The sequence below is a fragment of the Anolis carolinensis genome, chromosome 4 (genome assembly GCF_035594765.1).
Source record: "Anolis carolinensis isolate JA03-04 chromosome 4, rAnoCar3.1.pri, whole genome shotgun sequence".
Lineage (NCBI taxonomy): Eukaryota > Metazoa > Chordata > Lepidosauria > Squamata > Dactyloidae > Anolis > Anolis carolinensis.
Genome location: NC_085844.1, coordinates 157421291 through 157493379, shown reverse-complemented (window position 1 = coordinate 157493379; position 72089 = coordinate 157421291). Strand labels below are relative to the sequence as shown.

Here is a 72089-nt window from a genome sequence, read left to right as displayed (position 1 = left end):
AAATAGCCTTTTTAAAAATACCACAGGGAGCAATGCTGTATTAGCAAAGAAATGCACTAAATGACCTGTAAGGAATTTTCCATCTCTAACTTCTGTTGCTATAGCTGCCTCTTTTGAAAAAAAGTCATTTTCAAGTACAATCTGGTCCCTATAGAAAAATAATTAATGAAAGCAAGTGAGAGCGCTGGAAGAATATGTTATTGTTAACATTAATCTCCAACCAAAAGCAACATTCTTTTAGCTTTGTTAAGAGAAAAACCTTTTTGCAAAAATCCTTTTATTCCCCTAAAACTGAATTTTTAAGGTAACTCCTGCTATGAAGCTCACATAAAATGTGCCTGGAAAACGTCCCTTCTGACTGAAGATTATCACCTGGATCCAGACTTAGTCGTACAAAACAGCAGCCACATTGAAATCAATGGCTCCTGAATTGGTTACAATTAGCTTATGTCTCATTGATTTTAATGAGTCTATAAAAGTATGACTAAGTCTGGATCCAATCAATGCTAATACCTAGTTGGAAGTAAATGGAGAAACAGAAACTATGAATGAAATAGACAGTGGCTCTAATTCTAACTTGATTGGCTAGCTCCAATCTTTCAATGAAACATAGGACAATAATAAGAACCATAAAAAACTCTTCACTAAGTATATACACAATGAGATTCAAATGTATTTCAGAGTACAACAACATTTCATTATTTATTGAAGTGTTCATGGGTGCAGAATTAAAGATATTCCACACTATTCAGACACTTAAGAGTCAGAAATCACATGCTCTCATAAGAGGGAATGTTTGCTTTGTGCAGCTGTCTACAAACAACAGTGACAAAGAAGTGACCAGCAATAATGCAATAAATTTATGAGGACAACCCATCAATTCTTGCTCTGCTTAACAGACAAAGAGGGGAGAAGCAAGATGGGCAAATTTGCTAAAGTTCAGGGACATGTTTGTTTATAACTCTTCAGGTCACAATGTGGTAAAATCTTGTAAGTTTATTTCCGTAACAAAATTAAAATGCCTGGATGAGGTTAAGCATCATAGTTTTAGTTTACCCCCTTTTCCCCATCAGAAATGTTGGGATTCCAAGGCTTAAAAGAGTAAAGGTAAAAGAGTGCAAAGCTTCTACAGAACTGCTACTACTCCACAAGGGAGTATGTATAAGCATACATACATCCAAAGATGGGTTTTGCTATTATTTATTTTAAATATGCCAGCCTCTTTTTCAACTAAAGGGGCTAACAATTCATCATATTCAACATTAAGGTAACATACAGTTTAAAAACCAAGAACAACATGTCACCTCACTTTGTAGGCTGGCTCCTATTCACTCCAAACTGATTTTATTGTCATATTGTATTTAGTATTTTGGGAAGGATGGGAAGTGGCTGCAGGTGAAATACGAGGTATTTAGGTGGCAACATTACGTCCACCAAAACACTACAGAAAAATATTGCTTTCAAGTAGTTTGGTGGTGGAAAAAGTGTTAACCAATTGACCAAAAAGGTGCATTGAAAAACTGCAAAGACATTGTCGAGTTTCTTTGTAAACTAATAAGAAGCTCTTTGTTCACTCAAGGACACAAAGAGTCCAGTATGATATCCCTCTTCTGGAATATATGTGGATATGTTTCTTATTCTACCTTTAATATGTCCTATCAATTTATCAGCACAGACGGTGAGGATGAGGATGAAGATAAGGATGTGCTCACCCTTTTCCCCAAATTGGGATTCAAATGAGGAAAAGACTGCAATACATACATGTATACTGTGATAGAGCAGTTGGATCACTGCAGGCATTGTTCTAAAGTGTAGCTGAATATATTTTGTGCACTAGAAAATTGAAATGTGAATTGGAAGTGTGCATGTTTATGTGTATGTGTATTTGGTTGGTAATACAAGGTTTAATTTTGAACAAGGATATTTCTTAAAATAAAAAGATAAAAGAATAGAACATTTTTGTCTCTACTTTTTTACCTTTCCTGCTTGTCTGGCTCCTGTACCCCAGTGTGACAGATTTTTATGCACACACCATCAGCATCCTGCTGTCTGAATTGAAAACTGAAAATATGTCTAGCTGTTTTTGATCCAATAGTGTTGCAAAAGGTTTTGTCAACTGCATTCTGCACACTTTTTGCCCTCTCCTCTGCAGGGTTCACCTGGCATCGAGAAAGTACTGCTTTAGCACCACGTTTTGTAATGACTAGTGTACTCCATGGTGCCAGCACACTTCAGGAACAGTGCCAACATGCTTGTCAATATTTTGGTGAGACCATCATTTTATTAGCTGTAATATATCACACAGAACTGACAAGTATAAACAAGACAATGGTTTCTCCAGCAACTAATTTGGAAGGTATAGGGCAAGGCTCTATCTTCAACTATCCTTTAAAAAAGGCAATCAATTTATTTTTATCTTTCCTCCTGCCTACCTTTTAATTTCTCTTAATTTCTGTTAATTTTCCTTCTCTTCTCATTTTTTGCAATAAGAAATATAATAGCAAGTGGTCATAGGATTAGGAATATTTTGGTAGCATAGGGGAATGATAAGAGGATTCCCCACACAACTCCATCCAGCATCATAGAATATATTATGTGATCGCACACATCACAGGCATGCTGTATTCTCACACCTTGGAAATAGGAGAAATCAGGGCATTCTAGGCTCTGGTAGATGTAAGTTCGGCCATTGGAATAACCCTTCTTCACACAGTATTGACAGTAGTGTTTCCAGTTAACCCATTACACATGCTACAGATGGAAAAGTCACAATTTTCATTGCTTCTTGCCTGACCATATACAATAAAACTTTAAAGATCAGAGAAAATATCCTATCCCTTCTGGCCTCTTGTGCAATCTTAAAACAAAATGTAGATTTCTGAGTCAGCATGAGGTTGCCATAAGCAGCAGGTAACTTGAAGGCTTGCACATACATATACAAAAATAAAAATCTTACATCTTAAGTGACCAGTATGGTATAATAGTTTAAGTGTTAGTCTAGGACTCAAGGGTTTTAATTCCTTCACAGCCATAGAAACCCGCTGGGAGATCTTGGGGAAGCCACTCATCCTCAGGGAAGACAATGGCAGCTCCACTCTGAACAAATTTTGCCAAATTTTGCCATCTCTCCATGATAGTGTTGCCATGAGTAGTAAACAATGATGTTGATGATGATGATGATGATGGTTATTATTATTATTATTATTATTATTATTATTGTTATTATGTTTATTTATATCCTGCTTTTTCTCTCCACAAGGAGACTCAAAGTGGCTTAAAGGCATACAACAACAACAACAACAACAACAACAACAACAAGCCAATTGAGAGAGGTAGCAGTTCTCTCGCTCACACACACACACAGGAAGAAATACAAGCCTGCTGGGAAGGGCTGTCACCTGCTAATTCACAGCATATTGATGCTCTAGAGAGAAAGCATGAATAATCGAATCTTAGTGTTGGAATAGAGTACAATGACCATCTACTCCAAACTCTGTTTGGACACAACTAAAACAAAAATGAACTTGTGTTTGAAGACTTCCAAAGAAGAAGAGTCCATGATTCTTCAAGGCAGTCCACTGTAAAACTGATCTTACAGTTAAAAATTTCTTTCTAATGTGTAGGTGGTGTTTCTTGTTCTTGTTCTTTGAAACCATTGGTTCCCATTGTACTTTCTAAAGCAGTAAGAAACAAGTATGTTCCATCTCCTACAGGACATCCCTTCAGCAATTGAAAGATGGCTATCATGTCATTTTTCAGTCTTCTCTTCTCCAAGCATAACATACCCAGCTTTCTAGATCATTCCTTAGAAGGGTTGGTTTCCAGACCTTGGATCATCTTGGCTAATGGCTACACTTCCCTGGACAGCTTGTCCATATTTTCCTTAAACTGTGGTGTCCCGAAATGGCCACTGTACTGAAAGAGATCTGGTCAACGCAGAACAAAATTGTGACCCTACAAATCCTGTGAAAGGCTCTACATTCTTTCCCTTGCTCTTCTTTACCCATCCCCTTTCCTTTTGTGCCACAGTTTTCTTAGATTGGAAACCTGCAGGCAGGTACTCTCTTTTTTATCGATTGTATATAGCCTTTTTATCTAACAAGAAAAATGTTTAGAAAGGCAATAAAGAGACAAATGAATAAAGAAAGAAAGAAATACTATACCATTTTGTTTCTGAAAATCAAAGGCTACAACCTTCCATGATTTCTCATCCACCCACACTGCACAGGCCATATGATCAATTATTTGCACATGTTAGCCGGCTGCAGTAATGCCAACAGAATTGCAAAGACAGATGCTGCCTCCCAGCAGCCATCCATGTGAATGAGCCCATTGGTAGCACTTATTTTAAATATTCCCTATGCAATGCCACAAATGAAGCCAAGCCCTTGCCTTGGACATTCTGGCCTTCCAATTGTTAGCAACTTCAGGTTTGTTTCTTTCAAACACTTCTCTCCCTGGAAGACATTTATACGCAGAAGTGTGTTTCTGATCCAAAACATCAAGGGAAGGAATACAAGAAGGGGTGGGGGAGTATCAATAATTTAAGGCAGCCGGCTCATTTGATAACCCTTCATTTTCTAGTCTCTGAAAGTCCAGAGCCAAAGATGTTGAAAAAGGCTTGGGAACAAAAGCAGAAATTAGACATCTGCAGAAGGAGAATGGTAAGGTGGTTGGGGTGAGAGAAATCCACAAAGCAGAAGAAAGAGCATTGGGAGGGGGCAATAATTTTCATTTAAATTGGTCACCCTCCTGTTCTGAAATGTAGCATTTGAAAAGATGCTACTAAGCTATAAAATACATCTTTCTGCTCTCAAGGAACATTGAAATACACACACACACACACACACACATTCACTTGATATCAGGTAGAAATTTGTTTGTATTATTTCATATTGTTCCATTTCAATTCCATTTCAAATATGATTTGAGGGTGATAAAGGGAAGCTACAGAGGCTTCCATAACCAGTTTAAGGCAAAGGTTTTGAAGGGATCCATTATTTAATATGATAATAATAACTTCCACACTGCCTTTTCTTAAAAATATGCACACATGACACATCTGCATTTGTCCTTTATTCCAGCACCACCACCCTTCTTTTCTGGGACCATACAACTCCACACCACCATCTGTCTTCTTCCAGGCCATACTTATATCATTACTTTTGTTCTTCCTTTCTTCCCTGGGCAAGATACCTTAGCTAATATCCGAACAAATGCCTCCCACCCCCCACCCCTGGCAGCCACCTTTTTCTGATCTATAGCAATCATAATTGGTACTAAAATGGCCTCGAGTGAATGATAACTAATGATTATCCTTGGAAATTGGCCATGAGCTGCCACTTATTAACCAATTAGGGATGGACAAGAATTTTGTTCAGTTCAGGTTTTTTTAACAAGAACTTTGAAAAATGTGCAAATTACTTCATCAGTGCAGTAGAAAGAACTTGAGTCTTAAACTATTCAAATGTGGGTGAAAGCAAAACTGTCAGATTTGCCCATCCAGGCAGAAAGCTATGAGTGCCTAGCTCTTAAAGGTCTTGATTTGAATTCAGATGTCACATTTATGGAGCTGAATAAAGTGTACAATATCATTTTTCTGATAACTACCTCACCTTTAATAGCTGTGTGGGAGGCTGGTACTACATAGTTTTTAGCATGCCCAGAAGAGCTCTATTTACTGAATCTGACCAATGCAGATGGTTGAGAACTGCATTTGTTATAAATATTCAGCAATCTTTTCATAACTAGGATGGAAAAATCCTACAGATTTTTAACAGAGAAAGAGGGATGTTTGACCAAACCTAAATACTTCAAAATCTATTTTTATTATAGGTTTTTCAAACCATTTGACTCCCAAGGCAACGAAACCAGGTACACACTAGACCAGTAGTTCTCAACCTGTGGGTCCCCAGGTGTTTTGGCCTACAACACCCAGAAATCCAAGCTAGTTTACCAGCTGTTAGGATTTCTGGGAGTTGAAGGCCAAAGCATCTGGGGACACACAGGTTGAGAACCACTGCACTAAACTGATAAGATCCTGGAAGCCAATGTGGTGTAATGGTTGAATGTTTGGCAAAGACTCCATGAGACTGAGTTAAACCCCCACTCACCCATGGGAACCCACTGGGTAACTCAGGGCAAACAATGTTGTCTCATCCTGGCAATGGCAAACTCAATTTGAACAAATCTCGGCAGCAAAATTCCCAATAAGATTGACACAATCAGAAATGTCTTGAAGGCACACAACAGTCACAGCAAGGGTTAAATCCAATATTGGACCTACTATGAGAAAGCCTGTTAAAATTAATATGACTTGCTGACTACAGCTAAAGTTCCATTTATTTTAATGGGGATATTCTAAGGAGAACTGCCATTCAATCCAGGCAACAAACAGGAAGTTTTGCCATTATAGATTTAATACAATTTAAAACGGTGTTCATATTAAACTGAAGTTCACTATTTATGCAAGAATCTGTTTTATTTTATTCATATAACTTGGGGTAATAACTGAATAGTACTCAAACATTACAGATCTATGTTTATAGTGAAGACATGCAAATAGTAGGCATATAAAGACAGCTCTCCACCCTACAGCAAAGCTGTTTTACATATGAAAAAAATAAATACAACAAGAATGAGTTCAGACATGTCTGTTTCTGTTTCATAAGGTCTGTCCTGGAGCTAAATGACAATAATAAAAAATGTTATTACAGAAAGGGGCCACCAAAGAGGGGTAGCCCTTACAACCTTCAAGGTCTAGCAGCAAGCTCTGCCTTGAGATTGCATTTTAATAAAAAGCAAGCATGAGTTGTATTACACACTCTCAGCATCCCAATATTCTGCTCACTCCACATGTATCTTTTTAACATGTGGTTTCCTGAATTAAATCTTCCCTGAAGCACAGAAACTGGGATGGGGAAAGGGGGAACAGCCTTGTATGGTGGAATAACTGTTTTGAATGAGTTGCAGATACCAAGAATGAATGACACGTTTTGAAGAATTTTTTGATGAGGTGAGGGGGGGGGGGAGGGGGGAAGAGTAAAGTTTAATGTGCATTACTGCACTCTCTTTCCAAAGCAGGGGTAGTGTTTACTCTGGCAGATGTAGATTAATAGCCATGCAACTACCTAAAAACCTAGTTTGGTAGTTGGGTAAGTTCCATAGTGGAAAGAAGCCCTATTTGAGTTTTAATTTTTATAACTGTGTAGACATTGTTTGAAGTGCATATTTCAACTTTATCTTCTCCATTTCCAACTCCCGTATTGACAGGAAAGGTCTGAAAAGAAGCTATAACTGTTCAAGTGAACATGTGGTGCATCTATATTGTAGAATTAATTCAGTTTGACACCACTTTAACTGCCATGGCTCAGTGCCATGGAATCATAGGAATTGTAGTTTGGAAAGACAACAGCACCTGTTGGCATAGAATGCTAAATATCACATAAAACTAGAAACCTTATGATTCCATAACATTCAGTATTGGCAGTTAAAGTTATTCAAACTGCATTAATTTAACAGTGTAGATGCATCACGGCTACATAACTCAATGTGACAGGAAGTTCAACCATGTTATGATTCCCATTAATGTGGAAGTCTAATTATATTCAGTTATTAAGTCTCCATCTTGGAAAATATAGTATGTGATGTGTGTGTGTGTGTGTGTGTAGATATGCCTAAGTCGCCTGTTGACTTTTGGCAACCACAAGAACTCTATAGGATTTTCTTAGGCAATGGGCTGTGGCGGAGCTGGCTAGTAACCAGCTGCAATAAATCACTACTGGCCGAGAGGTCATGAGTTCGAAGCCCAGGTCGGGTTAAGCCCCCGACCATTAAATAGCCCGGCTTGCTGTTGACCTATGCAGCCCCAAAAGACAGTTGCATCTGTCAAGTAGGGAAATTTAGGTACGCTTTATGTGGGAGGCTAATTTAACTAATTGACAACTTCATAAAACTGCCAGCAAAACACGAGGAAAGGAATGAGGAAGTACAGCCATTAGTGGACAGTGAAGCAACAGCTCCCCCTGTGGCCGGAATCGTGAAGCTGGAAAAAAATGTTAAATGCCTGTGTCTGTCTATATATGTTGTTTGTCTGTTGGCATTGAATGTTTGCCATATATGTGTTCATTATATTCCTCCCTGAGTCCCCTTCGGGGTGAGAAGGGCAGAATATAAATACTGTAAATAAATAAATAATAAACGAGTATAACAAAATAGTTTTGTCAGAAATATATCCTACAAAATTCAGTATTTCTTAACAATCTCTCATCCGACTACTAAGCAGGGCTGAATCCTGCTCAGCTTCCAAGATAAGTCGTGACCAAATTACCGGGCGGGGATGTTGCAGCGGCAGGCATCCTCCTGCCCACCACTGCATCTGGGGGGGCTCCTTCTTCCCAGGAGCTCCCTGTGCCGGGTATGCTTCCCCTGGCATGGCTGGCCGGCCAATCACCAGCAGGTCCTGCCCTGCCCCCTGACTGGCTGTGCCAGGCCACTCCTCAGCCAGTGCATCTTTCGGCTATCCCAACCCACCCACCCTGCATATTTGTTATGTTATTTGGTGGTTTTGTTGGAGATTTGTCCCTTCATCACAACTTGCCAGAGCCCCAGTGACACAATGGGTTAAACCCTTCTGTCAGCTCCAGCTCCCCACCCGGGGACATAAGAGAAGCCTCCAACAGGATGGTAAAACATCAAAGATCTGGACGTCCCCTGAGCAACGACCTTGAAGACAGCCAATTTTCTCATACCAGAAGTGATTTGCAGTTTCTCAAGTCGCTCCTGACGCGAAAAAAATCACAACTTGCAGGCGTTTGGCATAAGCCCTGGATCACCCCCTGGCATTGTTAAGTAGTATCGGTCAGTAGTGAACTGTGTGATTCTTAATCCAGGGCCCATGCATGATGGCCAACCCTGTTTGTCATTTGTAATCAATAAAGAAGTTGTAGCCTTTGGTATTCCCAACACTGAGTATTTGTCATTCTTGGGTTCTGTGACAGAAAGTAGGTAATCACCCATTTCCATGCAAAAAAATGGGATCTTGTTCCTTTTGAGTATTAAAGGTTCTATGTGATACATTCTTGCCAAGAATAAAAAGATGAAGCTATAAGAAGCATGCATTGTGCTAGGTGGAACTTGGGGAGAGATTTTTGAGCAAATGTATATATTATTTTAAACATTTAAATATATTTATTTTCCCTCTCGTGCTTAATTTATTCAAATACTTTCTCCATTCAGAGGATTAAAATTTTCCCCCAAAAAAGGGGGTATTGTCATATTTGTGATCTATGATTCTTTCTTTCCATGTATTTATTTATTTGACTCTGCCGTCTGTGTTTTAACATTCAGCACTGTGTTTGCATTCCTGGCTAATAATCCTAGCTTGTATCATGAAGTGTAAAATGAGACATCCTTTTTCTTCCTAAAGCCAAACAAATTTGCAAATGACCAAATAACACTTCCCAACTTTATGTTTTCTCTCATTGTCAAAGTATAGCAAATCACTGTGTGAAATAAGAATGATTAAACCTTTCTAATTATTGCCGAGTTTATCATATCTTGCCCATCTAAGCATGCTTTAATTGAAGGACAAAAGCGATCTCTAGCTGATAATATATAGTTTTCAATCGGCAATAATTATCATACTAGGTTCTGGGGAGAGTGCTTTCTAAATCTCAGCATATGTCTTTATGTTAAACAATTAAACTGCATCTGGATATGGAAAGCAGATCAGAACATCCCTTGGTGAGCTGTGCAAGGGAAAAAATTCATCAGTCTGAAAACTCAAAGACAGCAGGGCAAGGGAGAGAGAGAAAGCTATAACCTTGGATGGAAGTGAATTCTGAGATTACAAAATGAGCAGGTGCTTGGAAGCAAATCCCCACAATGAAATATATAGTTTTAAACTGGCAAGGGCATTTAAGCAATAATGAGGAGGTTTCATGCATTTTATGCAAAAGCACCAGAGGGAAAGATTTTGCTACAAGAAATTATATTCGTATTGAGATTTTCCCAAACTTAAGTGCATAGCCTGAGGGTCCCAACATTGACTATGGTTTCCCTTGGAATGAGGATAGCAATAAGAGATGGAGTAAATATGTGGCAATTTTGTACAGAGTAGATTCATATTTGAGAAACAAACCAGCATGCATCCATAGCTCTTTGGTTACATCCTTGATTTCTTTTATTTTAAGCAAAAAGTGGGTAACTACCAGGGTCAGCTCCAGCAATTCTGCTGCTGGAGATACCAATAGGATGTCCTCACTCAACCAGGTCAAAATCCATAGCAGAGAAAGCAAATCAGGTTGTTTTGGCTCATGAAACAGCATCTGTGTACACCTGGCAATAGAAATCTAATAACTACAATATCTATATATGCCTGGCAAAAAATATAACTACCAACAAAATCTGAGGCATCAAACTCTCCCTAATGTTAGAGAGTGTCATGCTATTGCTGCAGCTGAAATCATAGCAATTGTTTGTAAGTAATTGCAAAAGAAATTGACATGCTAAAATAGCTGTAAAGAAAAATGCAATACATTTAAAAGTAAACGTGCTCTCTTTGAAGTGAGTAGTTACAACAAAGTTTGTGGCTATAAACTATCTCATGTCTTCAGTGCTAGGAAGGATGGAACATGCTTTCTACTATATTAATTCCATATGTACCAGAGATACATACTTACTGCGACAATGCAAACATGAGCACACCAAAATGCACATATATAAACAAAATGTCAATTGCATTAAAAACCACCTTTGGGGCAGTTAAATCCTGAAGAAAATTGGTTCTACTTGCCAAGAAGTTTAACAATGAGGCAAGAGGTTTACCTCTTCCCAGAAGGGAGTTCAATGTTTTCATTGTCACTATGAGAAAATTTCTGTTCCAAGTCACTGTCTCCTGTAGAACAAAACAAGTAAGTGTTTTGAAGCAGATCTCAAAAATCTTTCTGAGATTATAACAAGGACCTGCTATCTAAGATAAAGGTCCTTTGGGTTTCCTAAATGCAGACCCTTGAAAATGGCGTGGGACCTTCATGATCCTCAGTTACAATCCATACACTAAGGTCCACATTGTACATATGAGATCCCCATTGCCAAAAATAAATGTTTGGCCTCTCCCAAAAAGGAGGGCCACATCCCATAATAATAATAATAATAATAATAATAATAATAATAATAATAATAATAATAATAAAAAAACTTGATTTATACCCCGCCACCATCTCCCCAATGGGGACTCGGGGCGGCTTACATGGGGCCATGCCCAAGACAATACAATATAACCATAACATAATACAATTAAATAATACATTACATAAAATAAACAGTACAACATAAGATCGAAACAGCAATATAACAAGAGCAGGCCGCATGAACACTACATTTAAAAACTAGATTAAAAATTAAAACTCTGGGTGAGAAAGGGATCAGAATAAAAACCTTGAGGGACGGGACATCAGATAGTGAACCAGTCTAGAGGATAAATATTGGGGGGGGAGTAGCATAGAACATTTACTCTCCGAAAGCACACCGGAAGAGCCATGTTTTTAAATCTTTCCTGAAGGCTAAAAGGGTGGGGGCTTGCCTGATTTCAATGGGCAGTGAGTTCCACAAGCGAGGGGCCACCGCAGAAAAGGCCCTCTCCCTTGTTCCTACAAGGCGGGCCTGAGATATAGGTAGTGGCGACAGGAGGGCCTCCCCTGATGATCGGAGAGGTCGGGCAGGTTTATGGTAGGAGATACGGTCACGATGGTAGGCGGGTCCCAAACCGTTTAGGGCTTTATAAATGATGGTCTGCACCTTGAATTGGGACCGGAAGATGAACGGCAGCCAGTGGAGCTCCTTAAACAGGGGAGTAGATCTCTCCCTGTAACTCGCCCCCATTATTAGTCTGGCGGCCGAACGTTGGACCAACTGTAACTTCCGGGCCGTCTTCAAGGGAAGCCCCACGTAGAGCGCATTACAGTAGTCCAGTCTAGAGGTAACTAAGGCATAAGTCTCCAAACAGTGAGATTCTCCATTTGAAGAGTATTTGAAGGATCCGCTTTTTGTTTTTTGCCTCTCAAACAACTGTTGATATATTTTCAGAATTCAAAATGCACTCCTAGTCAATCTGTTTTGAAAAATGCCATAGGATTCTGAAGAAAAAGGAATGGTGGTTACATCCCCCTGATTTTAAGCGGCTACCCACCCCTTCTTTGGGGTTTTAAAAGTAATGGCTTGCCCTTTAATTTTGGATCTGGAAATAAAATGGGAGCCAATGTAATTCCTCCCCAATTGACATGATACACTTCAGTAAACAACCTACCACCAACCCCTTTTGATGCCAGCTGCAACATATGACAATTGTCTGAAAGGTATTTCAAACAGAAGGAACAATCTTGTTAATAACATACATAAGTTGTACTACATGAGTGGGACAAATTAGTTGACATTTTGCAATGGTTGTTGACCCCTAAACATGGCAGAAGATTGAGTTGTGCATGTGGCACCATAGTGTAACATAGTGCAACATAGTGCAAGTGGATGCATAAAGAGTGTATTGTGCAATGGAAGTGCACAATGAAGTTCATTCTTGAAAAAGTGTTGTCCAATTGTGAAGGTAGTTAGACCATTGTGTATTACAATGACCAAATCTGATTATGACTAAATCATACATACTTTTTATTCAGTCCTTTTTATCTAGGCAAGTGGACTCACTAATCAATATCCAAAAGCACTCCAGAAATGTGCACCAAAGACTTTAGGATAATTCAAACCCGACCAAATTAGTTTTGAGCTATTCTGGTGCCACAAAAACATTCACATCCACCAGTGTTTCCATATTATCCAGATTAAATTGCATATGTTTGTTCTTTTCAACTCCATCCGAGCTACCAAATACCCATTCAAAAAGTGATTATCCACATTGAAAGACACAGAAAATAGACGAAACTGCATTTCATGCCTGTAATGATGTAATGGCAGCCCAAAACATCATCTAAATGTTGAATCATTTGTAAGAGAAGTGTAGCATTATCTGTTGTGGAGATGGAGGAAGAGTGGGTGTTATTTTGAATAATTAATGTAGTTTTTTACTCTGCCCTACAGCCAAAATGTCTCCCAGGTGGGGTTCTGTATATTTAATAGAACAAGAGAATTTTTGCCTACAATTTTATACTCACTACAGATCGATTCCAAACTCCAACACGATGAGGTGCTTTGGGAGAAGTTTTGCTTTTTGTTGTTTCTGATTGAGAAATTGCCAGTGTTGATGATGCCAGGTGCAATGTGCCATGATACCAATGATTTTGGGATGAAGCTAAGTGGTTATTAGCTCTGTATACATTTCTTCACTTCCTTTTGGACAACACAATGCAGGTAGTGGGGATGAAGGCGAGGGCTCTAAAGCCCTATTTAGGACCTGAGATTTTGGGATTGACTGGGGGTTTGCCCTTATTTGGGTCTGCCTTCCCGTAGATGGCCAGATGGAGACCAGTACAGCTATTGGGTTGCAGTTGGGTCACCCAGGGGAAAGCTGAGGAGGATGTCAAGGGGTGACACTTGGCCTCAGATGATCCCACACTGGGGACCATTCTTGCACCTTTTCAAATTTAACTTGGTGTTAGGTTAAACAAATTCACCTTTCTAAAACCCAATTTTTGCTATTCCATGGTTGGCCAGAAAAACACATGACATGAATAGAAAATAAATAGTAAAATAAGAGAAAAAACGCAAATCTCAGTAAGCCCTTTCCCACAAAATAAACAATAGTAAATATGTTGTTGAAGACTTTCCTGGCCAGAATCACTGGGGGATTGTGTGATTTCCTGTTTGTGTGGCCGTGTTCTAGTAGCATTTTTTCCTGATGTTTTTCCTACATCTGTGGCTGGATCCTCTGAAGATGTCAGCCACAGATGCAGGTGAAAGATTAGGAAAAAATGCTACTAGAACACAGCCATACAACCCGGAAACCACACAAGACCCCAAACAGTAGTAAACAGTAGAGTCTCACTTATCCAACACTCGCTTATCCAACGTTCTGGATTATCCAACGCATTTTTGTAGTCAATGTTTTCAATATATCGTGATATTTTGGTGCTAAATTCATAAATACAGTAATTACTACATAGCATTACTGTGTATTGAACTACCTTTTCTGCCAAATTTGTTGTCTAACATGATGTTTTGGTGCTTCATTTGTAAAATCATAACCTAATTTGATGTTTAATAGGCTTTTCCTTAATGTCTCCTTATTATCCAACATATTCGCTTATCCAACATTCTGCCAGCCCGTTTATGTTGGATAAGTGAGACTTTACTGTATTAAACTATTTGAGGAGGAGCTGTGGAACAAGCTTGCTTTTTATCTCCCTCTCCTTCACTTGAAATAATCGCTGGTCTCAGGTGACAATTAAGAGAAGAACCCAAGATATCTGAAAAATGCCAAGACAGGGTGTTCATAATGCTTCCTTTACCAATGAACGCTAGCCTCCAGGACCGGCCCAAGGGAATCTTCAGGGGTATGCAAAAAAAATTTTGCACCCCCCCCACCGTGCCACGGGAGGCGTGGTCAGATCTGGCCCCGCCTCCCACACCACGCGCGGGTGCCCTGACCCCACCCCCATGGCATGGGGCAGCGCGGGAGGCATGGCCAGACCTGGCCCCGCCTCCTACGCTGCGTGCGGGCGCCCTGACCCCACCCCCCACAGCGTGGGCAGCTTGGCCAAGGCGCGCGCGGCAGAAGGCAAGGCCAGAGCTAGCCACACCCTGTCCCAGGCAGGCTGCAGCGGGAATCCGGTCCTTCCAGCGCATGCCCGCTGCAGCTTGGCTGTGACAGTGTGCCCGCCTAGGGAAGTGGGGCTGGCCACGCCTCCCGCGGCGGGCACCCTGTCCCAGCCAAGCTGCAGCGGGCGTGCGCTGCGGGAGGCGTGGCCGGCCCCGCCTCCCGCGGCAGCCACCCTGTCCCTACGGCAGGCGCCGCAGGAGGCGGGGCCAGACTTGACCACGCCTCCCGCGTCGCGTGGCCATGCCTCCCACAGCGCGGGAGGCAGGGCCAGGGCGCCGGAGGCTGGGCCAAGTGTGGCCACGCCTCCCAGGGGCTCGATAGCGCCCCTGGGAACATGGCGCCCAACGCGGGGGCGTGGCTAGCGTCCCGTGTTGGGCCGGGCCTGCAAGCATCCTAAATTAATCTTTGAGCTGATTCATATATTCATGTTCATCATCGTCATGAGATTACAACGAGTACAACATCAAGTAGGGCTTGCCCATGTGTGAATGGACCACTGCAGAGCAAATGACATGAAGAGAAATTTCATATTATCTCATGTCACCACTCAGACATGTTGCCTTTTGATTTGGCAAGGGACAGAAAAATAGTACAGGTCAATAACTGGCTCAGAAAATGGTGTCAGGAGGAATGCTTTGACTTCCTTGACCATGGCCTGCTTTTCAAGGAGGAAGGCCTACTGGCAAGGGATGGGGTGCATCTCACACAAGTAGGAAAACACCTTTTTGCTCACAGATTAGCAAACTTAATCAGGCGCACTTTAAACTAGGTCAGCCGGGGGAGGGGGACAATAGCCTTGCGAGCAGCATTTTACCCATGACCACAGGGAATCGCCATAAGGCTAAATGGAGGGTTGCACAAACACCAATTACCAAGAACACAGTAATCCCAGAGGTACAGGGGAAGGTCCCAGGGGCTTACATGTTTTTACACTAATGCACAGAGCATGGGGAATAAACAAGATGAACTCCAACTTTTAGCACAACACCACACTTACGATGCCATAGGCATCACTGGAACGTGGTGGGATGACTCCCATCACTGGAATGTAGCCATTGAATGCTATAATCTCTTTCACAGAAACAGAACAAAGGGGAGAGGAGGGGGAGTAGCCCTATATGTCAAAAACATTTACATTGCAGAAGAGATGCAAGATGGCAATCCAGCGGAAAACCAGCTTGAAAGCATCTGGATAAGAATCAAGGGAACCGGGACTCAAAAAGATCTCGTTGCGGGTGTCTACTACAGACTTCCGAACCAGGATGAAGAACTTGATGAAGCCTTCTGTCAGCAGCTGACCAAACACGCACAAAGAAGAAATATAGTAGTCATGGGCGATTTCAACTATCCTGATATCTGCTGGAAAACAAATTCGGCCAAGAGTACAAAGTGAAACAAATTCCTCGCCTGCCTTGCAGACAATTTTCTGGTCCAGAAGGTAGAAGAGGCAACAAGGGGATTGGCTACTCTTGACCTCATCCTAACAAATGCAGAGGACCAGATCAATGCAGTTGAAGTGGTTGGATCCTTAGGGGTAAGCGACCATGTGCTCCTGCAGTTTGTGATACAAAGGAAGGCCGAAATGGAAAAAAAAAAGTCAAACCCGCATTCTGGACTTTAGGAGAGCTGACTTCCAAAAAAAAAGAAAAGAAAAGAAAAGAAATACTGAGCGGCAAGACAAGGGAGTCAAGGATGGATGGGAGTTTTTCAAAAGTGAAATACTCAAGGCGCAAATGCCAACAAAGAATAAAAACAAGACAAGTGCAAAGAAACCAGAATGGATGTCCAAAGAACTTCTAACTGGTCTAAGACTAAAAAAAGACATGCACAAGAAATGGAAAAAGGGAGAAATCACCCACAAAGAATTCAAACGAATAGCCAACTCCTGTAGGGAAAAGGTTCGCAAGGCCAAAGCGCAAAACGAGCTCAGGCTTGCCAGAGACATTACAAACAATAAAAAGGGCTTCTTTGCTTACGTTGGTAGGAAAAGGAAGAACAAGGAGGCGATAGGGCCTCTGCAAGGAGAAGATCGGGAAATTCTGACAGGGGATAGGGAAAAGGCAGAACTATTGAATGCCTTCTTTGCCTCAGTCTTCTCACAAAAAGAAAGCCAGACTCGACCTCAGTAACATGGAGTGGATGAAGGATTGGGGGAAATCCAACCCCAAATAGGGAAAGAAGTCATCCAGAATACCTGGCTGCTCTAAATGAATTTAAGTCTCCAGGGCCGGATCAACTACACCCAAGAGTATTGAAGGAACTAGCGGAAGTTATTTCAGAACCACTAGCAATCATTTTTTTAGAATTCTTGGAGAACGGGAGAAGTCCCAGCAGATTGGAGGAGGGCGAATGTGGTCCTTATCTTCAAGAAGGTCCTTATCCAAACAATTACTGTCTGGTTAGTCTCACGTTGATACCAGGCAAGATTCTGGAAAAGATCATTAAGGAAGTGGTCTGCAAACAGAAACAAATGCAGTCATTGCTAATAGTCAACATGGATTTACCAAAAACAAATCATGCCAGACTAATCTGATCTCTTTTTTTTGATAGAGTTACAAGCTGGGTAGATGGGGGAAATGCCGTGGATGTAGCCTATCTGGATTTCAGTAAGGCCTTCAACAAGGTCCCCCATGACTTTCAGGCAAACAAGCTAATCAAATGTGGGCTAGGCAAAACTACGGTTAGGTGGATCTGCAATTGGTTAAGCGAACGAACCCTAAGGGTGCTCACCAATGCATCTTCTTCATCTTGGAAAGAAGTCACAAGTGGAGTGCTGCAGGGTTCCGTCCTGGGTCCGGTTCTGTTTAACATCTTTATTAACAACTTAGACGAAGGATTAGAAGGCACGATCATCAAGTTTGCAGACAACACCAAACTGGGAGGGATAGCTAACACTCCAGAAGACAGGAGCAGAATTCAAAATGATCTTGACAGATTAGAGAGATGGGCCGAAACTAACAAAATGTAGTTCAACAGGGACAAATGCAAGATACTGCACTTAGGCAGAAAAAATGAAATGGAAAGATACAGAATGGGGGATGATGCCTAGCTCGACAGCAGTATGTGTGAAAAAGACCTTGGAGTCCTCATAGACAACAAGTTAAACATGAGCCTACAATGTGATTTTGGCTTACATAAAGAGGGGTATAGCATCTAGATTAGGGAAGTCATGCTACCCCTCTATTCTGCCTTGGTCAGGCCACACCTGGAATACTGTGTCCAATTCTGGGCACCACAGTTGAAGGGAGATATTGACAAGCTGGAATGTGTCCAGAGGAGGGCAACTGAAATGATCAAGGGTCTGGAGAACAAGCCCTACGAGGAGTGGCTTAAAGAACTGGGTATGTTTAGCCTATAGAAGAGAAGGCTGAGAGGAGACATGATAGCCATGTACAAATATGTGAGGGGAAGTCATAGGGAGGAGGGAACATGCTTGTTTGCTGCTGCCCTGCAGACAGGATACGGAACAATGGCTTCAAACTACAGGAAAGGAGATTCCACCTGAACAGGAAGAACTTCCTCACAGTGAGGGCTGTTCGGCAGTGGAACTCTCTGCCCCGGACTGTGGTGGAGGCTCCTTCTTTGGAGGCTTTTAAGCAGAGACTGGATGGCCACCTGTTGGGGATGCTTTGAATGCGATAGGAAAGCAGGCTATGTGCATTCATTTGGGAATGTGTCCTCTCTAAACATTATTTGTATGTGTGTATACCCCCATTTTCAACTCTGTAGAAATATTGCAAGAATAGAAAAAGGCACTCCACCTGAACAGAATTTTTATAAAGAATTTAGGATCTATGAAATTAAGTACATCAGAAATAATACAAGAAAAAGAACCATCAGACAGACTATAAAGTATCAAGGACAGGACTATATAAAACAAAAATATTTTTGAGCAGGTTTTTATTCACACATTTGGGAGAAATGAATACTGTCTCTTTTTTAAAAAAACAGAATAGTAGTACCAGTAAATGATGGGAGATCCTGGGGACAGAAAAAAGGAGTTATACCATTATAGATTTTTTTAAAAAAAATGTTCTAAATGCATTGCTAGTGGCAAAGCTGGGTGATGCTTTATACTAGTTAATCTAATATGATAGAAAGTATATTTAATGGTCACCTTACCATTTCTCTTAACCACCATGAACAATGGTTTACATTCTTTATACAAGCCAATTTATTTCTGTTGGTGTCATAACATTTTAAATTCTGTATTATAATGTGTGTGTTTTCCATAAAGAACTATTTAATTCAATGTGGTGAAAAACAAATGGTTAAGATGAGTTCCATAAAACCAAGCAGACGTACAAAAAAGAATTCAGAATTGCTGTTAGGAAAAATATACAGAGAGCAAAAAGAGAGAGAATAATGGTCTCCAAGTCTTGAGGAAGAGGGTTTTTCAAAGAGAGAGAAGTACAACTAAAGGCAAATTGTACCAACATTTAAAAGTACACAAGAGAGAAAAAGACTACAGAAGAGAGTGTGTTGTTTTTCTGGTGAAAAATGAGATTCACAACACTCAGCAAATCAAGGTTAAACATCAAGATCTAATTTAAGAAAAACACATGAATATTTGCATCCATTTTAACATATTTTGCATAAAATATCAATTTTTGTATGTATTTTATTCTAAACTAGTTGTGCCCGGCCACGTGTTGCTGTGGCTTAGTCTGGTGGTGTTGGTCAGTCTACATTAGGTTGTATTTATGCTGTGACCTCCACACTTCTTTATACTCACATTAGTAGTAGTATTTGAAGTCTGTTACCTTCTTCAATTTTTGTGTTGATTGATAATTGCTTGAGATCCCTGTTGTCTTTGGTTTGTGGTTAATCGTGATGTCTGATTCTGCTGAGTGTGGTTGATATTTTTATTGTGGTACAATAGTCTTTTTTTTTTTGCCTGTGTAGGTGTTTATTATTGTTGTTGTTGTAGTGGTCATGAAGGTTGGATAAGGTAGATGCTACTGTATTGTTTTTTTGGAGGCCCAGTGTAGCACTGACTAGCCTCTCAGCCTCAGTGCCTGGCTGCTTCTTGCCTGTGATGGTGTTGATTCTTATTGTTGTTGTTGTCATTGATATTATTGTAATTGGGTTTTTTGGAGGCCAAGTGTGAATGTAGGGATTGGTGAGGTGGATGAGCACTGAATGGCCTTGTAGCTTCAATGCATGGCTGATTCTTGCCTGTGTGGGTGTTTATTCTTAGTGGGTGAGTGGATGGATAGATGAGTGGATGGATAGATATAATGGGTGCTCTCCTTGTTTCCTTTATTCCTATGCTGTTCCCTTTCTCTGCTCCGATCCTGAGCTCGCTGATAAGAACATACTGGTCAGAAAGGAGGGTAAATATAACTGGATCAATGGTCTTTCTCTCCCTTTTGCTCTTGGCCTTCCGGGCAGTGAGGGAGGGCTCTTGTCCTTGTCGTTTCTTCACTTCCCTTCCCTCCCTCCTTCCTTCGTTCTATCCGTCCCAGTCTTTCCTGCCTGCGGAGCCATGGAACTGGGTCAGTGGGTTGGATGATGGGGAAAGGGAGAAGGAAGAGGCCTCTAATTGAAATGCATGGACTCCATGCCATGGGATGCTGGGATATGTAGTTTGCATCCAGTCCAACCCCTTTCTTTCTTTTTGTCATGGAGGAAGACCCCACCCAAACCCCTCAGACAAATGGCCATCTGGTTTAGTTGTGTTGTATAGTCACAATGCGTTGTTGTGAGTTTTGTGGGTCCGGATTGTGGTTTTGTGGTGTGGTTGTGTTGTTACAACTGGGAGGCAAGGCTTTTGTGTTGTGTTGTCAAGTTTTGTATTTCTGGGGCGTTTAGTTGTGTGCCAAGTTTTGTATTTCTGGGTCATTTAGTTGCGTTGTTATAGTCACGATGCATTGTTGTGAGTTTTGCGGGTCCGGATTGTGGTTTTGTTGTGTGGTTTTGTTGTTACAACTGGGAAGAAAGGCTTTTGCATTGTGTTGCCAAGTTTCGTTTTTCTGGGGCGTTTAGTTGTGTTGTTATAGTCACAATGCGTTGTTGTGAGTTTTGTGGGTCCGGATTGTGGTTTTGTGGTGTGGTTGTGTTGTTACAACCGGGAGGCAAGGCTTTTGCATTGTGTTGCCAAGTTTTGTATTTCTGGGACATTTAGTTTTGTTGTTATAGTTACTGTGCAAACAACTTTATTCTTTTATATATATATAGATGGTGTATTGTGAATTCTTCTTCCTATCCTAAAATTGTTAGCATTTCCAATCTTTGCAAGTTTATACTCACAAATTGCTAGTGTGAATGTCATGTTTAAAAAGTATTATTTATTTATTTATTCCCACTTTTCTCCCATGGGTGGGATTCAAAGCAGTAAACAGCAAAAATACACATAACATAAAGAATTCACCAAAACAAAAACAAAACATCATAAACAAAATGAACAGGTAACACACAATACATACTATGCTTAAACAAATTAATAAGTTAAAAAGTTGGTCATTAAAATTCCCTAAATCTCAGGCTACTGAGGTTTTTCCATATTGAGCTCCTAGAAAACCATTTTTTCTTAGGCCATATAAAACATTGCCAAGTCTAAAATAGTGTATTGAATGTGGAATTACCAGAGCTGTCTGGCCACTGTCTATTTGGGGTTGTCAGGGAAGCCATTGGCCCACAAAAAGATTTTAATCTGTGAGTGAAAGGCCATTAAGAAGGAGGCCAATCTCATCTCTCTAGGAAGGGAGTTCCAAAGCCGCAGGGCCACCACTGAGAAGGGACCGAGAGAAGAGCCTCTCCTAATGATCTCAGGGCTAGTGTGGGTTTGTAGGAGAAGAGGCAGTCCTTCAAAGCATTTAAAGCTTTATAGGCTAAAGTCAGCACGTTGAATTGCAACCGGAAACAGTGTGAAAGACAGTGTAGCTGCTTCAGGAGCAGGGTAGTTCTTTCCCTATATCCTGCCCCTGTGAGCAGTCTACACACTGATCTTTGGACTAGTTGAAGTTTCTGATCATTCTTCTAGGGCAGCCCCATGTAAAGTGTGTTACAATAATCTAATTTAGATGTGACTAAGGCATGTACTACCATGGCTGGATCTGACTTCTCAAGGAATGGACACAGTTGGCACACGAGCTTTAACTGTGAGAAGGCCCTCCCGGCCACCACTGACACCTGGGCCTCCAGGGTCAGAGCTGAGTCCAGGAGGATCCCCAGATTGCAAACCTGCGCCTTCAGTGGGAGTATGACCCTATCTAGCACAGGTTGCAGCCCAAGACCCCCATCAGCCCTATAACTCACCAGTTGTACCTTTGTCTTGTCTGAATTCAATTTCAATTTGTTCATCCACATCCAGTCCCTCAACGCTGACAGACACCAGTTCAGGGGCAGGATGGCATCAGATGGAAACAAGTAATAGAGTTAGGTGTCATCTGCATACACATGGCACCGAACTCCAAAACCCTGGATGATCTCTCCCAGCAGTTTCATGTTGATGTTAAACAACATGGAAGACAGAATTGAACCCGACAGGACAACAGCCATGGGGCTGAGCAGGAGTCCCTCACTGAAACCACTGTAGTACAATGCCTCCAAATCCCATTCTCATGAGTACTTTCATTTCATTTATTTTACCATATTCTCTCTCTTCATGCATCACTTTAACCAGAAGCCATTTTTTTCTTTCTTCTCTATCCCATTATACCATGTTTTTGATTATGGGCATGCATTTATAAGTAAACCTATTTTATATACTTTACAAAGAAAACTAAGCTTGTTTCTTTCTTGGCTAGACTCTGTGTATAAAGAGTGGGTATGGAAATAATTATTGTTCTGCTTTATGAATTTGAGAGATCTTGCATTGCCTCTCACATTTATTACTTATTTTAACTAAAAAATACCAATGTTATATGTATTTAGGTGAGGTATTTTGAGATGACATCTTACCTTAACATCCAAATAGTATAAAAACTGAATGGTTATTTTCCAGTTTCTATATTCATTCAAGAATCATGCATTAGGTCCATCCCCTTAATGATAAAGACAAAGTGCTATTCTTGAGCATTCCTAGAATTAGGTTTAATTCTTGCCCTTTCCTTGCTACATATGCCCCACAATTTGTATTTAATATGACTCAGAATCAGACCCAACAGCTCCTAGAACAAATCATTAATTGTTGTATAGCAATGTTGTATATTAATGTTGTATATCCTGGCAAGCAAATTTTCAGATCAATAATGTAATAAACCATAATGCCTCATTCAGCATTAAGCCATTATTATCGATTATGCAACTCTGTAAGCTATGACTCTAATCAAGTAACTGTAGCCATTATGTCTACAGTGTCGGTGAATGGTGAGAAAATGTTGAATACAATATGATCCTCTTAACCACGGTTCCGATATCAACACTTGCACTTACCTGCTCCAAAAAATATTCCCTCTGGAACTGTCGCTAAGGCCCAAACCACACAGCTGAATAAAATCCCACATTATCTGTTTTGAACTGGGATATATGGCAGTGTGCACTCAGATTTTCCAGTTCAAAGCAGATATTGTGGGTTATTCTGCCTTGATATTCTGAGTTGTATGGCTGTGTGGAAGGGCACCAGGTCCACTAGTGGAATGTAACCCCTGTGGATATGAAAGGCCCATACTTTTCTATAAAAAAGAACCCAATAGAACATATTCCATGTTTGAAGTCTGCAGTAAATATGCTGAAAGGAATCAAAGCCGTAACTGATTTGATTTCAGGAAAATACAGCCTAACAACCCTGCCCACAATTATATATTTTAAAAGTAAAATCCAGCTTTTCAATAAGCTTTTATTAAATCATTACAATAATTCCAGCTAGTCTACCAATTTCTTTAGCTATGCTGAACTTCATTATCCATCAATAAAGGTTAAACATTTGCAAAAATTGTGGCAGTAATTAAAACCTGCCGAGACTCACACACCATAAAAATCCAACAGAAAAAAATGCACTTTGAACTTACCCAAAGAAATTGCAAATGTTCTTAATGGGTTATTTTCAAGCTTTGACTATGAAATCAGCTTTTCAGTATAAAACATAGTTTGCCAAGTTTGAGCTCAGGGTGATGTTTTACAAGAAAGTTATAAAACTCTTAACTATGCCAGCAGGAATTATAATAGAAAAGCCCACAGATATTTGGGTGATGCATTTATTATATCTTCACTTGTAATTTATATGCCAAAAAACCATAGCAAAGCTTGTTTTCTAATTCTGTAAGCATAAAGTTCAAGCTGTTGAGACTTTTGACTAAACCAAAATTGCACCTGATAGAAATTTGGAGTGGGTTTTTTTTTTTCATTTTACAACCTTTGGATTTTCTTGAAACCCCAAAAAGTTTTGATGATATTACTTAACATTTGGAGGCAGTGACTTTATGTATTTCTGTTTTTATTGCATTTTTCCTAAACAAATGTTCAGGTCCTCTTTAGGTGAAACATGAGGAATTTCAAAGAGTTTCGGTAAAGATGGCAACAATTTACACCGACTTCTTTTCAACTTGTAGAAGGGATATAATTTCATCCCATTTAAGCATTTTAACATTTTCAGTGTTACATTAATAGTAATAGTAATATAGCAATAATAATATACCCAATTTGGAAAAGCACATTAAGATGCAGGTCTTTACATTCTAGAAATTAAATCCAGTTCAATAGGATTTATTTCTGAATAGACGATGTAGGACTGTGCTCTTGATAATTGCTTTTGATTAATTATTGATTAATTATTTGATTGAAACTTAATGGACCTCATCATATTGATGCCCCCTTCCTCTGTTTTGTTCTATTTCACCAGCAATCACCAGTGAAACAGAAGGTGCATGTGGTGACTGGTGGCAGCCCGCGTGCCCTCCCTCCTTCCCCCATTGCATTGGGGTATCGGGGCAAGGTGCATTGGGACCCTGACTGGCTCCCAATGGCTGCATTGCCATTTCCCCCATCAGATGGGAGGAAAGACCCAAAACCCAATTTACCTACCACGGTTGGCGAGAAAGCGTCAGCCATCAATGGGACAGGGCCCTATGTGATGAAGTTGAAGGTATTCTCACACAACACAAGTATAACATATGATTCCACTCTAAATGTCACAGTTAAATCCCATTCAATTGTAGTTTGGTGAGGCACTAGAGATCTCTCAGTGATAATTCAAAATATCTTATCAAACTTACAAATTCAAGAATGGAGTCAAAGTGGTCAAACTGAAACCATATTGCTATCATTATGTAATGTGAACGGGTTTTAATTGGTGAAAGTATATTTACAAGGTCAACAGGAAAGGAGAGTATCACTATAAGGATTTGAAGAATAATGGGTTTGAATAATAGATGGAAGTACTTTTATATTTTATACTAGGTTTGCCTAGCCACATGTTGCTGTGGCTTATGGGAATCATTTGTTGGCCAGGTGGAATATTAGTGAATAGCCTTGCAGCCTCAAAGCCTGGTCATTTTCTGGAGTAGCTGGAGTAGCACCCTCAATCAAAGAGCCGCTTTGAAGCTGGGCTATTTCCTTTGTAGGGGAATAATTGTTTGGCCAGCTTGAATTGCACTGAATAGTCTTGCAGCTTAAAAGCCTGGCTGCTTTCTACATAGGGCATCCTTGCTAGGCCAGGTTGAATGGGATGGAGTAGCCTTGTGGCTTCAAAGCCTGGGGGTTTTTCACGTAGGGGAAATCTTGGTTGGCCAGGTTGAAAAGAACTGAATAGCCTTGCTGCTTGCAAGCCTGGCCACTTTCTACCTTGCGGAATCCTTGGTTGGCCAGTTTAAATAGCAATGAATAGTCTCGGTGTGGCAGGTATGAATGCTGCAATTAGGCACCTTGATTAGCATTAAATGGCTTTGCAGCTTCAAAGCCTGGCTGCTTCCTGCCTGGGAGAATCCTTTCTTGGGAAGTGTTAGCTGGCCCTGATTGTTTCCTTTCTGGAATGCCCAATTTCCCTGCTTTCAGATTATTGTTCTTTATTTACTGTCCTGGTTTTAGAAATTATATTGTTCTGTATTATTATACCACAGTAATTATTTCATATTATATTTATAATCTTATATTATCTGCTTAGAAGTGGATTATATGAGGCCCCTTCTACACAGCTGTATAAAATCCACACTGAAGTGGATTATATGGCAGTGTGGACTCAAGATAATCCAGTTCAAAGCAGATAATATAAGATTATAAATGGGTACTATAGTTGTGTGGAAGGACCTTGAATCTACACTGCCATATAATCCAGTTCAAATCAGATAATCTGTATTTTATAGGCAGTGTGGATCAGTCCTAAGTGAACTCTGCCTGTGTCCTGGGTGCCATTTTGGCTGAGGGAGTTTCTAGGATACGAAGGGGGCGGGGCCTAAAGGCAGCCGGGGGAGGGGGGCTAAAGGCAGCAAAGCCTACTTTTCTAATTACATCCTCTGTAATTTGGACTATTTTTCTAGGGTTTTCTGACTGAAAAACATATTTTGTATGACTATGTCTTTTGTGGCCAAATTTGGTGTGATTTGGTTCAGTGGTTTTGTTGTTTACTCCATAGTAAAACAAACATTACATTTATATATATATAGATTTAGAGGAAGTAGAATAAATGAAAATGATAGCCATTTGTCTCCCCCTTTTTGTTGTTTGTGTTTTTTCATTGCAGTATTTTAGTGTAGTTTTGTTACTTGTAGATATAATTTAGTGATTTTATATCATGTTGGGTTTTTTTGGTAATGTTCTTCTTAAATGTTGTTTTATATTATACATTTTAAAAAGGAAGTATGTTTACACAGACAGTAGCTGATCTATAGAGTAAGAATTATATAAAGAGCAAGGATATGATTTCACAGACATTCCAGGTGTATCTGAAATCAGAAGTTAAGGAAGAGAATATATATATATATATATATATATATATATATATATATATATACTTATCCTGGTGATTTTCAAGAAAATAATATCACTCCAAAAACACTTGCAAAGAAGAAAAATAATACATCTAAGAATATGTATAAATATAAGTAGCTCTAAACCAAATGAATGTGCTTGTATATGTTTGTATCATATTATATTGGCCAAGTGTCATCGATTTACAATTGTGCCAGGTAGTGAATGAAGTACTGTATCATCAGTAAACTACTTGATGCTATTTCATGTATTTTAGTGACAGTTAACTCTTTAAGCAGTAGTAACTGTCATTGTCAATGGTAATAGCTATTTTCCAAATCACCAGGAAATTAAATTTCTTTTTCCTTATAATAAAACAAGTTTTTTTTTATCTCATATTCCTCTATATTGTAAATTAAATGTGTTGACTGAATAAAGGTTTTCAGTTAAATGAAGTACAAAACCGATAGGAATATTAGCTGGAAATCTGTTGGGTAGTCACAAATATAAAACCTATAGTTACACTTTTGTGAGTCTTGTGTGTGATTCCATCTATGCCCCTAATGTAGGGGGTACATTTGGGAGCTGTACTAGTTTAGAAGCTATGTGGTGACTATGAAAGTCCCTTAAACTCCATTTCTTGGTGATCAGCTTTTCTCTGTCAATCCATAAGTGCCTATCCTAAGCCACAAAGTACTCTGAAGTTTCCAGGAAACTCCAAACTGTTGCCAGACTTTGCCCAAAGTGGGACAAAACCAAATGAAAGCTAAACATGCCCATATGAAGTAGTTGTGATAACATAAAAATTGTGAAAATTGTAACTTTTATTTTTTGCACTTCTCATTATTTCCCATTATCTTTCTGTTAAATTTTGAAACACAGTAAAGAGAACTGGACTTCTACATATAGGGGATGTTGTAAAGTATGTTTTCATCACCAGAGAACTCTGTCTATCCAACTTCAGTCCTATCCATCTTTGGCTCTTATACCATACACAGCTGGAATGTAGATCAAATAGATTTTAGCAGAGATAATCCTAAAAGGAGGTGCCCCATTTTATATGATTAAAGTCCTATTTTTTTCTGAAGTACTATACTTCTGGTTGCAATGTAATAACATAATAGTGTCATCTTGGCCAGCTTATAAAATCCTTATTTTAGTTAATTCCACTGGATGAAACAAACAAATCCTCTCTTCTGCTCCATAAGATGTTCATAAAATTATGCCAGGTTCCTGTAGGGAATGTAAGAGATAGCATTTAAAAACACATTTGCCCTCCTCAGTGTAGTGCAAAGATTTCATGCAGTTTTCATAAGACAATCCCCCAAGAGTTTTCTGAAAAACAGAGGTACTTAATAACCATCCGGTTCATGCATACAAACTTCCAAATTTATATGCACATGCGACTCATGGCTGAATGATGTACCATGTGTGCAAACATAATAATGCACACATGTGTGCTCTATGACTTCATGTGCAGTATATACTCTGTTCAGGAGGGAGTGAAGAACTTAAGCAACGCCTTGAGTTTATTTCTGAAGAAAAGCTTATGGGTGCAATGTGGGAGCATGCAGAGCATCTTCTTTTGGGATCAGCATTTTTCTCCAGTTGCCAAGGACTGGTACAACATTTGTGCCATGGATTACAGTTGTTTCTTTCTTTCCTGGAAATTTAGCAAATGATGGCTTGACCAAGGAACCACCATTTTGAGTAGCATTGGTGTAGTAGCATAGGGTTGAGCTGGAACTAAAGATTTCTACATTCAAGTCTCCATCCAATTATGAAGCTCACCTTAATTCAAATTTTCTCCCTGCAAGAGGGAGTGTGTGGAGGGTCCCACCAAAGAGTTGAAAGGAATAGTTTCCTTCAAAACAAAAGAAGGAAGCAAAGACGGGGACGCAAAGCTTGTGCCTAAACAGCTGAGGGCTAATTGGAAGGGGAAAGGGTGGAGCAGAGGATGGGAGATAAGAGGGAGAAATGCGGAGGAAGAACAGATTACTTTAGATTTGTCTTTTCTGCGTGTCTCATTAAAGAAGCTGTCATGAGTGATTTGAGCAGCCTGTCTGTACATTTGAGTCTTCTTTTCTGAAGCTTGTACGAAACAACAGGCAGCTAGCCATCACTTAAGGAATGGATGGCCAGGCTTATGCTGTCCTGTTACCTATGGATGAACAAAAACATGCTCACACTGCCTCATCCTGACTACTTTGTTAGGATTTTGTGCGGGGAAAGTGAGGGGAGTGGAGCCACATACAGTGTCTTGAGCTTATGGGAAGAAAGGGAGGCTGCACATGCAACAAATAAACAATTAGTGCTCATTTAGCTGTCAGATTTCTTCTGGTAGGTCTTTCTACAGTCCTGGGGTAGCTGATAAAAAGTTTCTCTGAGTGACAGTTGGTAGCCGAGTTCTAGCTACTTGAAGTAGTCCCCCAGAAGACCTAACTGTATGGGGCAGATCATACACAAGAAGGCAATCCTGCAAGTGACCTGGACCCAAATGCAGGGCTTTAAAGGTCATAACCAAAACTTTGTACTTTTTCTGGAAATGTAGTGACAGCCAGTGGAGTGATTTTAGTATAGGTACAGTATGCTCACTCCTGGGTGTTTCTATGACCAATCTGGTTTCCATATTTTGAACTATCGGGAGTTAATTCAAATATTATATGGTACATTGTATAAAGTGTAAATATACAATGTCCTCAAATGAGCAACTTGCCTTATCTCTTAGGATGAAAGATGAAACATAAATGTAACTAATAAATGAGGATAATATTGTTTGGTGTTTATATTTATGACTGTGTTGTTATTGCCACAATCACAAATAAAACCTCACTGCACCTACCTTAAGAGCCAGAGGCTCCACTGAGTGACAGAGTTCTGTTTTGTTGGCAATCAAGGTGCAACAGGATAATGTTTCCAGCCCACTTCCATCTGTTAACAATCTGAAGCAGGTCCCCTGTTGCAATTCCACTGATAGGAGGGGGCTAGAAAAGCCATTCTCATGTACCTGAACCCCTGCTAAAACAGAACTGTCACTTAGTGTGGCTGCTGGCTGTTAAGGTATGAAATGATCCATACTGCATGTATTCATGTATAAGTCCAGAAATGTTAATAAAAAATTCAACCCCAAAAAAAAAACCTGGATCAAGTTATCTGTGGGTACTTTAACTTAACTTGTATATAAAAAAAGGAATTGTCCCCTTCTCTGAATAGAGTGGCAAAAAGCAGAGCTTAGTCTGCCTGGGTGAGCCTGAAAGAAATACTGATCTCTTCTACTCTTCCTACTGTGTTGCTGTTTCATGTCATGGAATTTGCTGGTCATGAAGTGATTTATTGTTTCCAAGTCATAACATTTCTGATCCACTGCAAGCTGGATAGAAAGTGTCCCAAAAACAAGCAAAAATACAGCAGAGTCCTTTCACAGCAAAAACATGCTTCTCCCTGTCTATCAGCAGAGTCCAACTGCCAGGATCTGACCTTATCTACACACACAGTTTAATAAACTCACTGATTCAGGTTTTCATCCAAAATATCTGAAGGCTTTAATCTTTAATGTTGCAATATATACAAATACACAAATAGGATATGCATATCCACTTTCCTTGTACTTGCAATCAATCAAAATCATCAGATAGTCACATACAACACATAGGCAAATGCTATTGAGTTACAAAGCAAAACAAAGATGGATTATTTCATCCTCCTTATATAGCCACCTACTGATAGGTCATCAATAAGGGATACTGGCTGATGCAACCCCTTTGCAATAATCTTCACATGGTTATGACTCAGCCATGACCACACTCCTTAGGTATTGCATCGTAACATTTACAGTCACTATCCAGTTGCTATTAACCAACCACATGGTCATCAAGCGGTATTTTCTCTATGATTAGAAATGCTGTGACATTTCTATCTAACATTTCACACATTTTTAATGTTTGGGTAGAAAAATGGCAGTGGACAAGTATCCTTAAATACATCTGTGATATAGCCATCATATTTAACCCAAAAGGCTTTGCATTACTATATAGTTAATAAGTTCCTGAAGAAAAAGCCATATAGCTTAATGGGGGGGGGGGGGGGGGAATACTCTCTCCCTGCCTACTCTAATACTTAAGATAAACTTGTAAAATACGAATAATATCATAGTGTAACATGCATCTAATTAGTTTATTTAACAGGAAATATAGAGGTATAGCTAGAAACACAATGTGATTGTAGATGAACAATGCCATTTTTGGAAGCAACATGCTACAAATTATTGTAATCACAGCTCTGTATGTAGATGAGTCTGAACACAAAGGGACCTGCAGAAACTTTGTTGTATTAAGTACTTTACATTTTTAAAAGCACACTTCAGAACATATTCTTCCTGACATGATTGAATTAATTCTATAAGCAACATGCCATTTCAATGCTAATGCAAATGGCAAAATGAAAGCTACGGGTCTTTTTTAAAATTAAACAATGTAGAAAGGTACAAATATGGATTTATTGTAACAAGGGAAAGCTGGCTCAGGCATTCCAACTCTCTCCAGTATGCATCAACTTAGCAAGTATGGTAGGAAACCTCTGTCTAGTAAGCGAAGCTGGCGACTCTTTTGACAGCATACCAGCAGTGGCATTGTTGACATGCAAAGCTCTGTACTAGTAAAGTCACCTCCCTTTATATGTGCATCAATGCTGGTCAGAAATAGTTTCTGTTTTTGTTCAGTAGGAGAATAGCAAGGAAGAAAGAAAACACAGACGTTTCACTCTGTATACATTTTGTTGTCTTCTTTTCACAGACATTCTTTGGAAGACAAATACATGCCTGCCTGTAAGATCATTAAGGCTTTCTTGTAACACAACTTCCAGAAACTCTGTGATGGGGATTCTGGGATTTGCAATCCACAAAGTAACTTCTCCAAGCCCTGATGATCCCAGGTAATGTGCTAATACAACATCAAGAAAAGAGATGTTGGTCTCCATGGAACCCGGTAATGAAATGCTTCTGTTCTACTCACTACCAAGAAGATTCTTATCATTTATTGATTTGATTATCTCCTGCGCTCCTCCCTGGGTTGGGATGTAAGACTGATTTCAACATAATTAAAAAGATTCCAATAAAAACACAATAAATTATACATATTACAATGCACATTAATTAATGATACTTTTATACAATTAAAACCACTTTAAAGCATCATTCTAATACTACATAAGCAGTATATTTTAAAAAATAAAACAGCACATTCAGTGTAAAACATCTGACTATAATATGCAGTGAGCTGATAATGATTGTCCTTAATTGAAAAATATTTGCCTGGTGGAGGAAGGCCAAAAGAGTGGACTAATTTAACTGTTTTTGGAAGGAAATTTGATAATCCGGGACCTGTCACTAAGAAGGCGCTGCATCATGATTTTACCAGATGGGCTTCTGAAGTAATGGGACTTTAAAAGGGGTCATCTTTGCCTGTCTCTAAATCCATCCATGTTTATATGATAAAATATGGTCTTTCGGATAGCCTGGAACTGCTCTTATAGGACTATACAAACAACTCATTGAGAAAGTGGTTACATGTACACTAACATCAGTCTCCACTTGGCAAATTGTCATTCCTATTCATTTATAAACATTCCCAAAATTTGGTAACTTTTCTTTCATTACTAGACAGGATAATGTAGTCAGGGGATTAATAACTGCCAGTTGACATTGATGTTACAATATGTTATCAGCTAGTAAATGGTTTTTTATGCAAACCAGTCATTTCTAGCCAGAGAACAGGTTATCCCTTTATTGCTGTTATTTGACTTCAAGTGAATTGCAACTTAATGGTGACCCTATCATAAGGCTGGCAAAGTTTATTAAGAGGAATTTACTCCTCTTAGACTGAGATCTGCCCAAGGCCATTCAATGCATGTCCATGACTGAACACACATTCAAACCCTTGGCTTCTGGAATTCTGTTACAACACCTAGCCTGTTCTGCCCCTTAACTACTTGGGAGGTGAATTGTCTGTGCAAGGAACAGATTGGAGACTATAAAGTTGAATCAAACAGGAATTTATTAACTGACAAGAGTTTTAGACCTTCTCTCCTCCTGAGTCCCACTACAAGTCTTTATGAGGAAAGGTAAAGTCTTTGAGAGATAGACACAGTTCTGGCCGAACTGAGGCTCTTGAATCTTTATTTCTTCTTATTGTCTCTTTCTTGTATGGTGTTTATCTGTCTCTAAAGTGGTCTCAAAATTTAACTCTGACTAGATTTGAATACAGCTCTAACTGGACGTGCTATTTTGTAGACCTTCTGGCTTTCCTCTCTTTTCACCTTCCAGTCACGAAAAAGCTGACTCTTTCAGGAACCAGAAGTGCCTTGCCTGAGACTCTGCACCTGAAGGGATTCTTAAAGCAGCAGGGCAATGGAGGCTTAAAATGTAAAGAGGCTATCTAAACTGACCCCCCAGAAACTGTACATAAAATATTAATCCCTCTAACTAAAAAAGGCTTAACTAGGGGTAAACAGTGAGGGTCTTCATGGGGCACGGCACAGCCCATTGTACAATGCTGACTCCCTAGGTAATCCCTAGAGATGTGAAACATTTCAATGCCATTGTTTTGTTTTGTTTTTCAAATTTCACCTACATTTTCTTCCTGTCATTTTTTTCCTTGGTGGGCTCCATTTTTATTCTCACATGTGTAATTACCAGCAGTGGTAGTGGTGGATTTCTTCTTACTTCTTACACTGAGTCTGGCAAAGTAAAAAATGTTTACCTTTGGTAAAACTGCCAAATTCAGTGAGGCTCTGCCCCATCCTTAGCTACCATAAGGATAACATATAGTTGAAAACAGCAGAGGTTTGCCAGCTACAGTATATGCAATCAAACTTCAAACTATAGTCTCTTGGGCCACCACTAGGAAAAAATCCTGTTGCTGAATTCTTTTCTCAAATAAGGACAATTTCTAATGCTGAATCCCATGAAAACTGTCACAGCCATTAATTTACTTCAGTAGCTCCCCTGAGACATTTTCCTTCCCTGCCTTTGTATTATATATGTATGTGTGCATACATGCACTATAATAAAATCCTGGCGCTCATTAAAAGTGACAGAACTTCAGATTGTCCATTTCATATTATTTTCATATGTACCTCTTATTACCTGTTATTAGGTATTACCCCTTATTATCATCTGGACATATGGAGCATGGATTATAGCACATCCATATATCAAAGAACAGACTCCCAATTAGAAATGTGAATGGTTCAGTTCTATCTGCAATGTACATGGAGTCTGCAACTTATGAAAGTCTTGATTCTGCCTGAAGGCTGCCAGTAGCCAACCACTTCCCTAAAGGCTTATGAAGCTAAAACAGAACAAGTCGTGTCTGTTTTAACCTAGTCCTCTTTATACTCCAGCTAGCAGCAACTTTCCAGCAAAGCTCTTTCCCAGCCTTACTTTCAAGATCCTTTCTAAAATAAGGGCAAAGTTTGAACTTTGTACCTTATACATGAAAAGTATAGGCCCTTACCTATTGAACTATGGCTACATTACAAAGTGCTTTTAAAAATGCAAGCTAAACTGCCTAATCTCTCACTTTATTTCCATGAATAATCAACTTCTATTTGTCCTGGTCTTAATATGTACAGTACTATGCAGATCTGCACTATTATTTCACCTGGACATTTTAAAAGAAATTGTTTTTATTTTAACACATTAAATTATTTTTATTTTAAAGATGTGTTGGGTTTCTTGGCCTCCTGGAGCCCAAGAAACCTGGGACAGCACACACACCCTCCCCAAACTCCTTGAAAAACACCTTTAACTCATCCAACCGCCATTGCCACTTCTCCGGAGATCTCCTGGCACATACCAAATGAACCGACAGGAGAGGGGGGAAGGAGAAAAATTGCTCCTGGCCCTCTTTCTCTTGGCACATCATTGATACAAGCAAGAAGAGCTCCAGTGAAGGGGAAATGGCAGGTGAGTCATTTTCCTTTTTAAGGCTTTTCAAGTGGTTTTCTTTTGTGTCCCCATGCTCTGCTGGAAAGCCCGGCAGAGCATGTGGACACCCCCCCCCCAAGAAAAGAATGCACTTTCGGGTGGGGGGGAGGTGGACTAGAAGCCAGTCACAGTTGTGTTTTTAAAACATGATTGCTCCTAGGTTAAAGGGTTGTGTGGAACCACCCTCAGTTTTCTACACCCATTTAGTGAAAAGGAAGCATTGGTACATCTCATACAATAACGCTCTTCTAGTCCAAAGAAACAGTGATGGGGATTTGGCCCCATCTTTGCTGGAGGAACACAATAAATGGTCCCCAGTCTTTCTTAAAGTTAGAGATTTCTCCTTCATCAATGTAGTATTTTTATCCATTTCTGCAAGTTCGCTTATTTGCATAAGACAATCTTCTTTGTGACAGAATCATTGAGCCTTTCTATATTTGAGCATAGGTAATTCTTGCTGCCGTTATCATGTATAGCAATAACCTTCCTCATTTTCTATCAATTTATCTAACATCCCAAGCAGATAAAGTTCTGAGGCTTTTTACATGACCACCACATTTGATAAAAAGTACCCACCTTTTCCCCACATTTCCAGCAATCACCAGAACTATTTTTATACATCTTGGCAATCATTTCTGTTGACAGGTACCATCTGTATATCATTTTATTAAAATAAATATTTAAAGTAATTACTCAGTGTAAATTTCAAACTCTTTGTCCTCTATTGATTTTATTGTAGGCTGGTTTCTTTTGAATACACTGTATTGATATACAAAGTTACTCAGGTGAAATGAAATTAATTCCTTTCTAATCTTGTTGACAGTACTATGCACTTGGGAAATTAAGTTGACTTCCCTCCCATTCCCTTCTTCATCTACTTCTAGCAATTGTGATTTTGTGGGTTTTTTATGAACTTCAACTGCATCTTTGTCCCACACTTTGTACAAGGTTGTGAGACTTTTATTTCTCTGTGGAAATTTTGAATACATTTCTACCACATGCATTTTTCCCTAATTAATACATTTTGTGTATTTCTTCCCCAATAAAGAAGTGCTTGGGAAATTGAAAATCCACTACAAACTTTGCTTTTTCTCACAGAATGCTATGAGAGGCATTAAATGGATAATTTAGTTCAGAATCACAAGCCTAACAGATCTCTTTTCCTACATTAACCACTAGCAGCTGTTAATTCCAAATGTAAGTTGGATGGTGAATCAGTCCCAAATGTTACTCCAGATTTTAAAAAAGCAACCTAAGGTTTTGAGCATTACCTACTCAATAGGTTTAGCTTTTTCAACAAAATCATTTAAAATTCAGGTTAAACATGAGAAGATTCAGGGCCCTTCCACATAGCCCAATATTCCAGAATAACAAGGCAGAAAATACCATAATATCTGTTTTGAACTGGGATATATGGCAACTGGGAATCTGGACTCAGATAACCCAGTTCAAAGCAGATATTGTGGGATTTTCTGCCTTGATATTCTGGGATATAGGGCTGTATGGAAGGGCCTTCACTGTCTCACTGACATAAGAGTTACCTGTCACATTTGTATCTAGAATATTTAACCAAATAACAGATATTCCACAATGCTTCCTTGAAAAGGATTGACACTAAGCAACAGAAAGGATAGACATTTTTAGATGGCTAGCACAGCCTCAATATTTTGTACAACTAAGCAATACTTGTACTTTATTTTGAGAACCATTAAAATTTTTAGGTAAGTACCAAGAGTTATACTTCATGAAGTGAATCCCAAACATACGTTGAGCCAAACATCAATGATTGCTTATTTTCTACAAAGAAAAGTGAAGGGATTTTTTAACAAAGAATAATCTGAACCTGGTGCTTTACCAAAACATCATCTGGATGTTGTGCAGGTCACATAGTCTTAATAAATAACAACACATTTTATTTTGGTTTACTAAAAATTAACAGGGCATTTGGGAAAATGCTTTTATTGCAAACGCCTGTTTTCCATTTGGCTTGGCAGGATGATTGCTGTGTAAGTGGGAAAACAAGGCAACCAATGGGGCTTTCCCCCCTCTGCTGTTAGTATTCAAAGAAAACAATGCAGCTGGTAACATTAATGATATCCTATATCCTCAACAGAGATGAAAGACGTCGAGCATACTTGTAATGGGCTTAGCCATATGAAATAGTCATACTGAGCTGATTAGTTTTGCATTCAGACATACTAAATCCATTTTTTCCAAACTATATTCCATTGTGCAGTCCAAAAGGTCTGTGAAGCTTCAACTTTTAAAAAAAGTATGGATAATGACAGTTTTGTTAATATACTGAGCTCCGGAGCAAAATGTAAAGTTCCCCATCCCAGCAACAACCCCCCCCCCCCCATTTTGAGCCAGAAGGGGATCTTGCTGCTGCCATTTCATTATTTTGGGGCAATCATCTATTGTTCGAGTATTCTTGGCAGCTTCATTTTGCAGACTTGGGTTTTCAAAAGTTTATAATTATAACTCCATTTTATAAATGTGGTTTTGGTTCCATCTCCCCCCAAAAATCTAACAAAATCTCCTATTCTCTGTCTCTCTCTATTTGTGTGGATGTGGATGAGCAGAGAGTCTAGATTTTGCAGAATAAGACATTTAGACTGTGGAAAACAACCCCTAGTGGATTTCGGGTGGTTTCTGCTATTCCTTTGTTCTTCTAATGCAATATCCACAACATAATGAAATCTATACTAAACAATCAGGTTGACTGATGCTCAGTTTTGCCTCCATCCATTCTGTAACTCTGGCCCAGCAACAGAATCCTACAAGCAGGAAGGAAACTGTGATACTGATTTTCCCTGACTATGCAATCAGTCTGTAGGAGAAATTTGAAAGATGAGAAGAGGGGTTTTGTATGCAAAGAGGCACAGCAAAATGTAATTCGTGGCCTAGGGGGATGTAGAAGGCATAGAGTCAAACTTTTTGGGGAGAGTAGGAGCTTGCTCACATTACAGTTATAGTTCTATGATTTCATTTTAATTCCCACAACCCTATCCTAGATAATTCTGGGCTTGTCATTTGGTGAGGCACTAGAGCTTTCTGGCCAAGAATCCTAAGGACCTCACAAAACTACAATTCTCGTGATTCCTTAGATGGAACTAAGGCAACTAAAGTGAAATCATTTCACAATAACTGTGAAATATGAAGGGGCTTTTAGGGTGACTTTATTAGGTAAAATAAATAGAGCCAAATTCTCCAGGACTTGTACTGCTCCATATTGATTATGTAGGACAATGTATTTATACCTGTGAAGAATAGGAAGAAGATGTCCAATTAGGACATTTCAAAAGTGAGTGTATGGATTGTTATGTTGTGTTACATCGTATAGGTTCTTCAGCTTTCTAGAGCTCCCTCACCACCATACACAAACATTTTGTGAGACATTAAAGGCTGCTCTTTGCCATCTTCCCAATGAAGCTGTTCATATAATCAGACCCAGTCATATGTGTTCTCCTGCTAACTTACATTTGCCTCAGATGGCAGAGGCTGGGAGGCAACAGTGACAGTTTCTAGCTATTCCTTCTAAATCAGTGTTTCTCAACCTGGAGTCCCCAGATGTTTTAGACTTCAACTCCCAGAAATCCTAACAGCTGGTAAACTGTCTGGGATTTCTGGGAGTTGTAGGCCAAAAACATCTGGGAACCCCAGGTTGAGAACTACTGTTCTAAATCTTTCTGTGTCTCCCTGTATTGGCTCAATATAGCCTATCCACAGCCCCTAAATTTGCCAACTGACTCAAGTATGGTAAATAATGCAATCCCATCAGTTGTCAATTCACTCAGCTTCTGTACATTTAATGTGGAAAGGTCCAATCTAGTCCGTTGTCTGCAAGAATATGTCTTAGTCTGGCCATATTCAATAACATCATAATGGAAACGTTCCCACCATCAGCAGCTGATAATACAGAGTGGGAGAAGAGATTTTCAGAATGTGAGATCATCACAGGGTTATGTTATTTTATGGAAGAGAAGGAAAAAAATAAATATGAGAATAATGTCCCCAGGCATTTGCAATGTATTATTTCAGTCCCATTTTTATATTATTCCATTCCAGAATTCAGAAGGAAATATTTGGCTAACTTCCATCTTTGTTGCTCTTTGAGTTACATATTTTTACCACAGCAATGTTGGTTTGGCTATGAATGGCTTTCCCCGTCTGATAACACCCACGCATGACATGACAAAGACATTAGGAATAAAGAGAAAAGAACATTCTACTCCAGCATGAAAGGAAGATAAGCAAGGGACTTTTAATCCAGCAATAAAAGGAACTGCCTCCATTAGCATTAAATAAATAACAAAACACTGCTCCTTAGAAGTCAAAGCATCAATGACCTTGAGCCCTGTGATCATGGCTTGGGATTTGAGGAAAGAGTCTTTTAGAGTGTCTTGTAATCCCTTACAGTCACATGTCTGTAAGACAAAAGGAAAACTCTTGTAACCCAATAGAAGGGTTTATAAGCACTTTTACTTTATCCTCATTTATTTACAAAATAGCTGCATAAATTTATTGCAGACACTGACAAGAGCAAATGAAAAGCAAAACTTCCCAAAAGGAATATTTGTTAGGCTCTTTTTTATGAGTTATTCTTTATTTCTATAATCCTTGTGACAATGGGAGTGTCTATGATCAAAGGCATACCTACTTTTCTTCTTCCTCCTAAGATAATGAGAATTTTATTTTCTATGGAATCACTTAGTATAGAATGGAAGTGGGGTGAGCTGGCATGGAATGGAAGTGAGGGAAGCATGTTTTCACATCATATGTTTAAAAATAAGTTATAGCAGGCTGAGGGAGGAAGAAAGCCAAAGCCAGACCCCCTAACTGTGTACATGATAGATTATTTCACCATACAATTTATCATATTGCACCAGCAATATCCCAGGTTGCCTTGTTGCTTTCCTCATTCATCTTAAAACATCTGTATGTTATGCCAATGTTTCTCAAGGTGTTCCAACTTTTAAAAAAATCCTTTCCAAGCATATTCTACTTTGCAGGACATCCCTCTATACAAATGTGTGCACACACATACTCATCCAGCTGTTGTGCAAAAGAATGTGTGCATACAGAGATTAATTAAAATGTTATTGTTGAAATAATTCTCTATCCAGTTTATATCACAATGCCTCATTTGTCATTCAGCAGGTGCATCATAACAGAGGAAATGTTATTGAAGGTTGTGGGATTTATAGCAATAACTTGGTTTGGTTTTTAAGATCCCTGCAATGTTACCCTTGTCCTGGAGCATTCATCAGGGAGAAACTATATCTTAATCATCCCACTGCTTACAAGGTTATTTTTTCTCCTGAAACAAGTTAGGCAACCCCCACATACAAACATGCACACTTGCTCCAACTAAGACTGAAAAAGGAGTGGAAGAGATGGCACTACTATCAACAACCTTACATGATCCATCTCAAAATATTGACAGTGGCCTCTTATAGGAAAATATGAGTCTAGTCTACAGATGGAGTTTTGAGGTTTTCTGAAAGCCATAAGAAAAACCAGAATAATTGCTTGAATTGATTAAGGCCCCTGGAACATAGTTCCCAAGGCAGGAGGGAAGAGATAGGTTTCACTTTAATCATACTTTAAGTTTTCAAGAGATGTTGCTAAAACTACTGGTCCTCTTGTTCCCTCTGTGAGCTGCATTTTGAACTACTGATTTAATAAACTTCTGTAGGGAATTTGTTGAGAAATGTAGTGCTTTAGGGACAAGGCTGCTTAAAAAAATAGCAGGAAAGGTAATACCTCTCCACACAGGTGATTTTAATGAAGTCCACATTGGGCTTCTTAAGGAAGTAAAAAAGATCATGGCATCTTTGTGGTTTGCTAGGAGTTTGCTTGTTTGTTTAATGTTTGTTTCTGGTGTGGTCTGTGATGTGGGAATTCAGCAGGGGGTTGTTTATTCTCCTGCCAGCTTCCCTGGAGCAATCACAGGCTCTCACTTAGAGACATAAACATCCTCCTATATTCAAGAAAGAACATTTAAAAAAGAAAATACAAATTTAGTAAAAGAAAACAAAGTTCATCCACCCATCTACTTCCATTCAGCAGCTCATGGAATTAAGACATAAAATGCATTGGTATACGCAGGGTGAATTATGTAGAATGGGATTAGAAGTGTTGGAGCATAAGACATAAATGTTTCTACGCTGCCAGCATACTAACTGGTTTCAAAAACTGTTAGGAATGTCATAATCATTAATTTTATTATTGTGCCAGATACATAATACCTTACAGTTTGACACATATTACAAATTATGGAATCATTCATCTCCTCTAGACATAATTGAATAGAACAGCTAGTAGCCAGAGAAGTCAGGTGCTGATGACCTTCACATATGTGTTACAAAATAGGTAAAAATGTGTACCCAATGGTGTAGCTGGAAAGGTAGATAGATGCTTCATGAGATGTTTTCATTTTAACAAGGAAATCACTTTGCAAACATTTTGCAATTGACCATGGACTATATCCATCGTAGAATCTGTAACGAAAACAGAAACAGAATTGATTTTGATCAGAGGAGGAGGAGGAGGAGGAGGAGGAGGAGGAGAGGGAAGGCAGGAAGGAAAGGCAGGCAGGCAGGCAAGCAGGCAAGGCAGGCGAGAGAGAGAGAGAGAGAGAGAGAGAGAGAGAGAGAGAGAGAGAGAGAGAGAGAGAGGGAGAGGGAGAGGGAGGGAGAGAGAACACAGGACTGAATACCTACGGGAGAACAAAGACTCCTACTAATTTTAATTAGTAATGCATCTTCTTTCCCATATGGTTAAATAGCAGTCAAATTTCTCTATACAGTAGAGTCTCACTTATCCAACATAAACGGGCCGGCAGAATGTTGGATAAGCGAATATGTTGGATAATAAGGAGGGATCAAGGAAAAGTCTATTAAACATCAAATTAGGTTATGATTTTACAAATTAAGCACCAAAACATCATGTTATACAACAAATTTGACAGAAAAAGTAGTTCAATATACAGTAATGCTATGTAGTAATTACTGTATTTACGAATTTAGCACCAAAATATCACGATGTATTGAAAACATTGAGTACAAAAATACATTGGATAATCCAGAACATTGGATAAGCGAATGTTGGATAAGTGAGACTCTACTGTATTTCCAAATACAATGGCTGCAATCTTGCCTCAATAAATCTCCAACCCTGCCCAAAGCCCACCAGTTTTCAGCTGCAGCCCCTGGGGCCAAGCAATTTCTTCCTCATCGGAAAGCAAGTGGCTATCTATTATACTTGAGATGGATTTATAGCAGTGGTTCTCAACCTGTGAGTCCCCAGATGTTTTGGCCTTCATCTCCCAGAAAACCTAACAGCTGGTAAACTGGCTGGGATTTCTGGGGATCCACAGGTTGAGAACCACTAATTTATAGCAACAGGGTCATTTAGAGATTCCTGCCAGTGACGTCATAGCTCTACATTCAGCTATAGGAATATAGCTAGACTTTCTCTATGGTACTGTGACCCTCGGTATTCAATGAGATTTGGTTCCTGGACTTCCCATCGAAACCAAAATCTGTGGATGCTAAAGTCCTATTATATACAATAGCAAAGTAAAATGTTATCTCTCTTATAAGATTGCAAAATCAAGGTTTGCATTTTGAAATTATTTTGAAAAAAAATTTCACACCATGGGCGGTACAATCAATGGATGCAGAATTCAGGGATATGGAATGAGGATTTTAATTTGTTGAAACTCCTCTGAAGAGACATTTCTAAGCACTCAAATTCCTCTGCCTGGAGAGGTGGATGTATCAGGTTTTACATTTTCCTATATTTTCATATTTTGTCTTCATTGATTTTATGAAGAAGTCTGCAAAATTTGGAAAAAGTAATTTAAAAAATGTCTAACCATCCTCGTCTGAAAACATATTTCCAGCAACAGAAGGGACTGAAACCTTCGTCTCTCAGCTGCAATATTGAAAGAATTGACACACACATAGTTGTTGCACGATTAATGTTGGGAGAAATGCCCACTGATTTCAAAGAGTGATTTATTCCTCATAGTAATCACTGTATTAGATACAGATTTTCATCAGTATTGCTACTTGCGAAGGGAAACCTATGACGTCATCAAATGAAGTCTTCTCACAGTTTCTCCATGCTGCTGAAATGGAGTACTACAGAGCCCATCACATGACGCAGGGCAATTTTGGTGGGATTCTGTGAGCCTCTATTTTGGCAGCATGGAAAAACAAAGCCCAGAGTGCCTCTCCTTACCCAATTCCTAATGGCACAAAATGGGGAAATGTGGCAAAAAGACAGACCTGAAGGGAGAAAGGACCTGGAATGGCAGAAGACAGACCTGGTCAGGAGGGAACAGTGTAAGATGGTTCTTTCCACTATCCCATGCTTTCCCCCTCTTTTTCCCTGCCTATCTGATGAGGTCCTTAAACCCATTTTCCCCATGTTCTGTATTTCTGAGGACAATTTACCCATTACACCCAGCTTTTTAAAAATTACAATCAGATTTCTAATTACATCATTAATGAGACGCATACTTAGGTCGTAATTCAGCAGCCTGCAACAAAAAGAAGTGAAAGGTATTAGCACTTCGAGAGTTTGGTTATGGTTAATTTACAACTAAACAAAAATGGTGTTTAGTAGAACAAAAAAGGTCATTAGTATCTTACTAGGAGGCAATTAAAAGAACAGATCACAGCTATATATCAAATGCCAAAACAGATGCTGAACTTTACTGTAGAAAATCAACGCTCAATGATGTATATAACAACTACAGAGATTATGCTCTGGAGAGAAAGAAAAAGGTAGCATTGTTATCTTGCTTTATATTGTCCATTATATTATTGCATTCCTGTTTGCTGAATTTAAGCAAAAAAACTCATCACAAAGGTGATGGAACATTTTAATTTTATCTACGGCATAAGTATAACCTCGGTTCCTTGGTTAGATCCAGATTGTTCTTTTTCCCCATTTGTGGTTATTAGTAGTAGAAGTATTTCTACTTGGCTTTTACTCTCTGAAAGGAGACTCAAAGTGACTAACACTAAAAATCATACAATATGTAAATTAAAATCCAAGGACACAAACATTAAAGTAGAATTAATTACAAATACATAGTTAAAACCATTTTTAAAACCTGTTAAACTACATAAAACACAGCACTCCCTGGCTCAATCTTAAGAACTTTCTTCTTTAAAAGTCTGTCTGAAATGAAAGGTTTTAGTAGGCTACTGGAAAGATAGCAGGGCACTGAGTTGAGGGGTAGCCACTGAGAAGGCCCACTCTCTCATTTTCACCAACCAATCTTGCAATGGTGGTAGGACTGAGAGAAGGGTATCTCCTGAGGATTTCAGGGCCGAAGCAAGTTCGTACTGGGATACATGATATGCCAAATAGCTTGGATCTGAGCAGTATGATGCTTTATAGGTCACTAGCTGTGCCCGGCCACGCGTTGCTGTGGTGTTGTCTGGTGGTGTTGGTGAGAAATTGTTGAGGTAGTGGTGGTATTGAATGTCTGTTGTATGGTTGTCTTTATGTTTAGTATGCATTTGGTTGTTTGTGTACTGTGAAAGTGGTGAGGGTAGAGGGGGTCTATGTCCCTATGTAGTATTGTATAGTATTTATATGTTGTCCATGTGTTGTGAATGCTTGGATTGTGTCCTGCTGCATAGTAGAAAGGGTTGGGCTGGATGGCCCTTAGGGGTCTCTCCAAACTCTTGGATTGTATGCTTCTATTATTATTATTATTATTATTATTATTATTATTATTATTATTATTATCATAATCATCTTCATCATCATCATTACTATGTAGAGGCTGGATGGCCATCTGTCAGGAGTGCTTGGATTGTGTCCTCCTCAGAGGCGGTCCAACCATAAGGCGAAATAGGCATTTGCCTGTGGCGCCATCGTCCCGGGGGCACCATCGTCCTGGGAGGAGGGCACCACTCTCCACCTCCTTCTCTTTCGGGCCTTCCAGCGGTCGCGCTGGGCCTTCCGGCCAGCGCAGACCCACCTTCGCACCACGCAAGCCCACCTTTGGGGCCTTCAGAGATTGTGAGGTCTGTGGGAACTTGGAAGCTAGGTATGTGGGGTTTATATATCTGTAGAAGGTCCAGGGTGGGAGAAAGAACTTTTCTTTGAAGCAGGTGTGAATGTTGTAATTAATCACCTTGATTAGCATTTAATGGCCCTGTGGCTTCAAGGCCTGGCTTCTTCTTGCCTGGGAGAATCTTTTTTTGGGAGGAGTTAGCTGTCCCTGATTGTTTACTGTCTGGATTTCTTCTGTTTTCAGAGTGTTGTTCTTTATTTATTGTCCTGATTTTAGAGTTTTTTTTAATACTGAGGGCTATCTGGGTTATCTAAGTCCACACTGCCCTATATCCCTGTTCAATGTTTAGTGCTAAATTTGCAAATATAGTAATTCCTACATAACATTACCATGTATTGAACTGCTTTTTCTATTGATTTGTTGTAAAACATGATGTTTTGGTGCTTAATTTTTAAAATCATAATGTAATTTGATGTTTTATAGGCTTTTCCTTTATACTTCCTTATTATCCAACATTTTCGCTTATCCAACGCTTTTATTTTTCAGTGATTGGTTTGGGGGGGGCGCCAAAATTCTGTTCGCCTACACTTGAAAAATACCTAGGGCCGGCTCTGGTCCTCTTGCATGGTAGAAGGAAGTTGATCTGGATGATCCTTAGGGGTCACTCCAAACCTTAGGATTGTATGATGATGATGATATTATTATTATTATTATTATTATTATTATTATTATTAGTAGTAGTAGTAGTAGTAGTAGTATTGAGAGGCTGGGTGGCCATCTGTTGGGAGTGCTTGGCTTGCGTCCTGCATGGTAGAATTGGGTTGGACTGATTCGATGTGTATTATTATTGTGCAGATATTGGGTGGCCATCTGTCAGGAGTGATTGGAGTGTGTCCTCCTGCATGATATAAGGAAGTTGAACTGGGTATCTGCTAACCTTAAGATTGTATGATATTCTTATTCTTATTCATATTCTTATTATTATTATTATTGAGAGGCTGGCTGGCCATCTGTTGGGAGTGCTTGGATTGTATCGTCCAATGGCAGAGTTGGGTTGGACTGGATGGCCTTTAGGGGTCTCTCCTAACTATCTGATTCTATGATTCGATTTGTATTATTATTGTGCAGATCTTGGATGGCCATCTCTCAGGAGTGCTTGGTTTGTGTCGTCCTGTATGGTAGAAGGAAGCTGAACTGGATGATCCTTAGGGGTGTCTCCTAACCTTATGATTGTATGATCTTATTATTATTATTATTATTATTATTATTATTATTATTATTATTATTATTATTGAGAGGCTGGGTGGCCATCTGTTGGGCATGCTTGAATTGTGTCCTCCATGGCAGAATTGGGTTGGACTGGATTACCACAGTAATTGTTTCATATTACAGTAGAATTTCACTTATCCAACATTCGCTTATCCAGTGTTCTGCATTATCCAACACAGTCGGCCTTTTAGTAGTCAATGTTTTTGTAGTCAATGTTTTAAATTCATTGTGATATTTTGGTGCTAAATTTGTAAATACAGTAATTACTACATAGCATTACTACGCATGGAACTACTTTTTCTGTCCAATTTGTTGTATAACATGATGTTTGGTGCTTAATTTGTATAATCATTACCTAATTTGATGTTTAATAGGCTTTTTCTGAATCCCTTCTTATTATCCAACATATTCACTTATCCAACGTTCTGCCGTTCTGTTCTGTTTTTAATAAGTGTGTTTTTATTCTTTTTGGTTAATGTGCAAATATTACAATTGGTGCATGTTATTGTTTATTGATGTATTGTATATTGTTATTGTTTTGCATTTGTTAGTTCTGTGAGCCTGCCCAAGTCCCCTCCGGGGGAGATGGTGGCGGGATACAAATAAACTTATTATTATTATTATTGCACAATATTAGCATTATATATTACTATATTGAACTATACCACTATATTGTAATATTATATGTAATATATAACATATAATTAATATTATTATTTGGTATTATTATTAGTATTATATTGTATAAATTATAATATTATTATCAATATCATATGTATATACAATATATTATATTATTAAAACTGATATAAAAATATTATATTATAAATGAGGGCGGGAGCCAGGTAAATGACCTTGGAGGGCCGCATCCGGCCCCTGGGCCTTAGTTTGGGGACCCCTGCTTTAGCCTATACTAACTAAGCTAACTAAACTGTTCTTCACTGAGGACTTGAGACATGGGCATGTGGAGTTCTACCCACCTGCATTTCTATTTCTAAATATTAGTTTCCCATCAGCTCTTTAGTTCCCCAGTGTCCATTTATTTATTGAAGGAATGACAAGTCTGGGAGGGATTGATTCTGGTAGAATCACTGTTCTTTCTTGCTTGTGATAAGCCTTTATTGTGTCCAGTACTGACCTCCACAGCTTACTCTTGCTTTTAAATGCACATGTGTATTGTTGTTTTCCTTCACCTGAGGACATAGGAATTTTTAGTGTTTCTTCAAGAATCTGCTCGACTCTATCGTTACATTGTGAGATTAAGAATCATTCAAGTTTATGATAGCTGTCTGCTGATATTTGACGCTAAAATTCAGTTTTCTTGTTTTTGTTTGAGTGGACCTATTCATTGAAGTAAACAACATTAGAAGAATCAACCGTTCTTGGAAATATCATAGGTGTATCAGGTTACTCTCTGCCCATTCATTCTTTATCTGCATTACTCCTTACAGAAGAAAATGCTACAGATAGGCTGGATCCAGATGATCTGAAAGACTGTTATCTACTGCTGTGAAGCTGTGCTTTAAGATCCTTTCAGGTGGCCTTTTTCTCAGACTCACTGCCATGATAGGCATGGTTAGAAAACATACAGTAGACGGTATTTTCTTCTGGCTGTGGAATTGCCTATCTCATAAAGCTACATTGTCCTCTTACTGCTCTCTTATCACCAAGAAGGAAACAATTTTTTATTTACTTTAGATTGTCAACTGGAAATCTTTCAACTGAGACATGCCATACTCTTTGTCATCAAAATCTATTTTAAAATGCTTTTTAAGTTGTTGGAAACTGTTGTTCTAATTTAATTGTTTACTATATTATTTCTAACTTAGTATTGTTAATTGCCATCAAGTCAACTTTGAGTTATGATGAACCCCTGAATAAGAGACCACCCAATCATCAATAGCCTTGCTCAGCTCTTGCAGAGGCAGAGTCATTATTTATTTTATTGAGTCTATCCACCTGGAATGCAATCTCGTTCTTTCCTAATGACCTTCTACCTTACCAAGCTTTATTGCCTTTTATACTGAGCCATGTTTTCTCATGATATGGCCAAAGTATGACAGATTCAGTTTAGTCATCTTGGCCTTTAGGGAGAGTTCAGGCTTGATTTTCTCTAGATCCATTTATTCATAGTTTTAGTAGTTTCTAGTATCCGAAGAACACTTCTCCAGCACCACACTTCAAATTAATTTGTTTTTTCCTGTCATAATCCAGCTTTCACAACCATAGATAGAAATTAGAAATATGGTGGCAATGTCAATCCAAAGTGTGATATTAAAATATATATCTTTACACTTCAGGATCATGTCTAGTTTCTACAAAACTGCCATTCCAAGTGTTAGCCTTCTGATTTCTTGACTGCAGTTCTTGGAGAACGGGAGAAGTCCCAGCAGATTGGAGGAGGGCGAATGTGGTCCCTATCTTCAAGAAGGGAAAAAAGAACGACCCAAACAATTACCGTCCGGTCAGCCTCACATCAATACCAGGCAAAATTCTGGAAAAGATCATTAAGGAAGTGGTCTGCGAACACTTAGAAACAAATGCGGTCATTGCTAATAGTCAACACGGATTTACCAAAAACAAGTCATGCCAGACTAATCTGATCTCTTTTTTCGATAGAGTTACGAGTTGGGTCGATACAGGGAATGCTGTGGATGTAGCATACCTGGATTTCAGTAAGGCCTTCGACAAAGTCCCCCACAACCTTCTGGCAAACAAACTAGTAAAATGTGGGCTAGACAAAACTACGGTTAGGTGGATCTGTAATTGGCTAAGCGAACGAACCCAAAGGGTGCTCACCAATGCGTCATCTTCATCATGGAAAGAAGTGACAAGTGGATTGCCGCAGGGCTCTGTCCTGGGCCCGGTTCTGTTCAGACGAAGGGTTAGAAGGCACGATCATCAAGTTTGCAGATGACACATAACTGGGAGGGATAGCTAACACTCCAGAAGACAGGAGCAGAATTCAAAACGATCTTGACAGACTAGAGAGATGGGCCAAAACTAACAAAATGAAGTTCAACAGGGACAAATGCAAAATACTTCACTTCGGCAGAAAAAATGGAAATCAAAGATACAGAATGGGGGACGCCTGGCTTGACAGCAGTGTGTGCGAAAAAGACCTTGGAGTCCTCGTGGACAACAAGTTAAACATGAGCCAACAATGTGATGCGGCTGCTAAAAAAGCCAATGGGATTCTGGCCTGCATCAATAGGGGAATAGCGTCTAGATCCAGGGAAGTTATACTCCCCCTCTATTCTGCCTTGGTCAGACCACACCTGGAATACTGTGTCCAATTCTGGGCACCACAGTTGAAGGGAGATGTTGACAAGCTGGAAAGCGTCCAGAGGAGGGCGACTAAAATGATTAAGGGTCTGGAGAGCAAGCCCTATGAGGAGCGGCTTAAAGAGCTTGGCATGTTTAGCTTGCAGAAGAGAAGGCTGAGAGGAGACATGATAGCCATGTACAAATACGTGAAGGGAAGTCATAGGGAGGAGGGAGCAAGATTGTTTTCTGCTGCCCTGCAGACTAGGACACGGAATAATGGCTTCAAACTACAGGAAAGGAGATTCCACCTGAACATCAGGAAGAACTTCCTCACTGTGAGAGCTGTTCGACAGTGGAACTCTCTCCCCGGGGCCGTGGTGGAGGCTCCTTCTTTGGAGGCTTTTAAGCAGAGGCTGGATGGCCATCTGTCGGGGGTGCTTTGAATGCGATTTCCTGCTTCTTAGCAGGGGGTTGGACTGGATGCCCCATGTGGTCTCTTCCAACTCTACTATTCTATGATTCTATGATTCTATGATTCTATGCAGTCTCCCTTCTGATTAATGACTCCAAATATTCCATTCCTGCCTATTTAGCCTGCTTGCCCCAAGTATTTCGTTTTGTTTTATGAGGTCTGGCTTCTCCTGATTCGTGCTTTTCACATTCCATGTTCTTATATATGTGTTGTGCTGCTTCAGCCTTTCCTTTTACTACTTAGTATATCTGCAGCTAAATGTGCTTTTAGTTTGAGTCCCGTTGCATTGTTAGCTGCAGTGCTACTTGCTGTCCCCTGCTCTGATCCAGTAACTTGTTCAGTGCCATTCAACCAGGGAGACTCAGCTTCTGGCACTATCTCGTTTCATTTTGTATTGTCTCATCTTATGGTTTTTGTCATAAAAGACATTCAAAGGGGGTTTACCATGCTTCCTTCTGTATAGTATTAAAAGTGTTAGTTATGATTCTGTTGCCATTGAGAGATCCTCTGGGAATATCACTACTATTATCTCTGTCCAATGGTTGTTTGGCACATTTTATCTGTTGGACTTACAATGAAGAGTCATTCTGAGATGGCAGGAGGAGCAATCCACGCCTGCCCTTGGAATTGAAAAAGTTAGGATAGGCTAAGCAGAAATTAAGGAAGTATGAAGTAACTTAAAAGAAGAAAACTGGATCTGGTTCCTCATTAAATATTTATCTGATACTGGAGATCCTACCAGTAACACTGCTGCCATTGGCATAACCTCTTGCCTCACAGGATCATAGATAAGAGAAGTTTGATACCACACAGAGCCATGGCCATTAAAGTGATATTAAATTGTTATAACTATGTAGCATGGATACAAAGCATGAACCCATGCATGAAATCAGCATGCATGGAATCTAGTTATACATGCAAGTTATTAAAAGGAAGGGAAAGATAATGAGACAATTTCTGTTAATCTTTGGCTAGGATGGTCTGGGACAAAAGTCCAGTTTTGCAATCCTTAAGAAAGAAGATCTGTGTTTGAAACAGAATGGCCAGATACAAGAACATTTCTTGGAATTGAAGACTGAACTAATGGGAAAGATTCAGCTCACGTTTTAAAGTAGCAAAATCAGAAAGAATACTCTATGAGAAAATAATCTAAGAACACTAGGCAAAAGTTAAGCTTAATTGACAAAGCATGTGAGCTCAAATTGAAGATTTGGTATAGCCACAACATATGTCACTCATTCAATTGTCAGATGTTAAAAACAGAAAAAATAAAACCCACCTCATTAGAGCTGATATGGAAACTTTTAAATACAGTGGATCAGAACAGGACCTCAGGATCACACATGATGTCGGAGCTATCTACAAGAGATACAGAAGACATCTGTGAAGCAATAACTTCCTTGAACAATGACCGATGAAACAACTGAGAAGGCAGATGTACCTACCTCTGACACACTCACAAGCTGAGGAGTCTCAAGGCAGAACAAATGAACTATTATAGTACAAAATGGGATTGTAAACAGGTTTTGGATACAGATGGCTGTGACTACATCACAAGGCAATGTGATAAGAAAACCTGTTAGATTAAGAAAGTATAATTATGTTCAAACAGAGATAGAGAGAGCAAAACACAGGAGGAGAATGATAACAGGAATCAGAAGGTTGGATTCCAGTAAGACTGCTGGCAGAGTGTACATTTTAGTCAGGGGTGTAAATTTTACTCCAGTGCTTGGAAAGGTTAAGTTGCTGCTGATGCTTCTCTTATAGGTACAGAAGGACAGTTGGAGACTTCTGGGAATGGTCTACATAGTACTATTTTGTCTCACTGTCCTTTCACATCCTCAGGAGTAGAAAAACAGTCATCTTCTCCAAACCAGATTGAAAGCTTCTTTTTCCTTATCCTAAAGTATGCAAGGTCAGTTGAGCAACCTCTGAATGCCCCTCTTCCTCCAACCCAAAGGGAGGAAATTCCAGCTGCTCAGGAGCAAATGTATTGCACAAAGAGATACAAAATACTGCATTCTACAATGTCTTTTAAAGTATTTGCATTGAAATAAGTGAGGCCTACATCAGTGTAAGCCAGTAATATGATTCTAATCTAAGAGGAAGTATGGAAGGAAACAGCTCCAGAAACATGACTGGGAACTGAAACTTTAAAGAAAAAAAAACATGAGGCAAAGATCCCATTCTGATTATGCCGTCAAGTTTGGTGCTATGCTGTGTATACTATTAGGATTTTTTTTGCATCTTTGTGTATCACTTTACATCACATGTGGGAAATACTAAGACATCATACTTTTATATTCAGACATTTTGTCTTCTAGTGGCAGTTAAGATCAGAACTAAGAAAATTTAATTTTTGGAACTACCATTCCTGGAAATAATTTATTCAAACAATGATGGAGAGGTACATTTACCTGGACAACATGAGGTCAGTTGAAGTTATTCATCATTTACAATATGTTATGTGTGTTAACAGTCCCTACTTCTGCCCTCAGGATGACTTCTCTCCCTCTGCACTAATTGGCAGGTCAAGTCCTTCCTAGTGAGGCTTCCCTTCTGTTTTCACAATTCTTGTAAGTGGGCTGGGAGTTTGTTGGAGGAGTGTTCTTAAGCAACTCAAGTGGAGATTCTCATTAGCAGATATCAAATGGAAATGTGCTTTTTATTGTAAGCCTTTCTTTCCCACTGAAGCTCAGGATTTGTAACTTGGCGATGAAGACTGCCACCTACTGAATCATTACTATGTCTCCCTTGGCATCAAGCTCAACCCTAGATGTGATCTGTTATCCAGCTTTGGGTCACATTTGAAACTTTTCAACTTAACAAGAGCAAATGTCTGCTTCTTTTTTAACCATTTCTCAGTACTATGGAAAAAAATATCACTTTATATCCTCACCTAACTGGGAAACCAGGCAGGCAATTGTTGTTAGTCCAACTCTGGAAGGGAAAATCATTCTATTTCTGACCTATCTCACTTTTACATCTGTTCACCCAAAAGACAAGTTCCACATAAAACTATATTGATTTTTTGATTTTAATCTGCATGAAACACAGATTTAAACAATGATCATTAAAATTGTTGACCAGTATATACCAACTAAAATGTATTTGATGTCAAAATATAATTTGGATAGTTTAGACTATTGGATAGCTTTTAAGGCTATAAATTGTATCAGAAATATGGAGAAATATGAAGGCCAGAGAATGTTTGAAAGTTGTTGAGAATGAATATTACTTCTGTATTTGTATTTATCTCTATTTGTATATATCCTCTGAGTTGCAGCTTCTTCTCTTCAAATCACTTCTGATTTACAAAGACCATGCTACTCAAATGCCAGCATGGTATAATGATTTAGATCTTGGACTATGATTCTATCTCTGCCTGACTATGGAAATTTACTAGGTGACCTCTCACTTTCAGAAGAAGACAATGGCAAACTTCTTCTAATTAAATATTGCCAAGAAACATGTCCTTTTAATGACTGCCAAAGTTGGTAAGAAAGGGGGATCATTGTATCTTCATCTCTCCTAAAGACTCAGGAGGAACCAGAGCAGATCTCCTTTACCAACCAAGTGTGGCAGCCTAGAGATGTGATTCCAGAGTTGGTTGGCAATGGTCCCCCCTCTGCAGTTTTAGGAGAAATGGAAGAATAGTGAGCCCACAAGGAAGCTTTGCCCAGCCCCTGGAAATATTTGCAGTTTTTCCACTTTCACAGGATTCCTGCATTTTTCATTCTACAAATGTTGAGGGTCAACATTTGTAGTAGCAGTAAATATACAATAGTAGTAGTAAATATACAATATTACTTGTATTACTACTAATTACTACTATACAATAGTAGCAGTCATACTAATACTGTCATTAGTATTAAATAGAGGGGGAGGAGCATAATAGTAGTGAGCTAGCATAGCATAGCATAGTTTGAGTGTTGGACTAGAGACTTAGGACCTCATCACATTGATGAGGTCCTCCGGATCAATTTGCCAGCCTTCGTGCCAAATCGGGAGGCAGCAGGGCAATCCTGGCACGCTGTGTCCCACCTTGCTGGCAACTGACACTTCCCCACCTCACATATGGTCATGAAGCTTCCCCCACAGTAGCTCTGTTGTTCCCAATGGAACACAAGGAGATTCCCATGTTGGCAGTGCAGCATCATAGAACACTACCACCTCACCTGAGCCATGGAGCCCTACCGGAAGTGAGGCTATATCATGTGATGGCGACATGGGGTTCCATGACTCATCTGGGGCAGAAGCATCCAAGGATGCTAAAATTTCCTTATGTGGTGAGATCATTAAAAAATGGAGTTTGAATCCTTGCTAAATCATGAAAACCCACTGGTTAACCTTAAACAAGTGACACTCACTCATCCTCAGAGGTAATAGCAACCCCGCTCTGAACAAATCTTGCTTTAGGGTCACCATGAGTCAGAGCCAGTATACATGGACCTATACATTCATACATTCAGTGGACCTTCTTTGAACATGCTACCACCACCCAAAGTACAGATACTTACTCATCCCTACATGAGTATACAGAAGAAAGGTGGTGCTGAAGATTTTAACTCTATTCCATTTTAAAGTCCTTGGGTCTCCCCTTTTGGGTTGACCTTGTGGAAGGGTTCTATGTTAGGATCAAGGTTTTACCTGTGCAAAATTGTCTTCCCAAGTTTTGGTGTAATTCTGCATCCTTTAATTGGTGTTTAGCCCATTGTCTTGTCCTTCAATTGCATCCTCTGAGTTGCTTCAGCTTTATTCTTCACTTCCAGCCATGGATCCTTTATACCATGGCTTTTTGGACTCTGGCTACTGGCTTGATTTAATCTAATTCCCAAGACCCAGTCCAGAAAACATTCAAATTTCAATCTACATATACTTCAGGAAATCTGGATCAAGCCATTTTGTATTGGAGTTAAGGGTGGGCATTTTCCCCTTTTTTCCATTACTCAAATTTTGTGACTTTTTGACACACACACACACACACACACACACACACACACATATATATATATATAATATTATATTAAAAATGATATGAAATGAAATTATCACCCATTCCTAGATTGAATATAAATGAATCCATCCACACAGGTGTAGAAAAGTTTTGTTTCCATAAAGATATCGTGCATTTTTATCACTTTCATGGTTAAAACAAAAGCAATCCTGATTTTTTTCCCCTTCAGTAATCCAGTAAGTAAATCCTCTTCACTGAAGTGGCTCATTTATCTTTTGAGCTGATTGCAGAACCAAACAGCTCATTTGACACTCAGATGATTTCACTCACATAACAGAAACAGACAATAAAAATATTCCACATCTCTTTCTAGACCATATTTTGGAGAAGGATCCAATTCTCCTTTCCAAAGAATGATAAAAACATTCTGCTGTGTTCAGGTAACTTCAAAATTGTGCAACTATTGTAATGTGTTCAACAAGGAGCTATCTGAAGCCACTTAGAAACCATTGTTAACTTGAAATAAATTCATGCCAGAATTAGGAAAAATTACTTTTCTGAGTGGCAGCTCCCAGAATCCTCCATAGCCTTGCTAGCTGGCATGTACTCAAGAGTTGTAATCCAGAAAAAAAATACGCTTCTAGCTCTGGCTGTGACAGCATTAATTGAGACTGGGCACTAGAATCACATTTAGTTTTACAATTTGCACTGGCTTCCAATTAATTTCTGGGCTCAATTTAAAAATATGCTTTTGAGTCTTTGATGTTTGGAACCTGAAAACCTGAGGTATAATTTATCTCCACATGCACCACCACGTGGTGTGTTGCTCAACAAGGCAATATTTTGGGTGTGCCAGGTATCTGATATGCCTTAAGACCTTGAAAAGCTGTTACTAGTTAAAATATGCTGGTCTATAAAGAGTTAGGGGATCAGTGGAGGTATATTCAGCTATTTTCCTGTAACTCAGTGATTTCCAAACTTTAGTCTGGACTTCAACTCCCAGAAGCCTCAGCTGCCTTGGTCAATGATTAAAAATTTTGGAAAGTGTAGTTCAAAACATATGGAAAACTAAAGCTGAGGAAACACTGCATAGATACACTGCAAGGATGTCATTTACAGAGCCTTTCTGAAGACCCCTGGAGCACACTGAAGATTCAGCATATCCACATACAGGAAAATAGTTGGACTTGTCCCACTGACTCCCTGCTCTCCAACAACATGAAAATGCCCACATTGGGAAGTGCACTGCTTAAAATCTGGGTTTGGGGGTAGAACTGTGAGACGTAGCTACAGAAACAACAACAACAACAACTTTATTCTTGTACCCTGCTTCCATCTTCCCGAAGGGACTTGAGGCGGCTTACATAAGAAAAACAGTCCATAAATTTAAAACACAATATAATAGCATAGTTATAAAACAACATAACATGACAATTATTAAAACCAAGGCATCAATTGCTATGTACAGAGGGTGATTAGTGAGTAAAGTCCATGAGTAAAATAGAGATGGGTGGGGAGAACAAGGAACCAATTGCATTAAAACACAAAAACCTATACAATGGGGGAAATATTAAACTGCAGCACAGTTTGAAAACAAGATACATGGCTGGTTGCCTCTTCACTCAAAAGTGCACTACTACATCCATGTTTTAGACTCCAGCAGAAGGTGGACAATGAAGGAGACAGTCTAATCTCCCTGGGAAGCGAGTTCCAGAGTCGGGGGGGGGGGGGGCACTACCGAGAAGGCCCTCTCACTCGTCCCCACCAACCATGCTTGAGACAGAGGTGGGAGCGAGAAGTGACTCCCTGGAGCATCTTAGGGCCCGTGAAGGTTCATAGGGGAGGAGGCAATCACGGAGATAAGCAGGTCCCATACCGTTTAGGGCTTTGTAGGTGATAACCTTCACATTGAATTCGGCCCGGAAACTTATCAGTAGCCAGTGGAGCTGCTTAAACAGGAGAGTTGACCGCTCTCTGTAGCTAGCTCCAGTTATTAATCTGGCCACTGATCTTTGTACCAGCTATAGTTTTCGAACCATCTTCAAGGGCAGCCCCATGTAGAGCACATTGCAGTAATCCAGTCTGGAGATAACTAAAGCGTGGACCACCATGGCCAAGTCAGACTTCATGAGGTATGGTCACAGTTGACGCACAAGCTTTAACTCTACAAAAGCCCTCCCAGCCACCACTGACACCTGGACATCAAGCGTCAGCACTGAGTCCAGGAGGACCCCCAGACTGTGGACCTGCATCCTCAGGGGGAGTGTGACCCCATCAAGCACAGGCTGCCACCCTATGCCCCGATCGGCCACACGACTGACCTGGAGGATGTCTGTCTTGTCAGGATTAAGCTTCCGTTTGTTGGCCCTCATCCAGTCCATCACAGTGGCCAGGAACTGGTCCAGGATTTGAGGGGCTTCCTTGGAATTTGGTGGAAAAGAGTAGTAGAGTTGAGTGTCATTTGCATAGAGATGGCACCGAACTCCAAAACTCTGGATGACCTCACCCAGTGGTTTCATGTAGATTTTAAAAAAGCATGGGAGATAGAATAGACCCTTATGGGACCTCACAGGTCAATGGGCAGGGGTCCGAGCAGGAATCTTCCAGCTTCACCCACTGGGAATGGGCCTCCAAGAAGGAGCGGAGCCATTGCAAAGCAACACTTCCAATACCCATTCTGGAGAGCCGTCCCAGAAGGATACCATGGTTGATGGTATCGAAAGCTGCTGAGATGTCTAAGAGAACCAGCAGGGTCACATTCCCCCTGTCAAGTTCCCATGAGCTTATCTTCTCTCTTATCTTCCATCTAGAAATGTATGTCATCAATGTAAAAGACCATGCAGATCCTGAATAGGTCTTCACAGTTATTTACAGACTCACTGTCAAGACTCAGCTTCTGGAAGACAATCATACTCAGCCACAAGTGATTACACATTATGACAATGAAAACTGTGCAAAGTTCTTACTAGTCTATTCTCCTCAACATAGTTTCTCAGTTGTTGTGAAACCTTTTTTTCCAACATGGGAATGAATATTCTTTCCATCCCTTAGATATTAGCTACACCAATTTTAGATGTTTAACTTAAAAAGCCTGGGGATCATGTTTTGCCTTTATTGTTTTAGTTTTTTGCTGAATTAATTCAGTGCTCTCCTGTCCATAAAAAGTGAAGTTTTCTTCTAAAAGTGGAATCTCAGGGCCCCTCCAGCCATGTAACCCAGAATATTAAGGCAGATAATTCACAATATCTGCTTTGAACTGAATTATCTGAGTCCACACTGCCATATAATCCTATGTTTCCTTCTCCCTTAATGCAGAAGAAATCCCAGATACATCTGATACCAGTGGCATGATTTTTTTTCCAGAGCAGTCAATTTAAAATTTGTGTATTTCTTTTTAAAGCCATTGGTTTCAGAGACAGGATATAAGATGTGCTTTCTCCCCTTCCTCTGCAGGAAGTTATTGCTTTCTGCTTGTGTCTCAACCTTCTAAATTATTTTATCGAGAGCATGAAGCTGGGATTTTTTTTTTGCTTATTGACTGCCATCTTGTATTTCAAGCTAGTGATTGACAGAGTAACCAGAATGTTCAAGCAGAAAATCAATAATGCAGGACCTCTAGACACTCCACCAAAGCTCTGAAGAAACTGGTTTACTGGTCACAGTGCTAGTCGCTGATCAGAAAATGTAAAACTACCCAGCCATGAACAGAAAACAATGTAAAGACAGATGCACTGTTCCTTTGCATGAGAGATTTTTTATTAGTTTCCTGTACTTTAAATTCTGTAATATGTTAAAGAAAGGTGGAGTAGAGAGGGAATGAAGGAAACAGGCAAGAGGGTGGGTGAATGAAGCACAAGGGAAGGGCAAAAAAGGAAAGCTCTGACAAAGCTATCCGATAAGGAGTGTTGGTTCTCCTCCTTGCCTAACCAATTTTCCTCCAAACCCGAAGCATTGGGAATTCAGGATATAATTTTATCCTTCTGAAACATCACATTTTACTTATTCCTATATAAGTGACACTCATGTCAACATGAAAGATTCTGAAATTATTACTTGCAAGTTAGCGTTTTGCTGCTAATATGTTCCGCCACCCTTTACCTTCTAGTTTTATGGTGCTCTAATTATAGCCTGCAGGCTTTCTGTGGTCTTCTGCCTCTTCTGTTGGAGTTCAATTCCAAGTGAATTCTGCCCGTTAAGACCTCCTGCTGGGTTATTGATTATTAAAGTAATGCACTTTTACGATGGCATGTTAAACATGGAAATAGAATAATGAATGGCTTGTAATAAGAGCCTGTGCTGCCATCCTATCTCCAATCCTCTTGACCCATCTGCTTCCCAAGAGAGAGGTCTCTAGATCTTTGAGAAATTACCTTAATGCAAAAAATCCTGCCCAACTAATCAAGATGACTCCTTCCTGTTACAATCCTATGAACCCCTGAAAAGATGGCACTAGGTAAATAAACGTTTAGAAGAAGAAGGCGGAGAAAGGAAATGTATTCCTACTGAAGCAACTTTTTAAAAGTTCTATAGAAAGTTGTCTGAGACTGTATTTTTCTTTTCATAAGCTAAATAAATTAATAAATAAAATGTGTAACCTTGGTGTTCATAAAACGTTCTGCTTAAGAATATCTGATCTATAGAGGAGAACAAAAGAAACCAGAAACTCAAGGGTTTTATTTATTTATTACTGCTACTTAGGGAAGGGAAACAGCTCAAGGTGAATGCTACCCTGTATGTTTGGTATTATGCAGTACAAAAGCTTACACAAGGAAAAAAATATGTGCAGATGGCAATGAAGAGGACTGCTGTGAATGCATCACCAGTAGCAGATACTTTGATGACCCTGCAAGATGTAGCCTTTGTCTAAGAAGCTTAATTTTTGTTTTTCATTTACATAGTCCCTCAAATGACAGGGCCTGATGGTATTGCTGCCACAAGACAATTAATGGCACCAACCATCAAGTCCTCACCACTGCAAAGTGCCTATTATGCACATTAATATCTATGGAGAAATATACTTAGAAATAGATATAACAAAAATGCAAAATCCACAAATGTGTTATAAGATCTGAAAACAGACATGAAACCAACCTGCTGAGGGTCTTCCTTTAAAAAAAAACAAAACAATGAGAGCTAGTTTAGTTGTGTGCTGTATAAATCAAGCATTACCGTATTTTTCACTTTATAAGACGCACCTGATGATAAGACGCACCTAGTTTTCAGAGGAGGAAAATGGGGAAAAATAATTTGAACTAAAAGATGACCTAGAACATTTTAATAAAATAATGTAACAGTAAGGGAGAATTGGGCGATCTGGGCGATCGCCCAATTCTCCCTTAGTTCCTTGACGCAGGCGCAGATCGCCCGGGCGATCTGCGCCTGCGTCCAGGAACTAAGGGCAAAATGGGGGGATCTGTGCTGTGTGCGCACGCGCCCCATTCTCCCTTCCTGGACGCGTCCGCAGATTGCCCTGGTGATCTGCGTCCAGGAAGGGAGAATGGCGATCTGCGGACGGCACAGATCGCCCCATTGATGGCAAGGCTGGGGTGACTTACTTGAAGTGGGGACAAACTTAGTAGATGTGGGTGAAACGTCAGTATTTTAAAAACTCTAAAATCAGGACAGTTATTTATTTCGTGTCAAAAGCATTGTACATTTCAAATAATGGAATTAAAAAGAAAATTAAAAAAAGAAAAAAAAAGAAATCACAAGCAACTAAATAGTTTTCGACCAAAAGCGGGCGACAGCAACCGCATTGTCTGTAGCTTTAAACAACTCCTCCTCCGTGCATGAGGCAGGGCATTGTGGGCAAGCATACGTATGCTGAGTTGTTTGTTCAGCTCCACAGTCACACAAGGTGGAGGATTCCTCCAGGTAGTGCCACCTTGCCAAGTTGTCTTTTGATCTGCCCACTCCACTTCTGAGTCTGTTCAGGGACTTCCAAGTTGCCCATTCTTGGTTTGCCCCTGGAGCAAGACCCTCTTGGAGGGGGGGCATCCAGTTAGAATTGCCAGGTTTAGCTGCCCAGAGGGACACCCTTGCTGTTGCTGGAGGAACATCAAGAGGAGTGGTGGTTCTCATGAAGCCCTTCCTTGATTTGAGTCTGGTGGGAGGAGGCTGATAGTCATGCAGTGGGTGGCTTTCACAATGTTCGACCTTTTTTCTCTCACCGTTAGCAGCAACTTCCCGTCGCACGTCAGGAGGGGCAATGCCAGCTAACTTGTAGAGTTTATCAACAGGTGTAGGTTTAAGGCATCCCGTGATGATTCTGCATGTTTCATTCAGTGCTATGTCCACCTGCTTCACATGGGCAGACTTGTGCCAAACAGGACAGGCATACTCTGCAGTTAAGACAAGGCCAGGGCTGAGGTTCTTACTACTTGTGGGTCTGCACCCCATGTGCTGCCAGTCAGTTTCCGCAGGATGTTATTGCGTGCAGCTACTTTGTGCTTGGTGTTCATGCAGTGTTTCCTATATGTTAGTGTTCGATCTAAGGTGACACCAAGGTATTTAGGATGGAACCAGTGTTCGAGCTCTTGGCCTTCCCAAGTAACTTTCAGTTTCCTGTTGGCTTCACGGTTACATAGATGGAAAGCACACACTTGTGTCTTGGAAGGGTTGGGCTTCAGGTGGTTCTCTTTGTAGTAGCTGGAGAGGTCTTTCAAGGCATTGGTGAGTTGCTTTTCAACTGTTTCAAAATCTTTTGCTTGTGTTGTAAGGCCAACACAAGTAAATAAATAACATCACTCAGAAAACTGAGAAATTCCAGGCAGGAAACAATCAGGGCCAGCTAACACCTCCCAACAAAGGATTACCCCAGGCAGAAAGCAGCCAGGCTTTGAAACTGCAAGGCTATTTAATGCTAATCAAGGTGGCCAATTACAACATTCACACCTGCCTCCAACAAGCAAGAGTTCTTTCTTTCTCCCACCCTGGACCTTCTGCAGATAGATTTAACCCCACTTGTCTAGTTTCCAAGAGACCTCACAACCTCTGAGGATGTCTGCCATTTAATTATTAATAAATATAATTATTTATACGTTATATTATATAATATATTAATATAATATAATTAATATTAATAATAAATAAATAAATAAAATTAAGCTGCGGGAGGGAGGCAGAAGAAAGGAGATGAGGAAAGAAGGAAAGAAAGAGGAAAAGAAAGAAAGAAGGGACGAAGGAAGGAAGGAAGGAAGGAAGGAAGGAAGGAAGGAAGGAAGGAAGGAAGGAAGGGAGGAGTCCCTCAAGCCTGCAGGAAGGGCCCCTGCCTCTCACCTGGCCTTCGCCCCAGCCGAGGAGGAGGAGGAGGCAGAGGAGGGGGCTGCTGCTGCTGCTACTGCTTGCTGGCTTGGCTCCCCCGCCTCCCTCCTTCCTTGCCTTGGAGAGGACGGAGAAGCGCACCATGGTCCAGCGGCGCCATCCCGCCTTCGGGGCGGAAGGGAAGGCGAAGGTGGCGGGGAAGCAGGCATTGTGGCCAGGTGGGGGCAGGCACTGGTCAGGCAGGAGCAGGCATCGCGGCCAGGCGAGCAGCCGGCAAGGCTGGCAAGGCGGGCGAGAGGCCGCAGGCCTGGGAGGAGGAGGAGGGGGTGTGCAGGCCAGCAGCAAGAACAGGCCCTGCGGGCAGGAGGAATGGGAGCCCGAGAACCCTTTCCGTCCGCCCTCTGAGCCTCACGTGACACATCGGAGGCTTCCTTGCTCAAGCACACGCACAGGCCCATTGACGGCCAGAGCGATCTGCGGACGCGTCCAGGAAGGGAGAATGGGGCGATCTGTGCCGTCCGCGCGTCCCCATTCTCCCTTCCTGGACGCAGATTGTGTTTATAAGACGCACTGACTTTTTCCCTCTATTTTTTTTTTGGGGGGGGGGGGGGAAGTGTGTCTTATAAAACAAAAAATACGGTATATAGGTCAATGATGGAAGGAGAGCATTATGACATTGTGTACACCAGAAGGCACAAATATAATGGCAAACATATAATGCATCTATCTGTAAATTATTCTATTTCTTCTACTGCTTCGTCAGATAAGTTTCCAATTGTTGTCACTAAAGTGTGTTATTCATATTTGGGAAATGTTATACAACTTTGCTGGAAACAAAAGTGGAGACTGCATTACTAACCAGAATAATTTAGGAGGAGAACAAAACTGCTACCCGCCTTGAGATGTGATATGATTATTAGCTGATTTCATGGATAAATACTCCTAGAAGAAGAGGACAGCAAGTGAGACTGCAACAGTCAGAAGCAGGATCCCTGTTACAATTCCTTATTGCATCACAAATCACTAGTGACAGTGCCATGATTGGGAATATATACTATTAATGTGCATCTACACTGCATAATTAATGAAATTTGACACCATTCTAGCAGCCATGAATCAATGCTATGGAATTTTAAGTATCATAGCTTTGCAAGGTCTTTAGCCTTCTCCACCATAGAGTCCTAGTGCCTTACCAAATTAGAAATCCCAGGATTCTAAAGCATTGAACTATGGCAGTTAAAATGGTGTCAAACTACATTAATTCTACAATGTAGGTGCACCCTTACAGCCTCATCACATTGAGATGGGAAAGTGCAGGTGACCGTCTTTTTAGCATAAAGAATTACCCCTCTAGACAGTTAGCCATCTCATTTTGAGTTCTACCTCCCAATCACATTCACATGTGGAAACCTTAGAGCTGGAATACATTCTTCTTACATTCATCACAAGGTCAGTATTACTTATTTTTAATCAGGAAAAACTACAATATCCAAAAGCCAAGAGATCATTTGCCCTGCTTAAAACCCCTTACATTAAAGGAGACAGTGCTCCAGTTTAAAACCACTTCTTTCAATGGAATAAAATTCCTCTGCCCCAAACCCCATATGATAAAGGAGACAGTGATCCAGTTTAAAACCACTTCTTTCCATGGAATAAAATTGCCCTGCTCCAAACCCCATATGATAAAGGAAACCGACAGGGGCGGGCAATGAAACAGGATGGGAAACTTTTCAGCTAGAACCATGGGGGTAACACGCTATAGGAGGTAGGAGCTCTGAACATGACCGATGGCCCGTGTTCAGAGTGCCCTTCTTTCAGGACATTTCTGCCTTTTCAACCCAGGATATAATTTAATGTCAAGTGATAAGTTCGGTGCCTCTCCATGCTTGAAATGAATCTGAAGTATCCTATGAGGGGGAAATTTCTCAATGTGATGAGGACGATTGCTGGAGTTCCCTCCTTCCAGGACACTTCTGCCTCTTTTCAACCAAGCAAGGCTATACATGATGGCAGGAAGTAGTTTAACATCATGTGATGAGTTCCGTGCCTCTCCATGCTTGAAAAGAGGCTGGTGTCCTACGACGGAGAAATTTCTCAATGTGATGAGGTCCTTAGTGAACTCAGGCCCCTTCTATACTGCCACATAAAGTCCAGATTATCTGATTTGAACTGGATTATACGGCAGTGTGGACTCATATAATCCAGTTCAAAGCAAATAATGTGGGTTATCTGCTTTGATAATCTGGATTATATGGCAGTGTAGAAGGGGCCTCAGAGCCATTACAGATCTGTAAGTCAAGGTTACATAGCTATAACTGCAACATCTATTAGTCCTCAACATTGCCAAAAGCAATAGATAATAGCATTATCTATCAGCCTCATTATAATTCTATTTTGAATGTTATTAGGTTCCTTTCATTGGGATATTTTAATCTAATGATTTTATCTTATATTGCTGCTATAGTCCCCCCCCCCCACCTTTGAAGTTGACTGAATTGCATTGGTGGTTGTTTGATATTATTGCTATTGATATTATTACTGTTGTATAAACCTTTGTTTTAACTTCTGTTTTATCATCTTCTTGTGTTTTAAACTGTGTGTATTGTTTATGTATTTGTGCTGTTACTTTTGTAACATTGTGAGCCGCCCCGAGTCCCCACGGGGAGATGGTGGCGGGGTATAAATAAAGTTTTATTATTTATTTATTTATTTATTTATTTATTTATTATGACATACTTTGGTGTGCAATCAGGACATATTGTTACTTCAAAACTCAAACTTTAAATAGTTCTACTTTTGCATATTTCTTAAGTAGATCCCAGAGATGGACAGATCCATATGTTTCCAGTTCATTTAGCCCATTCTTTAGTCAGTTCCATTTCATTTCCATTTTTAATCCACATCTTTTAATGTACTTGCTCGCAAAAATGCACTTTTTAAATTAATATTGTCTAGTTTCATTTCCGAAACGTGTGGAATTTGATGGATTGCCATACAGCTGAAGTGGTATGGAATTATATAACTGTATCATGAAGCTATATTCTAAAAGTTATCTTTTGTTATGTATCATGTGCAAAATAAGTTTTTCAAACTCTTTCTGAACTTGTAGATCTGAAATAAATAAATAAATCTGGAAATATCTGCTCATCTTGTGGCGAGGGGAGGGAGGAAGGAGAGAGAGAAATATGTTTGTCTCTCCTCATGACAGCATAATTCTTCAAAGAATTCAAGAACGGCTCAATGTGGAAGTTTTAAACTTTAAATTAGGTTCAGGTTTTGGCCAGCACAGCCATTTAGGCATTTAAGTATGAAAAGCTGACAAAAGCAAGCACAAACAACATGAAAGAAGAATACATTTCCAGAGGCTGATTTTTCATTCTTCTGTGACTTTAAGGTTTCAGCTGTCTCACAACACCCATCATCTCAGCTACAGACCTTTAAGAAAATGATATACGTTTGCCAAATATGCTACATACTTCTTTCACAGGGAGTGATTATAATGCAAACAGCAAAAAAAGAACCATCCTGCACACCAAGCTGAGAGACAATGTGATCAGATTGGAAATAGACTTCAGTTAAAATTGTTTTTTTTCCCTTTCATCTATCCCAGCTTAAGAATACTAAGAAAATACTTTCAAGTATTGATCATGTCAGACCCGGAAGCTAGATTTATGCCAGGTTACAGTCAGGATCTGATTTTGTGACAAGTTTGGCTACATTACTTTATGGTGGCACAATGGGTTAAACGCTTGCGCCAGCTGGACTGCTGACCCAAAAGTTGGGTTGCTAACCTGAAGGTTGCCGGTTCAAATCCACGAGATGGGGTGAGCTCCCATCTCTCAGCTCTAGCTTGCAGGGACATGAGAGAAGCCTCCCAGCAAGATGGTAACACATCCGGGTGTCCCCTGGGCTATATTTCTGTAGACAGCCAATTCTCTCAGATCATAAACAACTTTTTGTGACAAGTTTGGTTACATTACTTTCTGGTGGTGCAATGGGTTAAACCCTTGTGCCAGCTGGACTGCTGATCTGAAGTATCTCTGTTAACTCATTTCTTACTCTGGGTTCTTTGGTATTTTATATACAGCATATCTATAGAGTACTCCCTGAAGAACCTCCCTTAAACCTATCAACACTCACTTTTCATTATATGAGAAAGACCCAAAATTATGCCTCTGTGTATATTTGAACCATACACAGCTGAGGTTTGTCATTTTTGTTAACCATTTGGTAGAGGAATGGTATAGGCTGTTGTACTCTCATCTGCAATTTAATTTGTTTTAGCAGTTTATACTTTTTAAAATTACTAATTGCAGTAGAGAAATTCATGGTGTAAATTTTCACAATAAATAAATGTTATGGCAAACACAATGGTCAATTGAAACATAATGGGGTTGTTATCAGACCTTGAATGTCTTTGATTGCAAATAATGTTGCCTGTTAACATGTTACATTTGTGGTAATGAAAGCATAAGAAGAGGTTAGCAAATGCATGTTTTTCATTACTGATAAAAATTGCTTTTGAGAAGTCATTTTCACCATTTGGATTTTGGATTTATTTTCTATAAATGTGATTGTAGAAAATAGCTTTTTTAACATTTTTACATTTAAATACAGGACAACTTCAATATGTGTGAAGGATATATTCTTCGACTTACCATGGAAACAGGAAGCTGGATCTTAGAAAACCTACTGAAATGAACAGTTTCCACCAAAGATTACCATAGAGTCTCACTGAAGTATTTAGCAAATTCAGTTACATCTTCATAGAGAATTTGCTAAGTCTTCCAGTTAGACTGTATGATAGCCTCCAGCAGAAGCACACTGTAAAATCACCTTGAGGACCTAGAAAATTTTTAGTGAGAACATATTCTGCTGGATTCAAGTAAGTGAAACTGCAGGTACCAGTCATATGGATACAGAGATTATACAGTTACAGTAGAGTCTCACTTATCCAAGCTAAACGGGCCGGCAGAAGCTTGGATAAGCAAATATCTTGGATAATAAGGAGGGGTTAAGGAAAAGCCTATTAAACATCAAATTAGGTTAGGATTTTACAAATGAAGCACCAAAACATCATGTTAGACAACAAATTTGACAGAAAAAGTAGTTCAATACGCAGTAATGTTATGTTGTAATTACTGTATTTACGAATTTAGCACCAAAATATCACGATATATTGAAAACATTGACTACAAAAATGGCTTGGATTATCCAGAGGCTTGGATAAGCGAGGCTTGGATTAGTGAGACTCTATTGTATCTGCTTCTTAAATTGTGGATCTCGACCCAAAATGGAGTCCCCTTAGCTCAATGCTGCAGTCACAAAAATGGCAACAGTAAATGGCTTCTGAATGCTACCTGTTTACACAAATTTGTTAGCAACAATGTGCAGTATTTAGATTAGACTTTCCAAAAAAATGCTTCAACTGTGTTCCAAAACAAGGGAAAATCAGCCTGTTTACTAGCAAGCCTTACAATTGCTGATTTATTATCAGTTTGATTTTTATATCTATTTTATATACCTGGGATCACCTAAAAATTAATTGGGCAGAAAGGAATCATAAATGAAAAACATTTAAGAAGCTCTGTTATAGACAACCAAAATATAACACATGTTACTAAGAACTCTTCAATTAACAAGTTAATCCATAACACGTTATTTTGTAAAACTATAACAACAAATTAGAATACCTTTTTAAAAAAATGTTGCAATTTTAGACTATTGCAACACACCTTCTTGCAATCCCACTTTGTAGCATTGCTCATAAGACTATTTTCAGGGTTGGACCTCACGGGAAGCTATATTTAAAGGAACCAGGAGTTTTCAACCAAAGCATAGCACACAAGAAGAGGAAAGGCATTGAGAAGGAGGAGGCAGCACTTGAGATTATCACTACCATGTCATCACATTGAGGTCCAATTTGTGGATGATAGTGGGGGGATTCGCCAGGCAGCATGGCGAATCCAGCAGGCATCAGGGGAAACCATTGCTCCGGGCCCCGCATCGCCTGCATCAGCACTTTCCCCATCCCATGGCAGAAAGCGTTGCTGCCTGGCTTATCTCAGTTCTTCTCAATGAGAACACGAAAAGCCTCCCATGTTCTCTGGCTGCATCCTAGGATGCTTGGAGGACACTGAGAGGATGGAGCCCCACCAGAAGTAGCTGTACATTGTTGGATGGGATCTGGAAGGCTCCATACTCCCAGCATCCTAGGAAGCTTAAATGTAATGAGGTCCTAATTCATTTGTATTCCAATGGCAGACGTGTTACAATGACTGTGTATTTTCCACTGTTAGTGTTCATTTCAAGTAGGAAGAGGACTTTGGTAAAGCTAATGGGACCTAACACCTATTCAATACCAAGAAACCATAAAATTTGGATTATCAGTGGACTACATCATAACAAAATATTGATGGTGACAAAATCTATTCCTTCCCTACTGCCCAGGAACTGTGGGGATCTCAGCTAAACCAAGAGAATATTAGATAATTACATGAAAGGGCTGATGATGGCATGTCTCCAGAAATAAAGAAAAGACCTACACTTTTAATGCTGATGCTCCGGGCTCCACTAGACCATTTTCTCCTCCTACAGCATATTCATGTTGTTCCAATCAAATCTACTCGATAAATATTCACAAATGTGCCACACACATTTTTGTGGGAACACTGGTATAAATATAACCATGTTTGCCACATAATACATATTGTCAATCTAAGTTTCATCAGAAATGGACGCTAGGATCAAAAACAAGAACTGCATCTCTCCTGTCAGTAATGCTTATACATGGCCCTTTCATCATTTCTTGTAATGTCAAAGCAAAGATTTTATCTGAATTTATTTTTAAAAAATTAATTAAAAATACTGTAAAATGCATCCTTTGTTTTCATGAATGTGCCCTGGCCAAATGGATATTGGGCAATGGGTTCATATATACAGAATCAATAGCAGAAGTAAAGATTATTTCAAAAAGCATGTAAAGTGGTTCTTCCTAGCAGTAAAACCCTTGAATTTCTGTTTAGGATGATATTAAAAATCTCTGAACTGCAAGACACAGACAGGCCGGCTCCTTCGATGGTATGTGAAGTCAGCATAGATTCATTTTGCTGAACATTGACACTGCATGGCTTCCACACACAAAAAATCCCATCTAACTTTACATTATTTGATGACTCCAACATTCTAATATCTCTGCCTTCCTCACATTAATTGGCAGAATGTCGATCTCTCTGCCATATTGAACTGTACAGTTTAAAATCCCATCACACTATTTCTAGTTGCTTAAAGTACAGTCTCAAAACCACAAGTCAGACCTGATGGATAGGGGTGCATTCATTTTTAACAAGAGAAATCAAGTTGTTTCTATGACTTTAGAAGTGATTGCTCACAAGTAAGGCTTTGCAAAAAAAAAAAAACAAAAAAAAAAACCTCACAAAGACAAGGGGAATTTGCACTTATGTGTGAGTTCCTGAGCTTTATAGAATTATTTTTTCCCCGTGGCTTAAAAGTGCAGTGTTCAGAACTGTGACCAAATATCCACAAATAGCTGTTAAAGATGGACCATATAAGAACAGCTGTTAAATGCTTTTCCTTACAATGAACTTTTGTTGCCTCAGACCACCAAGATTTAGCTCAGACTTTAAAGTTCATCAAATAATGATTTAAAGTTGATCATCAAGGGCCCCCTGATTTGGAAAGAAGAGAAAAATTAGTAAATTATAATATTTGTATAGTAATGATTCCATGCAAATTTAGAAGAAGTAGGAGGAGGAAGAGAAAGAGAAGATAAAGAGGAGGAGAGATTTCTGTACTTTTATAAAAGAGAAACAATGACAACCCAGTTACGAGGCTTGGACCCAGATCAGTTTGACCACAAGTAATTTATAATATTCGGTGGTCCATTTTGTGTAATCCTCTGAAAACAGAACATGGAGGAAGAAACAAAAAAAGCTGGGGGAAATGGATCAAGAGAGCTGGATTTATTGGCTACTGAAGAGTGTGGAGTTAAGTCTCCAATATATCTGAGTCAGGGGTCTGCCACGGGGCTCCTGAGGAAGATGGGATTACCTGCAACATCTTTTTTCCCTCCCTGGTAGTGAAGTGTCCATTTCTTTTGGAAAGGTTCCCTAGGATCTGTGACAGGATGCAAATCACGCGTAGTTCACCTTTGACCAGTCCACACACTGTCTTGCCAGAGAAAAGATATGCCATGCAGATCATCAGTAAATAACAAGAAGTTTACTGTTCAAAATGCAGAGCAACATATATACAGTCATTTCAACAGTTGCATTAACTCACACAATATCCTTTGAGGGAGATTCAAATGGTTTTTAATTTGTCCATGTAAAATGTCTTCCTTCAGCAGCCCAGGAGCAAAAACCTCTCCTGCTAAGCTCCTGCACAGAAAGCTATCTGCAACTGTTGCCAAAACTCCCAGGCTCAGCTAGCTCCCTGGGTGTGGCCCAAACCAATCAGCTTCATGCTTTACATTTTTGGTTAACACACACTGATTTTTACATGTCCCAACAGGCTCCTCCTCCAGAGAGGACCCTACTGGGAACTCGCTTTCCCTGCAGCATTTGCATGGGACAGGCATTGAAAAGTCTCTGAGTTCCACTCGGAGCATGATGGAATTTGAAGTTTTTTCTCTTTCTCTTTTTCTCAGCCAATAAAAGGTCCGGTTGTGTCCATGCTCTGATTGGCTGAGCATGGACACAACCAGCAACTACAATTTCAGGGTTTTGAGAGGGGGTGAACCCTTTCAGGGAGGGTTGAACCCTTAACCCCCCCCCCCCAGCTATGGCCCTGATTAGACTGGATGTTCTTATGTTACTCTATTCTCAGAAAAATACCCATGTTGATTCAGCTTCAGTATCAACAGTCCTCTGGTATTAAACTGGGTATTGGGAGGGGGGAGAATGAAAACTGCAGGAGAAAAGTCTTTTTCATCCTTTCCTCCCTCAAATGACCAGAATATGTACTTTGGCATTTTCACTGACTGTACACTGAATTCCCCATAGTTGCCAAACAACATGCTCAAGGCCCAAGAAAAAGCAGATGGTGTTAAAAGAAGTTCTTCCAAAAGAAAGAAAGAAGGAAAGAAAGAAAGAAAGAAAGAAAGAAAGAAAGAAAGAAAGAAAGAAAGAAAGAAAGAAAGAAAGAAAGGCTCAACTGTGAGTCCCTTGAAGGGAATGCATCACCTCAGAGGTAATGCCTTTGATCTGCAATTGGTAGCACTAACAGAAACACACATGGCACTTTAAATATTGATGAGATATTTGCAGAGCCCCCATTAGAAGTCGGGGCTTCACTTGCTACTAGAAGTGGGGGGGAAACATGAACTTGAAAGAATCTACAGGGGTCCTGATGTCAAGAGCCTTTAAAGCACCTGAAAGTATATCAATCCAAGGGAAGGGAGTTTGCCCTAAGTTTGATATGTTATACTGACAGTTGTTAACAAAGAGATCTTTGGAAAGACTACAAGTGTCATAACTTTTTCTGTAGTATTAATCTTTGTTCTAAGAAATAAGATGAAGTAGGTAAAAAGAAACAGCGGTACTGTGAAAAGTTGCATTAACTGATCTCATTTGTATGACAAATTCTGTCTGCATGTATTTTCATCCACTAGTCATGTGTGATGGCAACTTTTGTCTTAGAAGTGCATTTTTACACTGAGTGAAAGCAAAGTAAATGGATAAATAAGCTTATTAAAGATTATGTTCATTTTCTCACCTCTGCAAAAAATCAAAATCAAATGAGACTACATCCTTCTGATCTCACCAGTTACAACCTCTTCACACGTGCTGCCGAAGACATTGCAGATCACTGTGTCCTGCCAGCAGTCATGCAGGGGGTATGGTGACCTGTCTCTCCATGCCCCATTCCGTCACGGCTTCCTCTCTTCCTCATCACATGGGGGGAAAGCCGTTTTTCGGCTGCTCGATCCAGCTTTCCTTATGGAATGACGGGGAGCCTGCTGTTGTCTGCCATTGCCATTTTTTCGGCGGTGGTAGCACTTCACCCATGCAACCGCCCCAAAAGTAGTTGTTTTCATTGTAATGGGACTAGCATCAGGCAGCAAAAAAAAAAAAAAAAAAACATGTGAAGAGGTCCCTAATCAATGAAAAGTGTAATCTAACAGCCCACTTGATGCAGCTAGTATCTTAAATATCCTAGGTATCTTAAATATAACTTTAATTAAAATATTATATCAAG

At 39.7% G+C, this 72089-nt stretch overlaps 1 protein-coding gene and 1 long non-coding RNA gene across 11 annotated transcripts in view; both read right to left on the bottom strand.

Moving 5' to 3' along the window:
• Nucleotides 1-27418: 27418 nt before the first annotated feature.
• Nucleotides 27419-62445, bottom strand: LOC107983057 (uncharacterized). 10 transcript variants are annotated; one of them, XR_010005364.1, is made up of 6 exons: nucleotides 61887-62410; nucleotides 56930-57028; nucleotides 51097-51227; nucleotides 50931-51010; nucleotides 40988-41101; nucleotides 38838-39025 (listed from the first exon to the last, which is right to left on the bottom strand). XR_010005364.1 is itself a non-coding variant. In XM_062978106.1 (5 exons), exons 1-5 carry the CDS (start codon nucleotides 62013-62015, stop codon nucleotides 27835-27837), a joined length of 375 nt encoding a protein of 124 aa, XP_062834176.1. In that variant the 5' UTR covers nucleotides 62016-62417; the 3' UTR covers nucleotides 27419-27834. The 10 variants fall into 10 exon arrangements, 6 of the variants coding, with proteins under 6 accessions (XP_062834176.1, XP_062834173.1, XP_062834175.1 ...); XM_062978106.1 differs by lacking the exons at nucleotides 38838-39025; nucleotides 51097-51227; nucleotides 56930-57028 and adding exons at nucleotides 27419-27847; nucleotides 30123-30161 and having other exon boundaries at nucleotides 61887-62417; XR_010005362.1 differs by lacking the exon at nucleotides 56930-57028 and having other exon boundaries at nucleotides 61887-62395.
• Nucleotides 62446-65114: 2669 nt separating this feature from the next.
• Nucleotides 65115-72089, bottom strand: part of LOC134298340 (uncharacterized) — a 13237-nt gene continuing 6262 nt past the window's right edge. Inside the window, exons 2-3 of the long non-coding RNA XR_010005361.1 lie at nucleotides 70173-71938; nucleotides 65115-70057 (exon numbers count right to left, since the gene is read on the bottom strand). This is a non-coding gene — a long non-coding RNA (uncharacterized LOC134298340). The remainder of the gene's footprint in view (nucleotides 70058-70172; nucleotides 71939-72089) is intronic.

What these genes read in the sequence shown, in the direction of transcription:
- LOC107983057 (XM_062978102.1), bottom strand. Translation starts at nt 62,015, where the DNA reads ATGGTGCGCTTCTCCGTCCTCTCCAAGGCAAGGAAGGAGGGAGGCGGG. An exon ending in TCGGCTGGGGCGAAGGCCAG is followed by an intron (nt 51,011 to 61,886) that starts GTGAGAGGCAGG and finishes TATCTCTTGTAG; the next exon opens with ATAGCTCCGACATCATGTGT. An exon ending in TCCATATCAGCTCTAATGAG is followed by an intron (nt 43,150 to 50,930) that starts GTGGGTTTTATT and finishes TTTTTGTTGCAG; the next exon opens with GCTGCTGAATTACGACCTAA.